At 42.9% G+C, this 72,089-nt stretch overlaps 3 protein-coding genes across 3 annotated transcripts in view; 2 read left to right on the top strand and 1 right to left on the bottom strand.

Moving 5' to 3' along the window:
• The window catches only part of LOC139380446 (POU class 1 homeobox 1), a 2,785-nt gene extending 1,301 nt beyond the window's left edge, over positions 1 to 1,484 (top strand). Inside the window, exons 2-7 of the mRNA XM_071123119.1 lie at positions 1 to 135; positions 257 to 355; positions 445 to 687; positions 794 to 958; positions 1,060 to 1,120; positions 1,277 to 1,484. The exon at positions 1 to 135 is cut by the window's left edge and continues 27 nt beyond it. Coding sequence (XP_070979220.1) covers positions 1 to 135; positions 257 to 355; positions 445 to 687; positions 794 to 958; positions 1,060 to 1,120; positions 1,277 to 1,484 — 911 coding nt within the window. The remainder of the gene's footprint in view (positions 136 to 256; positions 356 to 444; positions 688 to 793; positions 959 to 1,059; positions 1,121 to 1,276) is intronic.
• A 1,559-nt stretch (positions 1,485 to 3,043) lies between these two features.
• LOC139380195 (charged multivesicular body protein 2Ba) lies at positions 3,044 to 16,827 on the bottom strand. Its single transcript, XM_071122651.1, has 6 exons — positions 16,669 to 16,827; positions 13,237 to 13,328; positions 8,361 to 8,555; positions 7,197 to 7,299; positions 6,858 to 6,964; positions 3,044 to 4,415 (listed from the first exon to the last, which is right to left on the bottom strand). The coding sequence occupies exons 1-6, from the start codon at positions 16,700 to 16,702 to the stop codon at positions 4,302 to 4,304; spliced, it is 645 nt and encodes a 214-aa protein (XP_070978752.1). The 5' UTR covers positions 16,703 to 16,827; the 3' UTR covers positions 3,044 to 4,301.
• A 17,374-nt stretch (positions 16,828 to 34,201) lies between these two features.
• On the top strand, positions 34,202 to 40,702 carry LOC139380420 (vestigial-like family member 3). Its single transcript, XM_071123080.1, has 4 exons — positions 34,202 to 34,589; positions 35,352 to 35,715; positions 37,640 to 38,230; positions 39,785 to 40,702. Exons 1-4 carry the CDS (start codon positions 34,467 to 34,469, stop codon positions 39,820 to 39,822), a joined length of 1,116 nt encoding a protein of 371 aa, XP_070979181.1. The 5' UTR covers positions 34,202 to 34,466; the 3' UTR covers positions 39,823 to 40,702.
• The last annotated feature ends 31,387 nt before the right edge of the window (positions 40,703 to 72,089 follow it).

The raw sequence follows: 72,089 nt of genomic DNA, 5'->3' as shown, positions 1-72,089 counted from the left end.
CCTCAAAGCGTTCCCACATGCACCTCTCCACTTCCACCCTTGGCAACGCCCTCAGCAACGGTCCTCCCGGCCTGCACTACCCAGTCACACCCTGTCACTATAGCAACCAACAGACCACTTACGGCATGATGGCAGGTCAGTGATGATGGTGGTGGTGATGATGATGATGGTTGTGGGGATGATGATGATGATGGTTGTGGGGGGATGGTGATGATGGTGGTGGGGATGCTGCTGATGATAAAGGTTTCCTCCCTAGCTCAGGAGATGCTGTCTGCCAGTATATCTCAGACCAGAATCCTCCAGACCTGCAGCGTCCCGCACCCCAACATGGTCAACGGAGCAAACACACTGCAAGGTACGCACACACAAACACCCTTCATACAGCTACACTCCCCTCTAGTGGCTGTAGCTGGTGTCACAGTTGATGTTTCTCCATCTATTTAGGTTCATTGGCCCCTTGTCTGTATAAGTTTCCAGAGCATGGTCTGGGTGGGGGGTCGTGCTCTCTGAGCCACAGTTTCCCCCCACTGCCCCCTGCCGTGTTGTCTGAGGAGCCACCCCTGGGGGGCACTAAGGACCTCCGCCTTAGGAGCCGGCCACCAGATGACCCCCCCGACATGGACTCACCTCAGATACGAGAGCTGGAGAAGTTTGCCAACGACTTCAAACTCCGCAGGATCAAACTGGGTGAGTTAGATAGCTACTGTCTTTCTGTTCTGAACTGTTTAAAACAGTTACACATGCACACCCACAATGTAATGGCTAACTGTGTGTGTGTGTGTCTGTTTCAAAGGGTACACCCAAACTAATGTTGGAGAGGCTCTGGCTGCGGTGCATGGCTCAGAGTTCAGCCAGACAACCATCTGTCGCTTTGAGAACCTGCAGCTGAGCTTCAAGAACGCCTGCACGTTAAAGGCCATCCTGGCCAAGTGGCTGGACGAAGCAGAGCAGGCCGGGGGTGAGTGGACAACCATGATCTTACCCTGGGAGAGAGGGACAGCCATTACCTTAAAGTAATTAATGACTAAGGATGTGACCTTAATGTTGTTCTTTCCGCAGCTCTGTTTAATGAGAAAATGGGCATGAATGAGCGTAAGAGGAAACGAAGAACCACTATCAGGTAACTACCCTCGCAATTTTCTCTTCTGCATCAGATACCTACAACATATCTTTCCATCAGATAACTAACTACACATTACAATTACAGAGATGCTTGAAAGCGGTTTGATCAAACACCACCTCCCTCTTTAAACACTGCATCCCTCTCCTCCTGTAGTCTGGGGGCTAAGGAGGCATTGGAGCGTAGTTTCGGGGAGAAGATCAAGCCCTCATCTCAGGAGATCGTCCGTATGGCCGAGGGGCTACACCTGGAGAAGGAGGTGGTCCGGGTCTGGTTCTGTAACCGTCGGCAACGGGAGAAACGGGTCAAGACCAGCCTTCACCACAGCTCCTACCTGACCAAGGACAGTCCTACCTATAGATAACCCTAACCCCTATCTGTCTCCCAATGCCATAAAACCTTGAGTTCGGGTGTGACCTCATTCTTTAATTGGACTAAAAGCCTTTTGATCTTCAAGTGCCTGCAGCCTAATACAATTTCTCCCAGAAATGTCTGGTCATTGTAAAAACAAATGACACTAATACATTCCCATGTGTCTTTATCATGATCTATTTATCTCAAATGTAATATATAAACTGAATGATTATGAATGTGAACATCTAATTTGACAGATGTGTTTTCAAGTCAGAGACATCTTCAACCCAGAGAGAGAGAGAACTATATAGAGACATTCTCAGACATTTTGATATGTAAGAAATCAAAACGTCCCAGTTGCACGTGTCATCTTTCATACGTAGTGATTTCATGATGCGTTTCCCATGAATAAATACATACAAACCAACAGTGTGGTGAGGACAGGAGATGATTTAAGTGATGAATATACAAGCACCTGTGTCCCTGTAGCATACTGGAGACATTATACTGCATCAGTGTAGAGCTGGGCTCAAAAGCAGGCCAGAAGTGCCAGTCATCGTCTTACAATCAATCATTCTGTACAGGGTAGATGTATACAAATAAAAAAAGTGAAAAAAATATTTAAATGAAAGATTTATCAGAGATGCAATTAATTAATTCATGGATTGTGCACTGACATGCATTTAATGTAATGATTTGTTGATTCATTTATTAAGCAGTTGGTGTTTCTTAGAGCCCAATAAAAGGGAGCTGAGCACCCTGCGCTGTATGACAGTGACATTATTCCCTGATTTATTGACGTGTTTCTGTGAATACAAACATCCAGCCCACTAGTCAACATGTGCATACTGTGCTAAATTCACCCGGTCATTATAACTGTAGAGTGGCTCCTGTCTGGTGGAGGAACCTCGGAATTCATCTCCATAGCCCCTTCCCCCAGGATCCATTCACTCTCCCATGTCTTCATTTGGATGTACTGGGAGAGCAGAACTGTAGGAATCTAGACAGAGTAATCTCAATGGGACAGGCATGAAATAAGGATAAGATTAGAAGGGAACACGCTCTGTGGTCTGAGAAAAGGTGGGATGCACTGTGGCACTACTGATACTGAGGTCCCTACATAATGAGCTATATATGCTAATTCACAGCCTGTGGTATATGGCTGCGCTCTCCAGCAGGACAAAGCGCTGCGCGAGTGTGTCAGGGCTGGGGTCAATTCAAATTGAAGGCAGTCAATTCAGGAAGTAAATATAAGTAACCATTACAAATTTGAAAAATCTGCATCTATTTTCAAGGAGGAGTAGAAGCTATTTATTTCAACAGTTTTTCCTTTTTGAATTTAAATTAAAATCACTTCCTGAATTGACTCCCTTCAATTGAAATTGTGTTATTACAGCTCTGGGCCTCCATGCTTCTAATGCAGACTGTCCTCTTCAATGCCTGAATAAAAACACCATTGATATGAAGCAGGTGTGGTTGGCATAGGTCAAAGGGTGCACCCAAACTAACTAGCAGCAGCTAGTAAAACAACATATTTCACTGCACCTATTCAGTGTGACAATAAAACCATTTTTTGTACATTATGCTATTTTATTCATTATAAAAGTCAAAGTCTAAACAGTACAACTGTATAGATACAGAGGATACATACATGGTGGAGAAAAAGTGTGACAACAACCTTCATTTATTCACCTTTCCTCTCTGAAGAATTGCACCACAAAATCAAGTTGAAAAGAAACTGATGTAACAATAGTAAGCCAGTCAATGTTTTCCAGTAACAATCTTTAAGACAATTATTTTAGTATACAGTGACATACTAGTCGACATTAGAAAACCAGAAGAGAACCATGAGAGGGAACATTCTAGAATGCATGAAATGTTTAGTTGATAATGCACAATGTCATTGTCTCCTTTCCTGCTCTTACAGCATGGGAGAGTGAAACAGAGAGAGCGTCAGGAAGACAATGATCAGTCTTCTTCACAAACCCATTATACACTCTAGAATGTGTGTGTGTGTGGTGTTTTAAAAAAACAGCTCTAACAACGATAACTGCACAGCAGTCGAGATAAAAGGAGAGAGATGAGGAGGACAGACAGACTGTTGGTTCTATCCCACATCAGAAAGACAGGACACACAGAGATCAACTAAGACACATAGACAACATCTTCAAATTAGAGTACAACTCAATAGTACAAAACAAGCAATTCAAAATGAACTATTCTTTGAAATATGTTAACGATTATTAGTTTGAATTCGCATGAATTACTCTTTCACACACCGTTTTAAACTGAATCTATTTACGTATCTTGACATGCAGCTTGATCCTGCTAATTCCATAGATTCTCATGCAAAATGTTCATTAGTGAAAAAGTCAAGCCCTTACCCTACTCGGAGGGGTTAATGTCAGAAGTTCCTAGAGTTAATGTCAGTGGTTCTAGACAGACAGTGTCAGTAGTTTGACACCAGCAGCGTCTATAGTACTGAACCTAAAGATGTGAGAGCACAGAGAACAGTCATCACCTCACTCTGTTTATTTGACTTCATCCTCCTCCCACAGGAGTTGTACTCCCAGGACTAATGGAGAAGCCATGCACAAAATATCATGTGAACATAGAGGTCACTTTTCCAGAGTCAACTGTCTGTATGTACATAAAGAGGCCAACCCCTTCAGCAGGCTGCAGCAGAATGTAGTGTGGGTCATAATATTCTATTATTCCTTAATTTAGTCATTACATATTCAGAATCACCCACAATCTGGACCACCAGAATCACCCACACATGGACCACCAGCCTGCTGGTACACAGGCCTAGCCCATGGTGTGTGTGTTAGTCCACTCCCAGGGCTCGGAGTTGACGCTCTATCTCGTCGTCAGAGATCTGCGTTTTCCGTTTAGGAGAAGCAGTAGGGAGACTCTTCCCTGCTGCTGGGGCTCTCACCATCTGAAACACACACACATTACAACCAGTTAACACTGGCACTGGTCTTACAACACACATCCCAACAGGTTAACACTGGCCTTACAACACACAGTAGAGTAGCCCTTCTGCACAGAAAGCGGTGGTGTAGTAACACATGCTGTCCCCCAGGGGGAGTGGGTTCCCTGCCAGATGGACAGTCACTGTAACTGCCTCTCATTTATTGCCACACACAGGGCACCTACAGGCACAGTCTACAGCACGTGTCAAACTCATTCAGACTACAGGCTGTTATCTCATAAAGACAAGCAGGCTACAGGCAGACTACAGGCTGTCATCTCATAAAGACAAGCAGACTACAGGCAGATTACAGGCAGACTACAGGCTGTTATCTCATAAAAACAAGCAGGCTACAGGCAGACTACAGGCTGTTATCTCATAAAGACAAGCAGGCTACAGGCAGACTACAGGCTGTCATCTCATAAAGACAAGCAGATTACAGGCAGACTACAGGCTGTCATCTCATAAAGACAAGCAGACTACAGGCTGTTATCTCATAAAGACAAGCAGGCTACAGGCAGACTACAGGCTGTCATCTCATAAAGACAAGCAGGCTACAGGCAGACTACAGGCTGTCATCTCATAAAGACAAGCAGGCTACAGGCAGACTACAGGCTGTCATCTCATAAAGACAAGCAGGCTACAGGCAGACTACAGGCTGTCATCTCATAAAGACAAGCAGGCTACAGGCAGACTACAGGCTGTCATCTCATAAAGACAAGCAGGCTACAGGCAGACTACAGGCTGTCATCTCATAAAGACAAGCAGACTACAGGCTGTTATCTCATAAAGACAAGCAGGCTACAGGCAGACTACAGGCTGTCATCTCATAAAGACAAGCAGGCTACAGGCAGACTACAGGCTGTCATCTCATAAAGACAAGCAGGCTACAGGCAGACTACAGGCTGTCATCTCATAAAGACAAGCAGGCTACAGGCAGACTACAGGCTGTCATCTCATAAAGACAAGCAGGCTACAGGCAGACTACAGGCTGTCATCTCATAAAGACAAGCAGGCTACAGGCAGACTACAGGCTGTCATCTCATAAAGACAAGCAGACTACAGGCAGACTACAGGCTGTCATCTCATAAAGACAAGCAGACTACAGGCAGACTACAGGCAGACATCTCATAAAGACAAGCAGGCTACAGGCAGACTACAGGCAGACTACAGGCAGACTGCAGGCTGTTATCTCATAAAGACAAGCAGACTACAGGCAGACTACAGGCAGACTACAGGCAGACTGCAGGCTGTTATCTCATAAAGACAAGCAGGCTACAGGCAGACATCTCATAAAGACAAGCAGGCTACAGGCAGTCTACAGGCTGTCATCTCATAAAGACAAGCAGACTACAGGCAGACTACAGGCAGACTACAGGCAGTCTACAGGCTGTCATCTCATAAAGACAAGCGGGCTACAGGCAGACTACAGCAGTGGTATTGAAAATTTTTCAGCAGGGACCCTACTTTTTCCACCGGAATTTCCATTCATTCTCACTAGCAGTCCAAATCTAATGACAACCTTCATCTATACATTTTGATTTTTATATGAACAAATAACCTTTAATTCATTGCATTCATCTCTTATTAAAATTAATAGAAACCAATTAATACATTTACTCAAAATAGTTTTTCAAATCTTTCTTAAAACTGTTTGTATATTGTCCCACACAATCTGTACACACACACACACACACACACACACACATTTGATTTACATTTTGGCAACCCCACTGCAGTTCCCCCGCCTACAAGCAATCTTCCATAAAGACAGGCAGGCTACAGGCACAGTCTACAGCAGTGTTTCCCAACTCCAGTATCCCCAACTGTTCACATTGTTGTCGTAGCTCCGGACAAACACCTGATTCAACTTGTCAACAAATCATCAAGTCCTCAAATGAGTTGAATCAGGTGAGTTAGTCCGGGACTACAACAAAAATGTTAGGTAGGGCTGTGACGATACCAGTATCGCAATATTTTTTCCATTACAAAAATTAAAACACGAAGCAGCAAGTCCTTTAAAAACCTGCTGTATGTAAAATATTATGTTCTATATCTTGGAATATAAATAAATGTGACTCTGGAAGACAACATTATGTTTCCAACATTAGGGCTGTTTTCTTAAAGAAATTAAATCCACTTTGTGTTTCGTTTTCTTACCACGATACTAACGAGTATTGCAATACTGGTATCGTCCCAGCCCTACTGTTGGGTACTCTAGGACTGGAGTCTCCCTCCCATTAAGCCAGGCAGGCTACGGCCTATCCTGCTACTGTCTTTGTCTGCTACACCTCAAAGCATCCAGATGGGAGAGGGCTTTGAGATGATACAGGACCCTCTTACCTTTCCAGAGGACTACTTATGGGGAGAAGTGACTGGGGAACGGCAATGGGCAGTATGTCTTACCTTTCCAGAGATCTCGATCCCGATCTCATCCAGAACCTGGTTCACAATGTCCTGAGATTCTTCCTCATCTCCTGATTCCACAAATATCTCATCTAACGTATCGTTGACTGGAGGGAGCAAGAGAGAGGGGTAGAGGGGGAAAAGGGGCAGACAGAGAGTGAGAGGCAGCGAGACAGAGGTCCTAGTCATTTTACCGTTAAAAGGTCATTGAACCACTAGGCAAACACACTGATCTGCATGATGTTTTTTGGTTCTGACAGTTTTTTTTGTCAGTCACTATTGTCATTCTTTTAAAATGTTTAAATCCTAGGCTAGGGAGCCAATGATAGCAGGTCTTACTCATGTCCTCGGTCATGCCCATCTTCATGTTCTCTTTCTGGAAGTCCTGCATGGTCTGGAGGGTCTTCTGCGGATCCATCTTCTTGTTCACCGCCTGCATTGTCTGGACAAATACAGAGACAGACAATACTTACACCACCAAAACTGTTATATTACACAGACACAATACACAACTCCCAGAGCATGTACGCGCATCATAAATACGTAGAGGGATTCTGTCTCTTCTTCCTGTGTGTTATCAGCCATGGCCTAGTTTCACGCCGGAGCCTCAAACTGCCAAATGAGCTGCACACGTCACATGTAATTAGATGTCATTTTTGTATTGCTCGAAAACCTTTTCAGAGCATGTCCCTGTTGTTAGTGGGTCTCTCTGCAGCCCCATAGTCTAGATGAAGCTAGAAGTGGGCTGTTTGGTGAGACTTTACTGTTTTCCCTCCACACTGAAGCCGTGGTAACACAAGTATGGTAACACACAAATGAGCAGCGCTCCCTAAACACATTCCTTTTTCTGTTACAGATAGGTCTAATTCTGAGACCAGCCAATCAGACATCCTGGTCATGACTAATTAACTACCACACAGAGAAATACACTCCGATCAGAAACAATGCACTGATTAGAAACAGATTAATACATGAATAACTACATTAATAAATACTTTCAGACTGTAACTAGTTCACATTCTTAGCTCTAAACATTATGGGCTTATAGTCCTATAACCAGGCTAATTAGATATGCTACTTTATACATTACCAGAAGACTAATTGATAATAAACTAAGATGTGTAAGGATGCCATCTGATCTGTGTCTCTGAGCTGTGAAAGGGTATAGGATGGACGAGGGTGAAATGAGAATCTCTACCCAATCAGACAAACATTACCATCCTGAGGGGATGACAGGATATATAGACAGACTAATTAGCACACACTCAGAGATGGAGTGGAATCCTTTGAACTGTTTTGGAGAAGCTGTTTTAATGTTAACTGGGTTAGTCGGTCTGCTTTTGGGCCTCATTTACACAGACACACACAAATGTATATGTGTGTGGAGCAACAATACAAATTAAAAAAATGATGACTTTTAGAGGCCCAACATCCAAAATGTGATGGTCTGCGTGCCTGTCAGAATGTGTGTGTGAATGCACGCATGTGTGTGGTGCTCTTTACCTTAGCCGTAGTGGACATGGCTCCAGCCATCTTCATCTGAGAATTCATGACCTTGGTCTGTGTGGACATGGAAGTGACCTTTGAACTGACGGCGTAGGTCCTGTTCTTCTGCTTCCTCAGCTGGACCAGCTGCTTGGCCAAGATCTTACACGCCTCGCGGTTCCCAGACTTAGCCATCTTCTTTATCTCCATCTCCTACAGGGGGAGGAGGATCAGCTTCTGACTGGCTTTGCATATATTTTAGATTCTTCAAAGTAGCCACCCTTTGCCTTGATGACAGATTTGCACACACTTGCATTCTCTCAACCAGCTTCATGAGGTAGTCACCTGGAATGCATTTCAATAAACAGGTGTGCCTTGTTAAAAGTCCAGGATATGTAAGGGCTATTTGACCAAGAAGGAGAGCAATGAGTGCTGCATCAGTTGACCTGGCTCCCACAATCACCCGACCTCAACCCAATTGAGATGGTTTGGGATGAGTTGGACCGCAGAGTGAAGGAAAAGCAACCAAGTGCTCAGCATATGTGGGAACGCCTTCAAGACTATTGGAAAACATTCGATGTGAACCTGGTTGAGAGACTGCCAATAACGTGCAAAGCTGTCGTCAAGGCAAAGGGTGGCTACTTTGAAGAATTTAAAATATATTTAGATTTTTTAAAACACTTTTTGGTTACTACATGCGATCCTGAGTGGCCCAGCGGTCTAAGGCACTGCAGCTCAGTTCAAGACGAGTCACTACAGACCTTGGTTCGATCCCAGGCGGTATCACAATCGGCCGTAGTCCCATAGAGCGGCGCACAATTGGCCTAGCATCGTCTGGGTTAGGGGAGGGTTTGGCCGGTGTAGGCCATCATTTTAAATAAGAATGTTATAAACGGACTTACATAGTTAAATAAATACAAATGTTCCATGTGTTATTTCATAGCGTTGATGTCTTCACTATTCTACAATGTAGAAAATAGTCAAAATAAAAGGCAAAATTGTGAGTGAGCCGACTCCCTTGTCTGAGAAGCAACCCCACACATGAATGGTCTCAGGATGCTTTACTGTTGGTATGACACAGTACTGATGGTAGCGCTCACCTCGTCTTCTCCGGACACGCTTTTTTATGGATGCCCCAAACAATCAGAAAGGGGATTCATCAGAGAAAATGACTTTACCCCAGTCTTCAGCAGTCCAATCCCTGTACCTTTTGCAGAATATCAGTCTGTCCCTGATGTTTTTCCTGGAGAGAAGTGGCTTCTTTGCTGCCCTTCTTGACACCAGGCCATCCTCCAAAAATGCACTAACACCTGCCTGCTGCCATTCCTGAGCAAGCTCTGTACTGGTGGTGCCCCGATCCCGCAGCTGAATCAACTTTAGGAGAGGGTCCTGGCGCTTGCTGGACTTTTTGGGGCGCCCTGAAGCCTTCTTCACAACAATGGATCCGCTCTCCTTGAAGTTCTTGATGATCCGATAAATGGTTGATTTAGGTGCAATCTTACTGGCAGCAATATCCTTGCCTGTGAAGCCCTTTTTGTGCAAAGCAATGATGACGGCACGTGTTTCCTTGCAGGTAACCATGGGTGACAGAGGAAGAACAACGATTCCAAGCACCACCCTCCTTTTGAATATTCCAGTCTGTTATTTGAACTCAATCAGCATGACAGAGTGCTCTCCAGCCTTGTCCTTGTCAACACTCGCACCTGTGTTAATGAGAGAATCACTGACATGATGTCAGCTGGTCCTTTTGTGGCAGGGCTGAAATGCAGTGAAAATGTTTTTTGGGGGATTCAGTTCACTTGCATGGCAAAGAGGGACTTTGCAATTAATTGCAATTCATCTGATCAGTCTTCATAACATTCTGGAGTATATGCAAATTACCATCATACAAACTGAGGCAGCAGACTTTGTGAAAATGTATATTTGTAAAACTTTCAAAACTTTTGGCCACGACAGTACACATCAGTTTCCCCAGGGAGCCCTATTAGATTATACACAGTGTAAATACTGTGATTTGACTATGGTCTAAACACCTGAGAGCTAGCAGCCCCTCTTAGCTTTGGTAAAACAGCCTATTGCCCGAGGGAACACACTGCAAGGCTGTAAAGCCATGACCCCTGGGAAACAATACAGCTGCAGCCCTGTGTGTCTCTGATTATTCTGAAGAGCCAGTCCTCAACAAAAATTATTGATTAATTATCATTATTGACATTTTTACAGGAATAATACTCCCATCCCTCCACCCCTTCCCTCTGTCAGAGTGTAGTGAGGGTTAAACTATCATTAGGCTGATCAGTGCTATGTAGAGTGGAGAAGAGCTGAGTGAAGGAGATGATTATTCAGCAGAGCCAGTCTCCTCCTCAGGTAGAGCGCTCTGCTAAACAGCTGAGTAGGCAGATTTCCATTACAGGACCATTACATTACCCCTCAGACACACAAACAGGTGCAGTCAGTCTCTGCCTGCTAAACATATTAATGATCAGAACAGACAGAACATCTTAATAATGAGGCTGCTATCTGCCATTAAGCAAAATTACATTTAAATATGTAACAGTGATTTAGGATGGGATGACAAGTGGTGCTGATGTGAGCTTATTACTGATATTATATTAGGAAATTAGGAAATACCATGGTTGATTAGGAAATACCATGGTTGATTAGGAAATACCATGGTTGATTAGGAAATACCATGGTTGAACATGACCAATGGTACAACTACCTGGGACAATTTGTTTTTAATTAAAATCAGCCCCCCCCCCCCCCCCCAAAAAAAAACCCATCTAAAAATAAAAATAAATATTCCTATTAAAATCTGGTACAAAATATTCCAATAGTGTAATTTTACCAATTGCACTATATGGAAGCAAGGTTTGGGGTCCACCTGTAATTACGATTATAAGCAATGTGCAAAAAACCCACATACAGAATTCTGATTGCCAAAGCCCGAGGAACATCTCATGACCATTAATTCCTTGAAGTATTTACATAGTATATAACTTACAAGTAATACATAGTGTAACCATCATCCATGTATATTTGGTTATTTATTAGCCATTCTTTTTAATAATCTTATTTGTATTTAATGAAATGTATCAACCAAAGATTACACTATACAACAGCAGTAGTGTTGTACCTGTAGACATGATCATGTGACCTAGGCATATGTCACTTCATAGGAGTGTCATTTGAACTTTTTTTTATTTTAATCAAAATGTGGTTTTGGGCAGAAATTACTTCTGGTTCATGTACCTTAATAAAAAAATGTGTATGCTATCTGTAAATAGGAATGAATGTGTTAAATTACGAGCCTAGTTGGTTTAGCCATGGAAAAATACAGGAAACTTCCCGCTAGCCATGAATGGCTGAGATAATGGGTGGGCTGGACATGCCGGGAGATAAGTTCGGATTGGTCTGCCATGTAGAATGCTTCTGTCTAGAACATGAACTGCTCAGTATGTGTAGACAACCCTTTCTACTGCGGCGTGTTTTGACATAGTGTTGCATTGCTGCAATGAGGTTAATAGCGCTATCGACAAAAATCAGTGGGAAAAAGTAGTGATGGAGTACTTTCTAGAGGACCATCGTGCCATGGTGACTCTCTCAGACTCTGAAAATGAATCAGACAATGAGGAAATCCCTGATTTAGGAAAAAACATGTTAATTGAACCAGACATTGTAGATTCTTCCCCCATCACTGTCATCAGAAGAAACGGCGCTCAACAGTGTCGTCTTGGAAGAAGTTGAGAGAGTTTTGAAATCAGTGGAATGCCCGGTGGAAGCAGAGATATGATAACCAAATGCAGAGAGTCCTGGAAATCTATGTTTACTACACTACTATCTTATTCACTCTGTTCAGCACATGGCCTCACATGTGAATCGTTAAAGAGATGGGTGGGGCTAAGGCATAAGAGGGTTAGACTATGCTGAATAGTGTAGACAAAGAAGGGCTCTCAAGTTGGTGTACAAAAACTAATATGGGACATTTTCTCAAAAGTGGGGTTAGAGGTTTGTCAACATTCAAAGCAGAATTACTTTACCATTATTCCTCAACTGCAGGTTATGATATTCAATTTTCTAGCTCTGATTCTCTACCTTTATCCAACGTAAAAAACACCATTTCAATTTTTGCTACATTGGACCGAATCCAGGTGGTGGGTCACATACAGTATGTACTATTATTAATACTGAAATTAACTGTGTTTCATTATCCTCATTGCACTATATTTACTGAAATGCTGTACCAATATACTGCTTTGGCAATATGTACAAATTGTATTTCATGCCAATAAAGCAATCTGAATTTGAGAGAGAGGGGAGAAGATTCGGTAAAACTGACAGATGAATGGTGCTATCAAATAACAATGTACATAGAGACAGACTGATCTAATGCTCACTGGACCAGGGCAATAATTCAGCTGGACAGATGTGACAAAACATCCTCTTTTTCATCTGAATAATGAACCAAGTTCTTCTATGGAATAAAGTGGCTATAAATTCAAATCATGGGCTATCCCTGGATCCATGCCAGTACACACACACACACACACACACACACACACACACACACACACACACACACACACACACACACACACACACACACACACACACACACACACACACACACACACACACACACACACACGTGTTCTACTTCCTCTTTCCCCTGTAACTATTCTACCTGTCCAAAGCTGTCTTTCCTATCCCAGTGGTTAGCTAAGCAGCTTGTAGGCCTAACAGACAGATCAGGAAAGGGATGTGAGTGGAGGTAGGATGGAGCAGGATCCGCCTTGAGTCATTTACACACATTTGATGAAATCAGCAGAAAAGGTTCTACTGAGAAACTAAAACCTGCTGCCGTCCTACAGCACTTCACAGGGTGAGGGGGTCTCACCATTTGTTTCTCTTGTTTCTCCAGAGCAGCTCTGTCTCTAGTGATCTGTCTCTGAGTACCACGAAGCTCCTTAGTCTGTTCCTTTATAATGTCTGTGAGAGAGAGAGAGACAGAGCAATTAGAAAAACATTTACCCTACGAACATACAGTTATTGAATCAAACTGGTTCTCTTTGCACAGACAGACAGACAGACAGACAGGACAGACAGGACAGACAGGACAGACAGGACAGACACAGATATTGGGCTTTCTGTATAGCTATAGAAGCAGAGTACCATTCTGTTCACACGGGTAGATAGACAGGGACAAAGCTCTGGAAATTCCTCATTCACGGGGCTGAGCCTGGACTCTAAGCCATTCCTGCCTCACACACTACCCATTACCCTGACATGACGCGTGTAACACAGTCCGACACACACTATGCTCAAAATACCAGACTCAACTGTACACAATACAACTGGGTTCTGTATTAAATGGATAGGTGGACCAACACTAAAGAGAGCTCAGGATTGAACTCTTATTGAGATAATTCATACTTCAGATGGACCAGACTAAAATAATTCCTTAATAACATATTACTTTTAGAAATATTGGCAGGGTAAACTATGTGATGAGTCTCGTTTCAAGGGTTTCCAATAACAATACACCAGGCTCATGCCTTCATATGTACAACAGCAATAATGTAGCAAAAATAATAATCATTTGAATCAATGTTTTAAGGCAGGATAAAACCCTTGAAGTGTAGCATCAATGGGAACAATATAGGCACAAGCGTGAGGTGAACTGAATAAGTGAAGGCATTCACGGAGAGATGGTCACACAGCAGCAGTTCCTAATATAAGGCTGTGGAGTATGAGTTTGGAGAGCAGTCCCAGAGAGAGACCAGGCATGTCTGTAGGCAAGGGTACACTGTTCTAGCCATTTCATCCAAACCGCCCCATCCAAATTTTTAGCATAAAAACTAGAAAAAAAAACAAGAATGAATCGCATGACCGATTGGTTTACAAAACAACAATTGCACCCTCACCAGACCACTTCAGATAATCTTCAGATGGTAACCATTCTCTCTCTTACACACACACACACACACAGCTGTGAATGTTTCCCGGCCATCCCAGCTCCCGTATTTGGGTAAAGGAAACGATCCCCTACACTGCTATTAGCTCTAAGGTTACCGCAGTGAGCCAGGGCACTCCACCAGCTGATGCACTAGACCATTGCAGTGGACTCCATCACTAGAACGAGAGGATTCCCAGAGATTCTCTCTACAGTGGAATAGGTACCAGAAGCGCTACCAACAACCTCTAACACAACATCTAAATTGAGCCTGTTTCATTGCTGGATCAAAATGCTAAATATTCAACAGAAAATGTATCTTTCTTTCCTCAAAATAAGGTTTTTCCACAAAACTATAAAAAGGTATAAATAAAAGATTTAAAAACAATAAGAGGAAAGTATTTGTTTAACGTTCAGATAATTCCTGCAGTGGAAGTCCAACACTGAAGCATACAGCAGTGAAGTTGTGTTGTTGTAAAGCACCTCAAACTTCTAGAAGAAAATACATGAGGAAAGTGAAAGAATTGGTTTTTTTTCTGCCCCCCCCCAAAAATACTGCAGTAAAGTTTTTACAGATAAATGTTGCAGAATAACAGGCTCTCAAACTCTCAAAAAAATTACCATAATGTAAAAATAATACATTTAAAAAATGACCTGAAAGTGAGAATCCTTGCTATAGGTACCTATGGTGCCCTAATCACCCCAACAACTCCAGAGAGAGAGAGAGAGCTGGACCACTTGTGAGAGTGAAGCGTAGTATCTACGTGCAGGGTGACGTATCGACAACGTCTACAAGAGGGTGGGGTATTGTCTACAAAACTCCACCAGCTATTCTCTGCCCGCCATCACACCCGCACGCCCTACCATGGGATGCCAGCGCTTCTCGACACCGGGCAACCTTGGCACCCCACGCCCAGAGAGAGGAGAGAGAAAGAATGAGAGGAGGGGCAGAGACGCTGAGATATCCTATCAACTATATGGCCTTGAGTAAACGTACAGTACAATCACAGTAAGTGAATATTGATTCTCCATCAATGAGACCATGGTCATGAAATAACTTATTAATATTGAATTAGGTAGAAACTTGAAATTGATTATATAAAAACGTACGATATGTTTTTGTTTAATAAAGTTATTAGTGATTCAGAAGTAATGTATTGCTGTATTCTGAATAGTCTGAATAGTTCTGTTGCATTCTGACCCTGTAAGACCAAAACATATTGACTGATAAGGCCCAACATTTCAATGGCTCAATAAGATGGAGACATTTCTTCCTCTTCTTAACTTTTCTTTATCAAGAGACACCTGAAAATCAATATTTGAGGTTCTTCTTTTAACATAGTGCTACATTTTCAAAGTATCAGCAGCAGCAACATGCTGCATGGCACGTGCTGTGTTATCCTTACAGGCAGTTTGAACTCTCTCTCACACACACACTTCACTGTTGACTTCTGGTTTCCCCTTGCTTCATGTTTGACTACTATGAGACAGGAAAACTGAGAAGTGTTTAACAGTCCAACATAGCCTAATTGAAATCTTGACATGATCATTACTAGGGTTGGCAATTGCCAGGGACCGCACCATATGATATTATAACGATACTTTGGTGCCCAAATTATTAAGATTGAAAACAATTGGAGTGTTGGTGCAGCAGGTACAGCCAACTAGCGCAAAAAATAATATTGCGATATTGTCAAAACGATACATCAAAAATTATTTCCCGATATGTAATATGATTTTTAGAGAGTAGCGGGAATGGATCGCGCAGACACTGTGATAAACCGTACTTATATCCATCCATCTGTCTTTAACTGAACAGAGTGAAGTAACAGGGTCTCTGGATCACATGTTTCTCTCGTGTGAACAAAGCTTTCTTACAGGTCCTACACTGCTAGAGGCTGTTAATCATGGAATTGATCTGTTCCAGTCAGCAGGTAAATTACAAAGTAACCATTAAACATACTAGGCAGCATAATCAAATCAATGTAACAATCTACTAATTTAGCCTAATACAACTACACTGTTCACACGATGGTCAAATTCTGACCAGTTTTTTGTTGTTGTTGTTGCATTTAGCAACTTCACAAGGAACTTTCACTGATAACGTTACACAGACAAGTGGAATAGTAACGTTATATTGTCTAGTTTCAGACTGTGACACAATCTAACTTGAGGGGATTCCACGTTGACCAATGTCATTGTTGATTTTGTAACAAACATGCATCTTCACTTTTTAAACTGGTGTCAGGTGAACTGGTAAAACAGTTCAACTGGCTCGTTCAGTAGGCAAGTCTGTGTTCGTTACTGGCAGAGTCTGGGTCACACCAATTCAAACAACTTTGCTACAAGCCTACTAGCAGTGGAAAACAAACTTACCGTCGACTGTCTTCTTCTTGAATAGAGAAGCCATGGCGCACAAATTAAAACCAAATACTATGCCTAAATACAATGTATGTGCTTCCAGGCCGTGGGCAGCTAAACTGTAGCTCTAGCAACAAGCTGAGACTTCCTGGTCGAACTGTTCCAGCCTTTCACATGACATCCCAGACTCACCGCCGACTCTCTGACGTCACCACGGGACTCTCACAGTTCCCCTTGTCTCCCCTAGAGAGCGCTACTGTTCCAACGCAAACGAAGCTCTTTTACGGTTCATATCAACCCGCACAGTGAACTGGGTTAGATTTTTTTTTTTAAGTTATCAGTGATTATTTTATCAACTCTGCTCAGAAATTGCCGAGTGAGTAGAAAATGAGGACGGTAACTTTGGGAAAAACGCCCTCTACGGAAAAGTTTGGTAAGATTTAGATATGTGCATACTGGCTATCCTTAGACAAACATATTTGAAGGGAAATAATATTTATTTTGTTCTTTAATAAAAATAGAGACCCAAACATATTCACTTTAAATTGTACTACTTTATTAAAAACTGATTACAATTATTCTCTCTAACCAAGTGGATTATTTATCTTTAGGCTCCCTACTGGTATATATAAACACGTTATAAACACGTTTATAGATCTAACTTCATAATATTATATATACATAACTTTTTTCTAAATGACAAAATATTAGATCAATGTACCTCAAAATCGTTTTATTGAAGTGACTTAAAAAGTTGAGATGAGACAGATGACATTTTTAGTTGAGCAAGACAAGTGGCATCCAGGCTAACTGTTGGTGACACCTGTGAAATGACAGGATGGGGGCGTTTAACCTCAAGACACCAGACCAGTCACTAGAAAGCAATAAATAGTAGCTCAAGCACAGGCCATTTACATTAGCATTTATGATTTTTATTTTTGCATATTGGATTATGCCCCCATTAAAAAAATGGTTGGAGTTATTTTCTATGCACATGAAAATATAGCAAATGCTCGGGATTGTTATGTCTGTGTGTGTGTCCCCCTCTGTGTGCGCTCGTGTGTGTATTTTTTTTTTTAAGAAGCTATGAAAATGTAAAGTACTACATCCATAAAAACAACCACAGAGGCTAGATAGACATAAAATAACTCCCTACGGCTTTACACCGCCATCAATTATTTTGTTCTCATTTCATCCTCATCTCACTGGATAATGTTACCACTGAGGTCAGGGACCTGCTATATTAAAGAATAAATTCATAGGATGGTTTCTCTTCATATTAATGCTGCTGTGAGAAACATTGCAGTCTGCTCACTTGAACCGTAACCAACTCAATTCAATGACAATTCTGAGTTTCCTCCATTTGGTAAAATGGAAAAGGAGGGAGTAGAGAAGAGGAGAATAGGAGAGGAAGAGAGGGGGAGTTATGGCTCAAAATGAGAGGATGGGACCAAGTACAGAAGGAGGAGAGGAGAAGATAACAGATGAGAGGAGACAGAGGATAGTGGGGTGACTTTGAGAAGACAGAGGAGAGGAGGATTAGTAGCTCTCAGCTCATACCCCTCTCCATCCCAGTGGAGGAGTGCAGTGTCCTGGGGCGTTGTTCTAGTTAAGGTTATTAGGGAGATGTTAGGTCTAATCAGTAGTAGACTACAGGGAACGGTGCTAAACGCTCTCATCACTACTACTACCACATGCCCTGAGGTGATCCATCCATCCAGCCAGCCCCCAGCACACAGGCCCTCTACAGCCCCCTTCATAATGACACTAGCCACAGACTCCTGTATTTGCTGTGGAGGTTGTTTTCAAAGTATATTACATATCTACATCTCATATTGGAGGGAAGGGAGGGAGGGACATGTTGAGGACATTAAATGAGAATTCCCTCTGAGGTATTCAAAAAAAATAAAAAATCTCTCTATTTTCTCTATCTCTGTTGGTGGTCTCGCCTGAGGCAAACAGACGTTTAATGTTAACATGCTGCTAACTAACTACACAGACAGACAGAAGACAGACAGCAGAGAGAGATGTCATGTGTGAAATTAGATCCCAGTACAATCACTGTGAATCCCTGAGAATTATAACAGAACAATCTAACATTTTGCTTTGAGGTCTCATTCTACACGTAGACTCACTGTAGTGCAATCCATCTGCAATACATAATAACATATGTTTCCCCATCAGCAATGCTGAAGGGTTGAATGATGACTTTAGTTAGAAAATATTGGATTTGATCTTTCTTTGTCAATTATTATACGTATATCTGTCAAAGTGTTTCCGATTCCTTTACATTATGATGCATGTGATTTTTATTGCTCTATAGCAGGGATCATCAACTAGATTCAGCCGCGGGACAATGTTTTCTCGAGCGGATGGTCGGGGGGCCGGAACATTATAAAACACATATTTGTAGACTTCAAATTGACCGCAAGAAGCCTAAACAGATATAATATTTGACTAAAACATAATAATTTCAAACCTTGATTACATTTGGGGACATTGCCCTGCGTAGGATGCCGTCTTTCGGATGGGACGTTAAAACGGGTGTCCTGACTCTCTGTGGTCATTCAAAATCCCATGGCACTTATTGTAAGAGTAGTGGTGTTCACCCCAGTCAAGGCTCAATTCACAACCGGGCCACATTCCTTCATGGTCACCTAATCGTCCCCCTCATTCCTAATTTCCATACATCACTCCTCACCTCTCCACCTGATAGCTGATGAGTGGTGAGTGTTCTGGCACAAAAAATGGTCGCCGTGCATCACTGAGGTTGGTGCTACACATTGATCAAATCAAATCAAATCAAATTTTATTTGTCACATACACATGGTTAGCAGATGTTAATGCGAGTGTAGCGAAATGCTTGTGCTTCTAGTTCCGACAATGCAGTAATAACAAGTAATCTAACTAACAATTCCAAAACTACTGTCTTGTACACAGTGTAAGGGGATAAAGAATATGTACATAAGGATATATGAATGAGTGATGGTACAGAGCAGCATAGGCAAGATACAGTAGATGGTATCGGGTACAGTATGTACAAATGAGATGAGTATGTAAACAAAGTGGCATAGTATAGTATAAAGTGGCTAGTGATACATGTATTACATAAGGATACCGTCGATGATATAGAGTACAGTATATACGTATGCGTATGAGATGAATAATGTAGGGTAAGTAACATTTATATAAGGTAGCATTGTTTAAAGTGGCTAGTGATATATTTACATCATTTCCCATCAATTCCCATTTATTAAAGTGGCTGGAGTTGAGTCAGTGTCAGTGTGTTGGCAGCAGCCACTCAGTGTTAGTGGTGGCTGTTTAACAGTCTGATGGCCTTGAGATAGAAGCTGTTTTTCAGTCTCTCGGTCCCAGCTTTGATGCACCTGTACTGACCTCGCCTTCTGGATGATAGCGGGGTGAACAGGCAGTGGCTCGGGTGGTTGATGTCCTTGATGATCTTTATGGCCTTCCTGTGACATCGGGTGGTGTAGGTGTCCTGGAGGGCAGGTAGTTTGCCCCCGGTGATGCGTTGTGCAGACCTCACTACCCTCTGGAGAGCCTTACGGTTGAGGGCGGTGCAGTTGCCATACCAGGCGGTGATACAGCCCGCCAGGATGCTCTCGATTGTGCATCTGTAGAAGTTTGTGAGTGCTTTTGGTGACAAGCCGAATTTCTTCAGCCTCCTGAGGTTGAAGAGGCGCTGCTGCGCCTTCTTCACGATGCTGTCTGTGTGAGTGGACCAATTCAGTTTGTCTGTGATGTGTATGCCGAGGAACTTAAAACTTGCTACCCTCTCCACTACTGTTCCATCGATGTGGATAGGGGGGTGTTCCCTCTGCTGTTTCCTGAAGTCCACAATCATCTCCTTAGTTTTGTTGACGTTGAGTGTGAGGTTGTTTTCCTGACACCACACTCCGAGGGCCCTCACCTCCTCCCTGTAGGCCGTCTCATCGTTGTTGGTAATCAAGCCTACCACTGTTGTGTCGTCCGCAAACTTGATGATTGAGTTGGAGGCGTGCGTGGCCACGCAGTCGTGGGTGAACAGGGAGTACAGGAGAGGGCTCAGAACGCAACCTTGTGGGGCCCCAGTGTTGAGGATCAGCGGGGAGGAGATGTTGTTGCCTACCCTCACCACCTGGGGGCGGCCCGTCAGGAAGTCCAGTACCCAGTTGCACAGGGCGGGGTCGAGACCCAGGGTCTCGAGCTTGATGACGAGCTTGGAGGGTACTATGGTGTTGAATGCCGAGCTGTAGTCGATGAACAGCATTCTCACATAGGTATTCCTCTTGTCCAGATGGGTTAGGGCAGTGTGCAGTGTGGTTGAGATTGCATCGTCTGTGGACCTATTTGGGCGGTAAGCAAATTGGAGTGGGTCTAGGGTGTCAGGTAGGGTGGAGGTGATATGGTCCTTGACTAGTCTCTCAAAGCACTTCATGATGACGGATGTGAGTGCTACGGGGCGGTAGTCATTTAGCTCAGTTACCTTAGCTTTCTTGGGAACAGGAACAATGGTGGCCCTCTTGAAGCATGTGGGAACAGCAGACTGGTATAGGGATTGATTGAATATGTCCGTAAACACACCGGCCAGCTGGTCTGCGCATGCTCTGAGGGCGCGGCTGGGGATGCCATCTGGGCCTGCAGCCTTGCGAGGGTTAACACGTTTAAATGTCTTACTCACCTCGGCTGCAGTGAAGGAGAGACCGCATGTTTTCGTTGCAGGCCGTGTCAGTGGCACTGTATTGTCCTCAAAGCGGGCAAAAAAGTTATTTAGTCTGCCTGGGAGCAAGACATCCTGGTCCGTGACTGGGCTGGGTTTCTTCCTGTAGTCCGTGATTGACTGTAGACCCTGCCACATGCCTCTTGTGTCTGAGCCGTTGAATTGAGATTCTACTTTGTCTCTGTACTGGCGCTTAGCTTGTTTGATAGCCTTGCGGAGGGAATAGCTGCACTGTTTGTATTCGGTCATGTTACCAGACACCTTGCCCTGATTAAAAGCAGTGGTTCGCGCTTTCAGTTTCACACGAATGCTGCCATCAATCCACGGTTTCTGGTTAGGGAATGTTTTAATCGTTGCTATGGGAACGACATCTTCAACGCACGTTCTAATGAACTCGCACACCGAATCAGCGTATTCGTCAATGTTGTTATCTGACGCAATACGAAACATCTCCCAGTCCACGTGATGGAAGCAGTCTTGGAGTGTGGAGTCAGCTTGGTCGGACCAGCGTTGGACAGACCTCAGCGTGGGAGCCTCTTGTTTTAGTTTCTGTCTGTAGGCAGGGATCAACAAAATGGAGTCGTGGTCAGCTTTTCCGAAAGGGGGGCGGGGCAGGGCCTTATATGCGTCGCGGAAGTTAGAGTAACAATGGTCCAAGGTCTTTCCTCCCCTGGTTGCGCAGTCGATATGCTGATAAAATTTGGGGAGTCTTGTTTTCAGATTAGCCTTGTTAAAATCCCCAGCTACAATGAATGCAGCCTCCGGATAAATTGTTTCCAGTTTGCAGAGAGTTAAATAAAGTTCGTTCAGAGCCATCGATGTGTCTGCTTGGGGGGGGGATATATACGGCTGTGATTATAATCGAAGAGAATTCTCTTGGTAGATAATGCGGTCTACATTTGATTGTGAGGAATTCTAAATCAGGTGAACAGAAGGATTTGAGTTCCTGTATGTTTCTTTCATCGCACCATGTCACGTTAGTCATAAGGCATACGCCCCCGCCCCTCTTTTTACCAGAAAGATGTTTTTTCCTGTCTGCGCGATGCGTGGAGAAACCTGTTGGCTGCACCGCTTCGGATAGCGTCTCTCCAGTAAGCCACGTTTCCGTGAAGCAAAGAACGTTACAGTCTCTGATGTCCCTCTGGAATGCTACCCTTGCTCGGATTTCATCAACCTTGTTGTCAAGAGACTGGACATTGGCAAGAAGAATGCTAGGGAGTGGTGCGCGCTGTGCCCGTCTCCGGAGTCTGACCAGAAGACCGCCTCGTTTCCCTCTCTTTCGGAGTCGTTTTTTGGGTCGCTGCATAGGATCCACTCCGTTGTTCTGTTTGTAAGGCAGAACACAGGATCCGCGTCGCGAAAAACATATTCTTGGTCGTACTGATGGTGAGTTGATGCTGATCTTATATTCAGTAGTTCTTCTCGACTGTATGTAATGAAACCTAAGATGACCTGGGGTACTAATGTAAGAAATAACACGTAAAAAAACAAAAAACTGCATAGTTTCCTAGGAACGCGAAGCGAGGCGGCCATCTCTGTCGGCGCCGGAAGTACAAGATGGTGGATGAGGTGAGTTTCCCCCTACTATGTAAAGCACTTTGATGACCTAATTTGGTAGAAAAGCACGGTACAAATCCAACCAGTTATTATTTATTATTATTATTTGTATACAATCACATACAGTATGTCTCTCTATCATACTTGGGAACTGATTTTCACAATTAAAATCACTTAGAGCTGATTTCCTGGTGGTTTTAAAGTATTTTATGTCCAACAATAAAAATTAAAAAACATCAATTCAATATATATATATATATACATATTACATTTTTTTACTCAGAAAACTCCAGAGCCAAAAAAAAACCACCCGAGGGACAAATTTGGCCCACAGGCTGCCAGTTGGGTAACCTTGCTCTATAGTGTTGTTCATATTCAGCATGTATTCAAGCAGGAGTAAATTATGATTTAATTACCATGATCATCCACCAATCCTGAGTTCATGGCTGGTATAATATGTGTGATATGTGACATGTAACAAGGCAGAGTTATGGTGCAATGATAACAGACAGATGCAGGCGGAGATAGGCCCAGGACTTAGAGTGGTAGCAGGGGATTTAAACAGCAACATCCTCTAGCTGATGGATGGATGCTCTCAACTAGAACGAGACACATAAAGGGGAGGGTGGAGAGAGGGAGGGGTGGGTGGGAAGATAGGTACATGGTCAGAAGGGGTAATATATCGAGTGAATGACTCCACTCCTTTAGCCCGTGGGAAGAATGAGAGAGAGGCGTGTTGCTCTCAGGCACAGGGCAGCAGGGAACGTGGGTAATGAAAGATTATCTCCCCTGGTGGGTTAGCTCATCACTAGCAGCCTGGAGCAGGGGACACACACGCCCACATGCGCGTGCACACACACACACACACACACACACACACACACACACACACACACACACACACACCTTTCACACAGAAAATTAAGTTAATTGACATGTCTGTGAATATGAATGTGCCTAATAATCCATTCATTCAGCAGAGTTACTGACTCCAGTGATAATGTAACATAGGTCAAAGTGGGATGTGGTACTATTGTTTAAACCTGCTCTCTGCTGACATCTCACTGGGGAGTCAAGGGATACTAATGAAGACACTCATTATTCCAGCCAATGACAAGCTCTTATCCACAGGTATGTCTAGCCCGAGGAAGACAATCTGGGCCAGGTATGGAACATGTCTAACATCAGGTTCCTCCCGTCATTCCTCTGTCTCTCCCCATCCTCCCTCAGCCCTGTATCACATGCCCTTCTCCTGTCCACTCCTGGTTTCTATCTCCATGACATCCTACATATGTCTCTCCTCTATCCTTGTCTCCTGAAAAACAAGCACTGAGGGTCAGATGACAAAACCTGCTGCCTTCATTCTCCTCTCTTCCCCAGTCTCATCTCCCCTGTCCATTCTACCACCCCACCGCCCTGGGGCTGGGCTGAGCCAGTATCAGTGAGGGGAGGGAGGCTGGTGAATATTATTAGCATGGGGAATTAGACTCACTAAGTATGGCAGGGCAGAGAGGACGAGTCCTGTGGTCAGATTCGAGAGGGGATAGCCAGACACACCCCATACAGTCGCACACAAACATACACATACACATGCACATACAGTGGGGCAAAAAAGTATTTAGTCAGCCACCAATTGTGCAAGTTCTCCCACTTAAAAAGATGAGAGAGGCCTGTAATTTTCATCATAGGTACACTTCAACTATGACAGACAAAATGAGAAAAAAAATCCAGAAAATCACATTGTAGGATTTTTAATGAATTTATTTGCAAATTATGGTGGAAAATAAGTATTTGGTCAATAACAAAAGTTTATCTCAATACTTATATACCCTTTGTTGGCAATGACAGAGGTCAAACGTTTTCTGTAAGTCTTCACAAGGTTTTCACACACTGTTGCTGGTATTTTGGCCCATTCCTCCATGCAGATCTCCTCTAGAGCAATGATGTTTTGGGGCTGTTGCTGGGCAACACGGACTTTCAACTCCCTCCAAAGATTTTCTATGGGGTTGAGATCTGGAGACTGGCTAGGCCACTCCAGGACCTTGAAATGCTTCTTACGAAGCCACTCCTTTGTTGCCCGGGCGGTGTGTTTGGGATCATTGTCATGCTGAAAGACCCAGCCATGTCTCATCTTCAATGCCCTTGCTGATGGAAGGAGGTTTTCACTCAAAATCTCACGATACATGGCCCCATTCATTCTTTCCTTTACACGGATCAGTCGTCCTGGTCCCTTTGCAGAAAAACAGCCCCAAAGCATGATATTTCCACCCCCATGCTTCACAGTAGGTATGGTGTTCTTTGGATGCAACCCAGCATTCTTTGTCCTCCAAACACGACGAGTTGAGTTTTTACCAAAAAGTTATATTTTGGTTTCATCTGACCATATGACATTCTCCCAATTTTCTTCTGGATCATCCAAATGCTCTCTAGCAAACTTCAGACGGGCCTGGACATGTACTGGCTTAAGCAGGGGGACACGTCTGGCACTGCAGGATTTGAGTCCCTGGCGGCGTAGTGTGTTACTGATGGTAGGCTTTGTTACTTTGGTCCCAGCCCTCTCAGGTCATTCACTAGGTCCCCCGTGTGGTTCTGGGATTTTTGCTCACCGTTCTTGTGATCATTTTGACCCCACAGGGTGAGATCTTGCGTGGAGCCCCAGATCGAGGGAGATTATCAGTGGTCTTGTATGTCTTCCATTTCTGAATAATTGTTCTCACAGTTTATTTCTTCAAACCAAGCTGCTTACCTATTGCAGATTCAGTCTTCCCAGCCTGGTGCAGGTCTACAATTTTGTTTCTGGTGTCCTTTGACAGCTCTTTGGTCTTAGCCATAGTGGAGTTTGTAGTGTGACTGTTTGAGGTTGTGGACAGGTGTCTTTTATACTGATAACAAGTTCAATCAGGTGCCATTAATACAGGTAACGAGTGGAGGACAGAGGAGCCTCTTAAAGAAGAAGTTACAGGTCTGTGAGAGCCAGAAATCTTGCTTGTTTGTAGGTGACCAAATACTTATGTTCCACCATAATTTGCAAATAAATGTATTAAAAATCCTACAATGTGATTTTCTGGATTTATTTTCTTCTCATTTTGTCTGTCATAGTTGAAGTGTACCTATGATGAAAATTACAGGCTTCTCTCATCTTTTTAAGTGGGAGAACTTGCACAATTGGTGGCTGACTAAATACTTTTTTGCCCCACTGTATATGCCAAGGATAAGCCATCACCAGTACATTAAGGTGGGAAATTATATTCAGACAGACAGAGATGTGTTAAAGACTTTCTAATTCCTGACGGTGCTGGCACAGCAGAAACTGTTTCTCTGTCTGCTTGTGTTCGCTTAATCCTTTTCTGTCTGTGCTTTTTAAAACGACTCACTTCAGAAAGACGCCTCTTTTCCCTATCTCCCACTGTTCTACAGTAGTCCTTCAAGACAACTTAAATCTAATCTACATTATATTCAGTATTTCTATTGTTTGACTGAGGCATATCGTCTAAACGGGAGGAAAGAGGAAGCAGAGCAGACAGTGATTACATGATGTGCTTTATTTAGGGGATAATATGCTGATCTGGTATGTTAGGAAAAATAACAGCACAGACAGAAACAATTACTGTGTAGACCAAGTTGGAAGTTAAATGTAACATACTAGATGCATTGCAATATGAAATGTATTCACTTCTTTCCCTCACTTTCTCTCTCTGACCTGACCCTTTCCAATTACCTCTTTGTCTTGACCAAGAACCCCATTTGACCTTCCTGTCAGACCAGTCAAGGAGGGTCCTCTATCAATCCAGACAGTCTTTGAGTCTCCAATACCTCATTAAATAACTCTCAGTATTCACGCCTGTCTCTATTACCATCTCATTTGCAAACTGGTGATTTTTAATGGAGCAGGAGTTATATTATTATTATTGTAATTATCTGGTTATAAAGGCCTGGTCCGTCATTCCAGAGAGATCTGAGTCCTCCACTGGTCAGTTCATTAACACACTACAGACACATATCACCCCGCTCTGCCACCACGGAGCAGGACACACACACACATGTGCGGGATTCCCTTTGTGAGATCCAATTAAAAGTTCCATTGACATTCTGGTTCTGCGTGGCAGTATGATATCAGTATGATAGCTAAAACAGCAGGAACAATTAAAAATGTGATTATCTTGGACTATGTTACATTATATTGTGATTAAATTAGTCACAATGTGGGATTAGACTGGATGGTCATTGAGCCTTTTGTTAAAATGTGGTTTTGTCATTTTATATAATAATTATATTTTTTATTTAAACCACCACCCACAATTAAATGACACATGACCATGTATTAAGGTTATTGACTGAAATGAGCCCACATATAACAGCCATGTACATACTGTACCTATTCCTTTTAATAGGAAACATATTATAAACAATACAGTCTCTGTCTGTCTGTCACGACTTCCGCCGAAGTTGGTCCCTATCCTTGTTCGGGCGGCATTCAGCAGTCCAAGTCATCGACCTTCAAGCCATCGCTGATCCACTTTGTTGTGTATGTTGTGTATTTAACCCTCTGTTCCCCCCCATGTCCTTGTTGGTAATTGTTTCTTGTAGTGCTCATGCACGGTATGCTGGTGATTACCGGGTTTTGTTTGACCCATTTATTGTATTGTTCTGTTGACGGTGGTTTATGGATATTAAACGACACCGTTGTAAATCAGTTTTCGCTCTCCTGCGCCTGACTACTCTTCCGCCAGTACACACCTCACTACACTGTCTGTCTGTCTGTCTGTCTGTCTGTCTGTCTGTCTGTCTGTCTGTCTGTCTGTCTGTCTGTCTCCCTCTGCCTGTCTGTCTGTCTGTCTGTCTGTCTGTCTGTCTGTCTGTCTGTCTCCCTCTGCCTGTCTGTCTGTCTGTCTGTCTGCCTGTCTGTCTGTCTGTCTGTCTGTCTGTCTCCCTCTGCCTGTCTGTCTGTCTGTCTGTCTGCCTGTCTGTCTGTCTGTCTGTCTGTCTCCCTCTGCCTGTCTGCAGCGAAATTATTATGTTTCTATCTATGTATGTGAATGGTGTGTATAGACAGTATGGACAGTATATGAATAGAAAATGTGTGTACAGCAGTAGTTATATAGGATGAGCCTTGACTAGAATACAGTATATACATATAAAGTAGGCTAAACAGTATGTAAACATTATTAAAGTGACCAGTGATCAATGACTGTATTTATTTTTTATTTCACCTTTATTTAACCAGGTAAGCCAGTTGAGAACAAGTTCTTTACCTAGCAAGGCCTTATAGATGACCTGGAGCCAGTGGGTTTGGCGACAAATATGAAGCGTGGGCCAGCCAACGAGAGCATACAGGTCTCAGTGGTCTGTAGTATATGGGGCTTTGGTGATGAAAGGGATGGCATTGTGATAGACTGCATCCAATTTGCTGAGTAGAGGGAGTATTAGGGAAAGAGTCTCTGGCTCATTAACATATTTTAAGGCATGTATGAGGCTATATTTGTTGCAGCTGTGAGTGAGAATGTTCTACCCCCACAGAATACAGTAATACAGTATACTGTATTTTAGGAGTTCTACAAACTTTGTCCTGAAACTCTACAGTAATTTACTGTCATTCAGAATACAGTACCATACTGCATTTTTGGAGTGCCAAAAAACGTTTGAACTAGTGGATGCATGGTATATTAACGTATTTTAAGAGGCTCTATTTGTTGCACCCGTTGTAGTGGTTCCCTAACAATGACCTTTATATAGGGTTCAGATCAGAGTGGCAGCAAGTCTCAAACCTTTAATGGTTGGTTAGAAGCCTTTGTTAAGGCCTAAAGTACAAGGGATATAAAACACCAAACATTATTTTCAATAATAAAGTACTGTATTGCTGTTTTGCTATACATTTACTGCAGCATACTGTAAACAATGGTGCATTGTGACGAAGTATTGTGGGAGGAGAAGGAATCGCTGGGTCATTAACATATTTGACGGTGTGCTTTGAGAGTGGTCATATTTGTTGCACCCCTTCGTGAGAGTCCTGTACCAATTTAAGTGAAATGTGATAGTAGTTCCCTATCAAAAGTATATATGGAGCAGATCAAAATGGTAGTGTCTTAAACCTTTAAATGGTTGAGTATTTATTTACACATGTCCATTTCATCTGTTTTGCCCTGTAATCACGGCCATCTGTTGTTAAGTCTTCCAGAAGTGCAAGTGATATAAAACACCTAGTATTCATTCATATGCTGTAATATGCAGATACCTACAGACAACCTGCTTTCTCTAATCCCTTATGAATACAGTAAAATACAGTAGAAATAATTGTATTACAGTTTAATAGTCACTTTCACTATATTGTACTGTGTTTCATTAGTCTGGAATCAAGTTACCTGTAATATCTCAGTATTGTATTGGCAGTATCCAGAGATAGTCAGAGATATCATACGATATCTTGTTGTAATTAGAATTATTTTGAAGACTAATGTATCCTTAGCTAAAACATTTTCAGTAACACTTACAGAAAAGCTTTACTTGCTATGACTGTGATATGTTTTTTAATCAACCTTGGTTAAATCTACTGACTGGTAGTTACTACGTATAAGAGCCAAAATATGAATGTAAATGTTCAAATGAAAACTTGCAAAGAACACTGGTTAATATGTTGCTGCATGGGTATTTCCAGGAATATACTGTCCATTAGATTACAGTAACATGTTTGGTGCCGTACAATTCACTGCCGTGAAATGAATGACAGTAGCTGTACTGTCAAATAAATTACAGTAACCTATTGTCCAATTGCTGCCAGTAAGTTACTGTAGAATTTACATGAAATGTTTTACAGTGTAGGGTAGCCAGCTAGTGACAGTCTTAGGTTCAGAGGAGGGTACTGGGTGGAGGTCGGCTCTCTCTCGGTCCCAGCTTTGATGCACCTTAACTGTCTCCGTCTTCTAGAGGGTAGCGGGGTGAACAGGCCGTGGCTCAGGTGACTCAGGTCCTTGATAATCTTCTTGGCCTTCCTGTGACACCTGGTGATGTAGATGTCCTGGAGGACAGGCAGTGTGCCCTCAACGATGCGTTGGTCTGGCCGCAACACCCCCTGTAGAATCCTGCCATTGCGGGCGCAGTTGTCGTACCAGGCGGTGATCCAGTGATCAGTATTAGTATGTTACAAAACCACTTTAATAACTACAGCTGTACTAATGGCTATTTAATTGGCTATTAATGTATTTCGCTCCCCTCTCCTTTCCTCAGTCAGCACACTGACACATGAGTTTTTACTGTAGCTGGGTGATTACAGAGGTGATATGAACCATTAGAGCATCATGGTCATCAACATCATCAGGTGTTGTAGAGAGACTCTGGAGAAACCTATAGAGGCAGGTGTTCTTCAGAAGGGATTACAAAAGAGCAACATCCATGTTACAAACTCCAGACTCTGCAGTTCTTATGATGAAGGAAGTCATCCTTATTAATCACATATTACTACTAATAACACTCACAGGTGCAGCTTATCACATTCAGCAGTTACTCACTACTAATGACTAGGATGGTAATTATGTCCAGTGATACGGCAACTACTGTACTGAAGAGAGACCGTAACGAAAAAACATCTAACAATATGCTCGATTTGTTTTCTGTTGTGAATCAGACACAAGGCTAAAGACAAGATTTTAGACCAAAACACTACAGCCCTCTGAGATCTAACCCAGTGGATGAGTTTCATTCTTTGAGCATAACATGGGCAGAAAACAAACAACTGTGTAACGAGTGCGCTGAGAGTCGGGACGCAAGTTCAGGGAGTGAGAGTTTTAATAAATAAAAGAAACAATGAACACGAACCACAAACAAAACACAGACATGAAAACATAGTCAATAACAACTGAGGAAAGAACCAAGGGGAGTGACAGATATAGGGAAGATAATCAAGGAGGTGATGGAGTCCAGGTGAGAGTCATGAGGTGCTGGTGCGCAAGATGATGGTGACAGGTGTTTGGGATAATCAGCAGCCTGATGACCTAGAGGCCGGAGAGGGAGTATACGTGTCAGCACCCCCTCCCCAATGCACGGCCCCAGCCGCAGGACGCCGACAAAGGGGACAAACCCAGGGATCAGGAGCGGACGGGTCACCCCTGCTGATGCACGAGAACCTGTCACGCCAGCTGAGGTACTGGAACCTGTCGTGTCAGCTGGGGCGCGGGAACCTGACAGATCGGTAGAGGCAGGGGAGCCTGGCGATCCGGCTGAGGCATGAAAGCCCGACGTGCCGGCTGAGACAGGGGAGCCTGGCGATCTGGTTGAGGCATGAGAGCCTGTAGCAGTTCCCGGACCCAAAGTCATTACTCTGACACAGAAAAATGTCATTTAAAAAAACACCCTGATACTTAGGTGAGGTGTTATTTTGTAACAAATGTACTGAGAGTCGGGAAGCAAGTTTAGGGAATGATGTTTATTTTATTTATTTATTCACTCCCTCAACTTCCCGACTCTCAGCGCACTTGTGACAAACTGCTTTTATCCCTGCATGTCCGCCTCCTCTAATCCCTGTGATTCTCCTCACCTCCCTTCTAAACATCCTCTAATAATGATCTCATTAAAGCGAGAAGAGGAGAGAAAGGAGAAGAGAGGATAGGATAGGATAGGAGAGAGTTGCACCTCCAGATGTGACTGAGACCCTGAGAGAAATGTGTTTAGTGAGAGACCCTGAGGACTGAAGCATCTGTGTGGGGTCCTTAGCTCTGTGTGTGTGTGTGTGTGTATGTGTGTGTGTGTGTGTGTGTGTGTGTGTGTCTCCGTCTGTAACACTGCCTCACTTTCACAGCCCAAAGACACATCATCAAAACCTGCCTCTGACTATGCCACAGTTCCAGACCTAACACATCATCAAACCAAGACTGAATAATTCAGCTTCCATCTGCAGCGTGCGGCATCATCAAAGTGAATGGAACAGTTACCCCCTGTCTCAGCCTCAGCCCCTCACACCACCTCATCATATCTGACAGCTACAGGGAATAGGGCTGAATCAGGAAATCAATAATATAACCACCATATTGTCTTTCCTAACTACTGCCCTGTCAGAATGGATCAAATGTCAAAAGCATAATGTGGCATACTAACTGTGTATGTGGAAGAGAGAGCTAGAGAGAGAGAAAGAGATAAAGATATTTTTTAAAGAAAATAGGGAGAGTGATAGAGCTTTGCCCCATAACCTGTATAGCTCTTATAGTCAATAATACACACAGGATTTGATGTTCCTACATCTCAGACGTGTGACCCCTTTTTCTAAAACTGGGGCAAAACAACACACACTGATATCAATAATAAATAATATCAAGATCGCATTAATTTATACATCACATACATAAGTTTGAGTATCACAGGGATTATAAAACAGCAGTATTACGAACATTTAGACACTTTACACAGAGTCCTTCTGTAATGAGATGACCAGTGCGAATGAGCACCTCAGGATATACACACTGGTATCTTCGCCCCTGAGTGTGTGTGTGCTTGTGTATGTGTGTGCACGTCATTTCTCCGTGTGTGCGTGTATGTGTGTAGGGCAGCTGCTCCTCCAGCGTGTATGAAAAGCAGCGTGGGACGTCAGGCTTCATCATGGAACTCACTTGAGAGACAAGTGGACTCAGCGAACTCAGACATCTCTCTGTTATCTGTAGTCCTCTCATTATCCTGCTCTCCTCTACACTGAGGGTCTGAACCAGACCAGGCATCAGCTGAATGTCCTCTGCAGGCTCACCTCTCTTCTCCCAAAAATATCCCCATAATAACCGTCATCATCATCACCATCATCCTCAGCAGCACTTCTGTTGTTTACAGCCTCTGATCTCTTCCCCTCTCTTCCCCTCCCCTCCCATCTCCTCCACTCTCTTCCCCTCTCCTCTCCTCCCCTCTCATCTCCTCTCCTCCCATCTCCTCTTCCCTGCCCTCCCCTATCCTCTCCTCCCCTCCTCCCCTCCCCGCCTGTCTCTTCTCTCTTCCCCTCTCGTCTCCTCTCCTCTGCACATGCCATTCAAGAACAGCTGTCTATGCTCTACAAAAACTGACACGGACACACCATCTACAGAGTTTGGGCTGAAATCACAGGCCAGGACCATTTACAATCTTTATTCAGGTCTGTAGCTGGGAGCCTGGGACAGAAGCACCAGCCATGTGAGAAATACAAGGTTTACTCAGGGTCAGAAAGGAGTGGTGAGACCCACAGAGATCCTATTCAATTAAGTTATTCTATGGTGAGACCTGTCGATCTGAGAGCAGTGATCTCTGTGATGTCACCAGCAGGTGGAAGCAGATCACTCATTGACATCTTCCACTGAGTTCCTCACTAGCCAAAGGACCAAAGACAGCTAAGGGACATGTTCCAAACCAAACCCTGGCCCCTTCACACAGGTTCTTATTATAGATCTAAGAGGAGTGGGTGTGTGGAAACGCAATGTATTCCTGATTCCTATTCAAAATCTTTTGATTTGGATTTGGGAAGAGAATATCCTAGTCAGGTGAATGCAGTCAGTCAGTGCGGTTCAGTTCCTTGGTTCCACTGGTTTATTCAGTGAAGTATGAATATAGTTATATAAGTACATAATAATGTTGACATCCCTCTGTTACAGAATTTATGGGAGTCTTTTATACTGCAGTCTAACCTGCCTCTTTCTTTTTTCTCCCTTTGTTGGGGTCATGTCAGAACCTGCCAAGTTTACTGGAAAACTATGCCAAATGTTCTACTATAGGTTAGTACACTCGATGGACTACACTCGATGGACTACACTCGATGGATAGACTACACTCGATGGATGGACTACACTCAATGGATACCCTACACTCGATGGATAGACTACACTCGATGGATGGACTACACTCAATGGATACACTACACTCGATGGATAGACTACACTCGATGGATAGACTACACTCGATGGATAGACTACACTCACTGGGTTAAAATGACAATCAACATACAATGAAAGATAGTCTATGACACAATGCTGAATATTTACATTCACTTATCTGAAGATACTTACAATTACATTTCACTGAAACTCGAGGCCAAGTCTTGAGGTTTTATGCTTGGTATCTGTAGACCACGTTGTGACAACTGCTGATGTAAAACGGGATTTATAAAATTAAATACATGTGATTGATTGAATGAATCTTCAAGTGGCAGCTACACTCATCATACCTCATCATACCTCTCCACTTCGAGTCGCGTGTATGAGTTCCATGGGCGTGTGCACGCAGAGTCCTATCCCTCCTCTCCCTCTATATACAGTACCGTTAAAACTTTCCTCCAATCAGTGTAGCTCTAATAACCAAGTGGAGTTTGTCCCGTACCTTTTGTTCACTTTCACTCGGGTTTGGTTTGGCACAGTATGAGGTGTTGGTCCTAGTGATTCGGTATTGTCTTTATGCAAACAGTTCCTTTCACCGACAGCATGCCTATTGTCACAGTCATGGTTTATATGGAGGCAGCGGTGGATGTGAGGATTACATCAGTTTGAGGAGCGCTGATCCAGGCTGTGTTTCTCTCTGAGCCCCTGACAGCTCCGTCTCAGCCATGAGTTGTCTGGATGTGATGTTTTACCAGAGTTATGGAGCTCACTATCTCCCTGCGTCTTCAGCAGCAGCGGCAGCAGCCTACAAAGCGGCATACTACCATCATCAACAGCACCAGCAGCAGGTGGGTATCCACACACACTGCACTAAAATAGTTTGTAATACATATATATATTATATTATTATAATATGTAATATATATTATATATTATTATATATATATATATATATATATACTATGCTGTTTTAGTGTTCCCATAATTGTCCGGGTGCTTTAGGCACGAATACACTCCGTGCTGAAAGTTTTGGCCCGTCGCAGATGTCAGTTCACAGCGAAAAGTCCTGACTCCCGTGTACCACAGAACTCATAAAGTTACAATTCGAAAAGTTGAAGCGGTCATTTCTCGCCGTGCATTTCGAGCAGGTATAATGACTAGGATGATTCATCTCCTCGTTCCGTGAGAAGGGTGTCGGCTAATGACAACTCGTCACTGTCTCTCAGGAATGTTGATGATGATGGTTCTTTTGGAACGGCCACGAGCATTTTCATAGTTGACATACTTTCACCAGAACACACGCTGAGAAACACCCTACAACTTCTTGAATAAACTTCGGTCTGTAAAGATGATTCGTTTTCCTTTAAAATGGAGGTCATAGAAAATTGAAGTTTGTAACGGATAGTATGACTTTTAACAAGGGCATTGATGTAGGCTATTTTGTTCAGTGTATGTGGCACACACGTTTAATCATGTGGCTTGATCGTTGTGGCGCAAAATAGACAGACAGATGGTGCTATCATGGCTGAAGCTTTGAGATGAATTTTTCGTACTTTAACTTTATCTCTCGTGCACTCTCTCTCTCTCTTTCTCTCTTTCACTCTCTGTAGAAGAAGCTGGGTGTGTACAGCAGGATGCAGCAGGACAGCGAAGAGCAGCACTGTCCAGGGGGGAGACAGCAACAGCAGCGTGGGGGAGGAGGGGGGAGACTGGCAGGGGAGCATTGGGTCCAACGGGGTCTGGAGGGTTCTGGGCTGAGGGGCTGTGGGGGTACTGGGAAGGACAGCCAGCCTGCTGAGGCAGAGTACCTGAGCTCCAGGTGTGTTCTGTTCACCTATTTCCATGGTGACATTGGGGATGTGGTGGATGAACATTTCTCTAGGGCTCTGAACCAAACCAGTGCCTTCACTGGAGAGATGAAGACGTCTAGGACCACCCCCATGCACACCTCTGCCTCGTTTGGACTGTGGAAAGGTAGGAACACACAGGGACTTTCATATCATTACTCATAGTTTGAATTATGTCACCTGAAAACAGTCTTATTCGTATTATCTTTCACTGTAACAAATTACTGTACATTTACAGCAAAAAAAAGTTTTATACTGTAATTCTATACAGTACAGTACTGTAAAGATCAATGCAATTTTACAATAAAATACTGCATTACCTGTTCTACTGTATATTTACAGCAGAATACTGTGTTATGCTGCATAGTGGGGAAATGTTTTGGTTGGCAAAATAATGTATGGCTCATTAACATATTTCAAGGCAGGCCTTGTAAGAGGCTATATTTGTTGCACCCCTTAGTGAGATTGCTGTACCCCACCGAATACAGTACCATACCGTATTTGTTTTTATTTTTGTCTTGTAAATCTACAGTAATTTACTGGTCTCTGTGTCACCAGTAATTTACATAATTGAGTTCCACCCCCACAGAATACAGTACCATACTGTAATTTTGGAGTGCCAAAACCATTTTGTGGGTGCATGGTATTGTTGTGGCTCATAAACCCATTTGAGACTATACTTGTTGCATCTGTTAGTGAAAGTGCTGTAACAATTTAAGTGAAATGTGGTAGTAGTTTCCTAACAATTACATGTATATAGGGGAAAGATCAGAGTGGCAGCAAGTCTCAAACTTTTAATGATTGAGTGTTTAGCCACCTGGCAATCCATTAAAGCCAACGATTTACTGCTGCGCTACAGAGTTTTGATGAAATCAGTAGAGGGAAAAAAACACATTGCTATTTATTGCTGACCAGCAGAAGTCACTAATGTGCATTGTGATTGTTTTTGTTTATTTTACCTTTATTTAACTAGGCAAGTCAGTTAAGAACAAATTCTTATTTTCAATGACGGCCTAGGAACAGTGGGTTAACTGCCTGTTCAGGGGCAGAACAACAGATTTGTACCTTGTCAGCTCGGGGGTTTGAACTTGCAACCTTGTGGTTACTGGTCCAACGCTCTAACCACTAGGCTAATGACACACCATTTAATGAACCTATTTTCAACACAATTGTCTGGAAAGGAAGCTTTGTTTCCGCACCACTAGTAATTACAGTAAAAAACTGGTTACTGTAGCATTTACAGTAGCATTTCATTTGTTACAGTATAGTAGGCACATTTTACAGTATTGTACTGCATCATTGTGCTGCATTTTCCTTTAAGTCACAGTAAGCTATTGGCACGTTACTGGGAAAATGACCGTATCACACTTTGCACTAGCCAAAGATGGGCAAAGTTGTTTCCAGAAACATTTTACTTGCTATGACTGTGATATGTGTTGTTTTTCTAAATCAATGTTAGATGAATGCACTGACTATAAGTCACTCTGGACAAGTGCATCTGCTAAATGACCAAAATGTAAATGTTTAAAATGTACATTTGCAAAGCACACTGCTGGGTATTATTCCAATGACATGGCCTTGTTTAGGGGTGGAGGTCATTATAATTATGCCAAGCATTGTGCCTAGCAAGTGTTAATTTTTACATTTACATTTTGGTCATCTAGCAGATGCTCTTAACCAGAGCGATTTACAGTCAGTGTATTAAAATTTAGGGTAAATAAGAATATACCATAGTCACAGCAAGTAAAGAGATAGCTACCTGCACTGTAAGTCTGCAGCAGTATACTAACCACTGTTCTTCCAGTAATGTGCTGTAAATTATAGAAATACAGCATGTTACTATAGTCAGGTTTTCCAGTAATATGCTGTGCATTTGTTACAGTTAATTTCCGGTAAATCTACAGTAATTTACTGACTTCTGTGCTGCCAGTAATTTACTGTAAATGTACATTTTACTGTTACTTTTTATCTAGAATTAATACAATTACATGGTAGAAACTTGTGTCCATAACAACCTCTTCTCATACAAATGACATCCCTCCCTCTCACAGACAGTGTATCTCTCTCGGAGGCCCAGTGTGGTTCCCTGTCCTCCTCTCTGTGGGGTGGAGGTTACCCGTCCCAGACCAGCCCCTGTCTCTCCGTCCACCCAGACTTCTCCCCCAGCCCAGCAGCCTTCCATGCCCCAGACAGTGCGCTGTGGACTGGCCACGTTCTGCCCCAGCCCAGCCTCCCTCCTACAGCTTCTCTCCCAGACCCCTGGGCCTACAGCCGCAACCCTCAGACCTCCGCCAGCTACACACACGCCCACAATGTCTACACACACACACACCCTCACACACACATGCACCCCCACCACACCCACCCGGTCATACATCCCCACCCGTCCCATGACCCAGGCCTAGACCCCAGGTTCAGCCCTCTGCTCCTGCCTGGTGTGAAGACTCAGAGCCCCCTAGCCCACAGCCCTGCTGGACATAGCACACACAGTAACACACACAGTAACTCACACAGCAGCCAGAGCCCAGGGATACACAGTGGTGTGAAGATAGAGGTGGAGCAGGCCAGCCCCAACCCCCCCACCCTGACCCCCCCAGCCTGGCCCGCAGCTCTACACACACCCTTGGATACCTACAACTCAGGTAAGCCCCGGACTTGGAGCATTCATACACACACATGCACTCTCTCTCTTGTATGTCTGCCAGTGGTGGTCAGTGCCATTTAAGAAGAGGGATGCTTTTTTTTTTTTTATCTGCATGGCCTTATTTTTATTACAGCATATTGAATGGCTGTCATTCATATTCCATTCACCCAGTTCGATGTAACATTGATAGGTTTAGGCTACTACATGATACTTGAATTTTTCTGCTACAACCTAGCCTATGAATGCAAGTCTTTTTTAACGTAGGTACACACAGGTTAAGAGAAAATTGAGGTGACAGACAGTGACACATGGTCAGACACATTAAATACTGCCTTGCACACTCTTGCCTGAATCTATCTGATTTAGTGTGTAATCATTAGTCCAACAGTTGTACATTCCGTTCCGTCTGCTTCTGTTTAAGAAACGTTTACAACAGAATCTGTGAAATGAATACCCCCCCGATAACATGTAAACACAGTTCACTTTCATAGCCGCCACGTTGTATTCTTTCTCGCATCTTTGCACTCTTCTCCTCTCACCTTTTCCCTTTGCTTGAGGACTTCAATGCACAACACATCAGCTGAATGTGTCCAGGTGAAAACCCTTTCCATGCCAAATCATAACCGCTACACACAGCCTACATCGTTGTCACCATATTAGCCAAAGTAACGTCATAGTCAACATAGCTACAATTATGCAGTAACGTTACAGTGTGCAGTCAGTAAGCAGTTGAATAAGCACTTTAGCAGTTACACTGGTGGCAATACATTTGTAAAACCAAAAGCTTACCTTGAATTGTAAGAGTTCCAGTGTTGTGCTAGATAGGCATAGCCAGCTAGCTAACATAGCATCCCTCTGTTTGAGCCGGGTGTTTGAGTAGGCTAAACTAGCTAGCTAGCTGCATTTGCTAGCAAAGTGAAAGTGAAAATAAATGACAAAATATCTCTCTCTCTGTGTGTCTCTTGCTTCTCCTTAATTTTTCAAATTCATTTGTTAAAAACTGTTCAACATTTGTCTTTTTCTCTATTTGTAAACTACTCACCACATTTTATGCACTGCGATGCTAGCTAGGTAGCTGTAGCTTATGCTTTATGAACAAGTTTCATTCTTTGATCCTTTAATTGGGTGGACAACATGTTAGTTCATGCTGCAAGAGCTCTGATTGGAGGACGTTCTCTGGAAGTTGTCATAATTACTGTATAAGTCTATGGAAGGGGGTGAGAACCATGAGCCTCCTAAGTTGTTTTATTGAAGTCAATGTACCCAGAGGAGGACGGAAGCTAGCTGTTCTCTGGTTACACCATGGTGCTACCCTACAGAGTGCTGTTGAGGCTACTGTAGACTTTCATTTCAAAACAGTGTGGTTGAATCAATTATTTTGTGACATGTGAATATATTTAGTGTAGTTTAATCTAAAAAGGATACATTTTTAAATGTTTTACTATTTTTATTTTTATGAAATTCACTGAGGAGCCTCCACTGATGTCTACATGCATGCTACGTTTTTGTTTAATCTAAAAGTTGATGTTGTGCTCTCTCACGCTCTTATCAGGTCTGGATCAGGACAAAGTCAATACTGTTTGGTTCTGAGAGAGAGGATATGACATCACTGTGACATCACCCTGGCACTGAGCTGTGACCAGCTCTAACAGAACCCCCTGGAACCACAACACATTTCCTGTGTACTCACTCTCAAGTAGAAGACTCTCCGCTCACTAGAAAAAGTCCAGGGTGGGTTTACAGATGTAGGATCTTAATTTGATCATTCTTTTATTGATAAGAATTTTACTGCAAAGCAGGAAATGCAAACTTGTAGAGTATTTCAGTTTTAAAAAGGCTTCTAAAGTTTGTAATTTCCACTTTGAGGTTTTAGACTTAATTTTCCCTAATGAATGAAATGTATAAACCCCTACAAAAATGTCAATTTATTATAATCCAGATAATAATTCACATTTCCTGTTGCTGCAGGATTATTTTACTGCTGTAGCAAACTTTCTCAAATTAAGATCCTACATCTGTAGGTATTTTAGAAAGCACTGGAGAAGCCTAGACCACTCTCCATGCCTCACACCACTCACCAGGGATACTTCTGATCACTTCTTGGCCAAATATTTTTCAAATTTGTACCAAAATTATTAGCTGGCTGTTTCGGACCTAATATACCACATGATCGTTCTGTTTAAAGAACTTAGTTTGTGGGAACACTGCTCAGCCAAGCCTCTTTCTGATATTTTTTTTACTTCGTGCTATGTGTGTAACTATGTGTGTAATTGACTGTAATATATTTTGTATATAGTACTTTGATTTGATGTGATTGTAATTTCCTTAAAGTGTTTGATTGTTGCTAATTGTTTTTCACCAACCCTTTGTTGTCATGTTGCCTAGTATTCTATATGTGCGGAGAAATCATGTAATTACTGATGTGTAATAAATTGCTAAGTTCTATTGGCAAACATTTCCTCATCTTTAAGAACTGACTCAAAGTATCTTATTTTGTATCAGATAATTGGACATCACTCAGCATGGTTTAGCAAAGACCTGCCCATAGGGAAAAGTAATATATGGCAATACACTCAGTTGACAATTTATTAGGACAACCCTTTGCCTCCAGAACAGCCTGAATTCTTTGGGGCATGGAAACGTTACGGAATTGGTATCAAGGTACCTAACGTGTGCCAGGAAAAAATTCCCCACACCATTACACCACCACCACCAGCCCTTACCGTTGCTTATGCTAAATCCTGACTCTGCCATCAGCATGACGCAACAGGAACCGAGATTTGTCGGACCAGGCAATGCTTTTCCATTCCTCAATTGTCCAGTGTTGGTGATGGCGTGCCCACTGGTACTGATTTGTCTTGTTTTTAGCTGATAGGAGTTGAACCCGGTGTGGTCATTTGCTGCAAAAGCCCATCTGTGACCAGGAGCAATGATTTGTGTGTTCTGAGAAACCTTTCTGCACACCACTGTTGTACTGTGCTGTTATTTGCCTGTTTGTGGCCTGCCTGTTAGCTTGCACAATTTTTGCCATCCTCAATTCTCCTTCGACTTCTCATCAATAAGTTGTTTTCACCCAAAGGACTGCCGCTGACTGGATGTTTTTTGTTTGTCGCACCATTCTCGGTAAACCCTAGACACTGTCGTGCATGAAAAGCCCAGGAGGCCGGCCTGTTCTGAGATACTGGAACTGGTGCATCTGGCACCGATGATCATACCACACTCAAAGTCGCTTAGGTCACTCGTTTTGACCATTTTAACGTTCCATCGCACAGTAACTGAGTGCCTGGTGGTGTACCTAATAAACTGTGTGTATATTACTTAAACTCACATATGTGGATACATATACAAGATATGGCCATTTGCATATGTGATATATATTTATGCCTTATATACATTTACAGTGCATTTGGAAAGTATTCAGACCCCTTGACTTTTTCTACATTTTGCTACATCTAAAATGGAATAAATATTTTTTTTCCCTCATCAATCTACAGACAATACCCCATATGACAAAGCAAAACGAGTTTTTAGATATTTTTGCAAATAATATTTTTTTTTAAAATAAAAATAATCACATTTACATAAGTATTCAGACCCTTTACTCAGTACTTCACCTTTGGCAGTGATCGAGTCTTCTTGAGTATGATGCTACAAGCTTGGCACACCTGTATTTGGGGAGTTTCTTCCATTCTTCTCTGCAGATCCTCTCAAGCTCTGTCAGGTTGGATGGGGAGCGTCACTGCACAGCTATTTTCAGGTCTTTCCAGAGATGTTAAATTGGGTTCAAGTCCTGGCTCTGTCTGGGACACTCAAGGACGTTCAAATACTTGTCCCGAAGCCACACCTGCATTGTCTTGGCTGTGTGCTTAGGGTCGTTGTCCTGTTGGAAGGTGAACCTTCACCTCAGTCTGAGGTCCTTCATCAAGGATCTCTCTGTTCTTTTCTCTGTTCATCTTTCTCTTGAACCTGACTAGTCTCCCAGTCCCTGCCGCTGAAAAACATCCCACAGCATGATGCTGCCACCACCCTGCTTCACCATAGGGATGGTGCCAGGTTTTCTCCAGACGTGATGCTTGGCATTAAAATCTAATCAAAATCAGTTCAAATAGTTCAATCTTGGTTTCATCAGACTAGAGCATCTTGTTTCCCATGGTCTGAGAGTCCTTTGGGTGCCTTTAAAAAAAATCTAACTCCAAGAGGGCTGTTGTGCCTTTTACTGAGGAGTGGCTTCTGTCTGGCCACTCCACCATAAAGGCCTGCTTGGTGGAGTGCTGCAGAGATGGTTGTCCTTCTGGAGGGTTCTTCCATCTCCACAGAGGAACTCTGAAGCTATGTCAGAGTGACCGTCGGGTTCTTGGTCATCTCCCTGACCAAGGCCCTTCTCCCCCGATTGCTCAGTTTGACCGGGCGGCCAGCTCTAGGAAGAGTCTTGGTGGTTCCAAACGTCTTCCATTTAAGAATGATGGAGGCCACTCTGTTCTTGGGGACCTTCAATGCTGCAGACATTTTTTGGTACCGTTCCCCAGATCTGTGCCTCGACACAATCCTGTCTCTGAGCTCTACGGACAATTCCTTCGACCTCATGGCTTGGTTTTTGCTCTGACATGTACTGTCAAATATGCCCTATGGAACAGCAGGGACTGTGACGCAACACAAAAATAGGCACAGACACATGCATCCACCCCAGGAAGAGTAGCTTCAAATACAACTGTGGGACCTTATATAGACAGGTGTGTGCCTTTCCAAATCATGTCCAATCAATTGAATTTACCACAGGTGGACTCCAATCAAGTTGTAGAAACATCTCAAGGATGATCAATGGAAACAGGATGCACCTGAGCTCAATTTTGAGTCTCATAGCAAAGGGTATGAATACTTATGTAAATAAGGTATTTCAGTTTAGTTTTTTATATAAATTTGCTAACATTTCAAAAAAACTGTTTTCACTTTGTCATTATGGGGTAGATGGATGAGGGGAAAAATGTATTTAATCCATTTCAGAATAAGGCTGTAACATAACAAAATGTGGAAAAATTCAAGGGGTCTGAATACTTTCTGAACGCATTGTATATAGTATGTGCATATATGTGACACGTAGTATTAAAATGTTTATTACATATGTGCCTTATATGTCACAATACATGTTAACAATACAGTTGAAGTCGGAAGTTTACATACACCTTAGCCAAATACATTTAAACTCAGTTTTTCACAATTCCTGACATTTAATCCTATTAAAAATTCCCTGTTTTAGGTCTTTATTTTAAGAATGTGAAATGTCAGAATAATAGTAGAGAGAATTATTTATTTTCGTTTTTATTTCTTTCATCACATTCCCAGTGGGTCAAGAGTTTACATACACTCAATTAGTATTTGGTAGCATTGCCCTTTTGGCCCATTCCTCCTGACAGAGCTGGTGTAACTGAGTCAGGTTTGTAGGCCTCCTTGCTCGCACACACTTTTTCAGTTGCTTTTTACAAATTTGCTATAGGATTGAGGTCAGGGCTTTGTGATGGCCACTCCAATACCTTGACTTTGTTGGCCTTAAGCCATTTTGCCACAACTTTGGAAGTATGCTTGGGGTCATTGTCCATTTGGAAGACCCATTTGTGACCAAGCTTTAACTGTCTTGAGATGTTGCTTCAATATATCCACATAGTTTTCTTTCCTCATGATGCCATCTATTTTGTGAAGTGCACCAGACTCTCCTGCAGCAAAGCCCCCCCACAACATGATGCTGCCACCTCCGTGCTTCACGGTTGGGATGGTGATCTTCAGCTTGCAAGCCTCCCCTTTTTCCTCCAAACATAACGATGGTCATTATGACCAACAGTTCTATTTTGTTTTATCAGACCAGAGGACATTTCACGAAAAAGTACGATCTTTGTCCTCATGTGCAGTTGCAAACCATAGTCTGGCTTTTTTATAGTGGTTTTGGAGCAGTGGCTTTTTCCTTGCTGAGCGGCCTTTCAGGTTATGTTGAAATAGGACTTTTGTACATGTTTCCACCAGCATCTTCACAAGGTCCTTTGCTGTTGTTCTGGGATTGATTTAAAAAAATTAAATACAAATATTTTTTTTAATGCCTTCCTCACCATCTTAAATAAGCATGCCTATTCAATACATTTAGAACCAGGAACAGATATAGCCCTTGGTTCTCTCCAGACCTGACTGCCCTTAACCAACACAAAAACATCCTATGGCGTTCTGCATTAGCATCGAACAGTCCCCGTGATATGCAACTTTTCAGGGAAGTTAGAAACCAATATACACAGGCAGTTAGAAAAGCCAAGGCTAGCTTTTTCAAGCAGAAATTTGCTCCCTGCAACACAAACTCAAAAAAGTTCTGGGAGACTGTAAAGTCCATGGAGAATAAGAACACCTCCCAGTTGCCCACTGCACTGAGGATAGGAAACTGTCACCACCGATAAATCCACTATAATTGAACATTTCAATAAGCATTTTTCTACGGCTGGCCATGCTTTCCACCTGGCTACCTCTACCCGGTCAACTGCACTGTACCCCCCACAGCAACTTGCCCAAGCCTTCCCCATTTCTCCTTCTCCCAAATCCAGTAAACTGATGTTCTGAAAGAGCTGCAAAATCTGGACCCCTACAAATCAGCCGGGCTAGACAATCTGGACCCTTTCTGGTCATGGGTGCACCTCAGCCACGCTCAAGGTACTAAACGATATCTTAACCGCCATCGATAAGAAAGAATACTGTGCAGCCGTATTCATTGACCTGGCCAAGGCTTTTGACTCTGTCAATTACCACATCCTCATCGGCAGACTCGATAGCCTTGGTTTCTCAAATGATTGCCTCACCTGGTTCACCAACTACTTCTCTAATAGAGTTCAGTGTGTCAAATCGGAGGGCCTGTTGTCCGGGCCTCTGGCAGTCTCTATGGGGGTGCTACAGGGTACAATTCTTGGGCCCACTCTCTTCTCTGTATACATCAATGATGTCGCTCTTGCGGCTGGTGATTCTCTAATCCACCTCTACGCAGATGACACCATTCTGTATACATCAGGCCCTTCTTTGGACACTGTGTTAACAACCCTCCAGACGAGCTTCAATGCCATACAACTCTCCTTCCGTGGCCTCCAACTGCTCTTAAATGCAGCATCATTACTCTGGACGGTTCTGACTTAGAATATGTGGACAACTATAAATACCTAGGTGACTGTAAACTCTCCTTCCAGACTCGCATTAAACATCTCCAATCCAAAGTTAAATCTAGAATTGGCTTCCTATTTTGCAACAAAGCATCCTTCACTCATACTGCCAAACATACCCTTGTAAAACTGACCATCCTACCAATCCTCGACTTCGGCGATGTCATTTACAAAATAACCTCCAATACCCTACTCAATAAATTGGATGCAGTCTATCACAGTGCCATCCGTTTTGTCACCAAAGCCCCATATACTACCCACCACTGCGACATGTACGCTCTCGTTGGCTGGCCCTCGCTTCATACTCGTCGCCAAACCCACTGGCTCCAGGTCATCTTCAAGACCCTGTTAGGTAAAGTCCCCCCTTATCTCAGCTCGCTGGTCACCATAGCAGCACCCACCTGTAGCACGCGCTCCAGAAGGTATATCTCTCTGGTCACCCCCAAAACCAATTCTTCCTTTGGCCGCCTCTCCTTCCAGTTTTCTGCTGCCAATGACTGGAACGAACTACAAAATCTCTGAAAATGGAAACACTTATCTCCCTCCCTAGCTTTAAGCACCAGCTGTCAGAGCAGCTCACAGTACATAGCCCATTTATAATTTAGCCCAAACTACCTCTTCCCCTACTGTATTTATTTATTTTGCTCCTTTGCACCCCATTATTTTTTATTTCTACTCTGCACATTCTTCCACTGCAAATCTACCATTCCAGTGTTTTACTTGCTAAATTGTATTTACTTCGCCACCATGGCCTTTTTTTGCCTTTACCTCCCTTATCTCACCTCATTTGCTCACATCTTATATAGACTTATTTTTCTACTGTATGTTTGTTTTACTCCATGTGTAACTCTGTGTTGTTGTATGTGTCGAACTGCTTTGCTTTATCTTGGCCAGGTCGCAATTGTAAATGAGAACTTGTTCTCAACTTGCCTACCTGGTTAAATAAAGATGAAATAAATATGAAATAAAATTTGCACTTTTCGCACTGAAGTACGTTCATCTCTAGGAGGCAGAACGCGTCTCCTTCCTGAGCGGTATGACGGCTGTGTGGTCCCATGGGGTTTATACTAGCATAGTATTACAGATTACTATGTACAGATGAACGTGGTACCGTCAGGCGTTTGGAAATTGCTCCCAAGTATGAACCAGACTTGTGGAGGTCTACAATTTGTTTTCTGAGGTCTTGGCTGATTTCTTTAAACTTTTCCATGATGTCAAGCAATGAGGGCCTGAGTTTAAGGTAGGCCTTGAAATACATCTACAGGTACACCTCCAATTGACTCAAATGATGTCAATTAGCCTATCAGAAGCTTCTAAAGCCATGACATAATTTTCTGGAATTTCCCAAGCTGTTTAAAGGCACAGTCAACTTAGTGTATGTAAACTTCTGACCCACTGAAATTGTGATGCAGTGAAATATAAGTGAAATAGTCTGTCTGTAATCAGTTTTTGGAAAAATGACTTGCGTCATGCACAAAGTAGATGTCCTAACCGACTTGCCAAAATTATAGTTTGTTAATTAACAAGAATTTTGTGGAGTGGTGGAAAAACAAGTTTTAATGACTCCAACCTAAGTGTATGTAAACTTCCGACTTCAACTATATATAACTGTTGGGTGGGGAGATGTCAGGGCCTACACCATATACACGAAGTAGATAAGAAGCCACAAAATTACCTCAGAGGAGCTATAAATCAATAAATTCATACCAGAGTTTTAACTCTAACTAATTTTGTCTTATGTTATTCTTTGGGCTAGCCTAGTTTAGCCGCAAACCCAGTAATCTCAATGTCAAGATCGCTAACAGTTTTCACACAATAAATGTAAACTTTTAAACTTTACAATTTCAACATAAAAGGCAAGTATCACTCAGGTAACCCTTTCTACTCTAACATTTTCTATAAAAAATGTGCTTGTGTACACCACATACCTGTTTAATAACAGAACAAAGAAAAAGGAGACAGGAGGAGAAACTATTGCAAGCTGACCACACCACTCGCATCGCGTTTACGAGCGTTGCAAAATAAATGTACACGTACACGTTATTCAATAATTGCACCCACTTTGCATTGCCAAGTGCTAAAATAGAAATAAGTTATACTTGTGACGTTGAACGCGGTGCAAGTCCTGCCTCTCCCATCTCCTCAATGGTTTATAGAAGCAGACACCATCTCCTCATTGGTTATACCCACGTGGGTGATTGAAATATGAACTGAGGTCGGTCGGTTGTGGTAATACACCCTATTATGAAGATAGATGCCAATCGCCATATAAAATCCAAAGAATAAAAAGCCTGGAAGGAGGAGAGATGACTAGAAACGATTCGGTTGACCGTTTTATGTGTGGATTAATTGTTGGAGTAGATGACCTTGTGCATTTCAGGTAAAATAACAACTCAAGGTTTATATCCCAGGACAAATTAGCTAGCTACAGCAAGCTAGCTAAATAGGACAATTTAGCTAGCAACTGCAAGCTAGCTAGCTAAATTGCCATAAATGCTTAATGCTTTTCTACCTGTCCCCAAATTAATATAATTGTTCAGAGTTTGTTTTGATATTTCAACCTGCGTGTTGTGATCGCGTTTGGTGTGGGGGGCCAAAATCTATTTGCGCACGATGGCACGTGTGCGCGTCCAGTTTGGGCAAGGCGTTAGAGTTGTCACAGGCGTCTTCTTTGAGTGTTGTTGAGGAGGGGACACGCAACCCGCTGTGCTCGCGCTCCTAACGAGCCCCCTGCTTAACAATTCCCAATGGAAATCCTTGGAGGACTCAGCCCAAAATAATTGTGGATTACAACCAATGACATACTGTATGTAAACCTTTATACACATAATTAATTACAACCATATCCAGTCATTTATTACAACGACAATATCTAAACCATGTTTTACAAAACAATGTGATTCCATAACCTTATGGGCAGCCACAACTATAGTATACGAAAATAAACATTCATACTTAGATAGGTATCTGTGCGTTTTCAAAACTTTAAAATGATAGAACCTACAATAGTTATCTATACCATCTCAATCTAATCTCAAAATGAGATGGCAAGTATCATCTACTTTAGATACAAGAAACAACAAAGTAGTCAATTTCCCTATGTGTGAGATTTATGTATATATTTAAATGTATACATGCATTATACAAAAATAACTAATGTTCTGAGAACATTTTACCTGATGAATGGGGTGTGTGAGATTTATATATTTTTATTAAAATACATGATCATATATTTTTTTAATATATGTCACATTTATATATGGGTTTTAAATAAAACGGTGCCCAATTGGCCCAGCGTCGTCCGGGTTTGGCCTGGGCAAGCCGTCATTGTAAATAAGAATTTGTTCTTAAATGACTTGCCTAGTGAAATAAAAAGGGATATTCAATGTCTGCCTTTCTACTTTTTTATCTATGCGAGGCATTAGAAAACCTCCCTGGTCTTTGTGGTTGAATTGGTGTTTAAAATTCACTGCTTGACTGAGGGATCTTATTGATAATTGTATGTGTGGGGTATGGAGATGAGGTAGTAATTCACAAATCATGTTAAACACTATTATTGCAATTTATAATGTGACTTTTTTAGGACATTTTACTCTTAAACTTATTTAGGCTTGCCATAACAAAGGGGTAGAATACTTATTGACTCAAGACATTTCCATTTTTATTTTGTATTAATTTGTACAAATTTCTAAAACATAATTCCACTTTGACATTATGGGGTATTGTGTGTAGGCCAGTGACAAAACAATCTACATTTAAACTATTTTAAATTCATGCTCTAACACAACAAAATATGGAAAAAGTCAAGGGGTGGGAATATTTTCTGAAGATACTGTATGCCCATATATAACTTTTTTGTATGGGTGTAGGACAGCCATGAATGTCTTCTCAGGAATCCACCTACATTACAAAGTCTAGAAAATCCTCAGAGATTATGGAAATGACCCTACACCATCCAAGGTTTCAGTCTCATACTCAGACGATTGTTGAAGATACCATGACATGTCTGTCGCCTGTCTGGTACTCTAGACCATGCTTAGGTATCTATTTCCTGTTTCTTGTCTGGACAGGAAGTCCACCAGTGAGAGGAGCAGACATCACACGCACAAAAACCACTCCCAATTACACACACTGCAGACATGTCTTCATGCAGAGTTAACCTCTTGGAGGTCAACCCTAGTCTACTCCTCTTTAAGGAATGTATGGAGCACAAGCTGCTGTATGTGCTGTAGTGTGAAAGCAACTTTATTTTGGAAAATAACAGCTTTAAAAATGTCAGCGTAACTCTGGTGTCAAGACTGGCATTATTCTTTTTCATGACGGACAGCTGTGTGTGTGTCTGCACGTGTGTGTAGAATGTGTGTGTGTGTGCGTGTGTGTGAGTGAGCTATCTAACCAGGTGGTCTGTGTTCATCTAACATTCCAGTCTCACCCTGAACTTAAGGATCCAGCTACCCACTCAGCTACACGCTTGAGCATGTTGTTTTCTTTGCTGCTTAATGTGCTGACAAACAGAAATAAAACTGATGATCACGACAGTGAGCCTCTGAGTCCCTCTAGTCCCACTCTGCTTTAGATGAGGAGGCCTCCCCTGGTGTAGTGAGGGCCTGTAGAGCACCATGATTACTGGGTCATTCTACAAAATGTGTCCCTTTCGCGTCCCTTTGATATTTTAAGTAGAAATTGTGCCATTTATTATAGACCACAGGGTCTATAATACATGTTGGTTTGGGAAATAGGGAAGGAAGGGTTTATCTATACTACAATGTCATTTTATTCCTTTATGTGACTTGCAAACCTGTTGTGAAATGAATAAGAGTTCTGGACAAATTAGGAGAGGAGGTCAAGTTATTATTATTCCTTGTTTACCATTCTAGTTACGATCCAATGGTGTTAATTGGCGAGAGTGGAGATGGGCTCTACACGAGGGATCGGGACGGGGGAGCTGGAAGGGCATCAGACACTTTCCTGAAGTATATGTGGTGACTCCACTCATCTCACTTTGGTCTCTCGGTGGGCCCACTAGCCACTATACTAGAGGTTGACCGATTAATCAGAATGGCCGATTAATTAGGGACGATTTCAAGTTTTCATAACAATCGGAAATCTGTATTTTTGGGAGCCGATTTGCCATTTTTTTTAAATGTTATTTTAAATGTATTTTTTTATACCGTTATTTAACTAGGCAAGTCAGTTAAGAACACATTCTTATTTTCAATGACGGCCTAGGAACGGTGGGTTAACTGCCTCGTTCAGGGGCAGAACGACAGCTTTTCACCTTGTCAGCTCGGGGGATCCAATCTTGCAACCTTACAGTTAACTAGTCCAACGCAATAACGATCTGCCTCTCTCTCGTTGCACTCCACAAGGAGACTGACTGCCTGTTATGCGAATGCAGTAAGCCAAGGTAAGTTGCTAGCTAGCATTAAAGTTATAAAAAACAATCAATCATAATCACTAGTTAACTACACATGGTTGATGATATTACTAGATATTATCTAGCCTGTCCTGTGTTGCATATAATCTGACTGAGCATACAAGCATACAAGTATCTAAGTATCTGACTGAGCGGTGGTAGGCAGGAGCAGGCGCGTAAACATTAATTCAAACAGCACTTTAGTGCGTTTTGCCAGCAGCTCTTCGTTGTGCGTCAAGCATTGCGCTGTTTATGACTTCAAGCCTATCAACTCCCGAGATGAGGCTGGTGTAACCGAAGTGAACGCCACTCGCTCTGAGCCTTGGGTGGTTGTTTCCCTTGCTCTGCATGGGTAACGCTGCTTCGATGGTGGCTGTTGTCGTTGTGTTGCTGGCTCATTATTACAAATAAATAAATAAAAAATCGGCCGATTAATCGGCATCAAATTTTTTGGTCCTCCAATAATCGGTACCCACTCTCTCGCGTCCTGAAGGGGCCGGCTGAACAGCTGCCAGGTAGAGCTCCAGCTGGAGTAGGAACCCCTGGCACCCAGCAGCTGTTCCGTCATACGTTCCCGGGAGCGAGAGCCGAATCCCACTGGGTCCTGACGACGGAGGGGTGGACATCGGTGTAGGTTGAGGTGCGGGCGGAGGTGATGATGTAGGATTGACAGGAAAGCCTCCTCTCTCCCATCTGTCTATTGTTTGCAGCATGCGATCTATGGCTGTCCCTAGACTGTGTAACATGGTTGTGTGCTGCTGGATGGCTCCTCTACTGGGAGAGAAAGGCTGGCTTCACCTGCTGACTCCATTTGAACGATCCGTGATTCTGTCAGCGATTGGGTGCAGAGATGTAGCGGAGTCAGGCGCAGGACACAGGTTTTGAGCAACACAACAGAGTTTACTCAAAAAGTCAAGCAAAAATTCCAAATAGGAACAAACATTCACACTAGCACATACAACAACCACTTAAGACACCAACAATCACGGACATAACAGAAATGTATGCCAGAGGGTTAAATAAGGAACATGATATGGGAATTGAAACCAGGTGTGTGTAATACAGACAAAACAAAACGAAACTGAAACATTGATCGGTGGTGACTAGAAAGCCGGTGACGTCGACCGCTGAACACCACCCGAACAAGGAGAAGGGCCGAGTTTGGCGGAAGTCGTGACAGGGTTCTAAAATCCATGATATAGGGATATCAGATAATTCTCCTGTATCATGCTTAATTACACCAATAGAATATATACTTAGTGACTTAATAATTATGGAGAATGAGCAGACCGCATCTTCAAAAACCAAAATGTATTAAATACGTAAACAAAAAAATGAAGACCATTACCGTTACAAATGTAGTCATAGAGGACAGAGAAAAGCTGACCACCAACATCATTTGGGATGCTTTTAAGGCATACATTTTGGGAATGATAATCTGAGTTAGAAAAATACAAATTGTTGTCTTAGAAAAAACCCATACAATACATTACCGTTCAAAACACCTACTAATTCAAGGGTTTTTCTTTATTTTTTACTATTTTCCACATGGTATAATAATAGTGAAGACATCAAAACTATGAAATGACACATATGGAATCATGTAGTAGCAAAAGAAGTGTTAAACAAATCATAATGTATTTTATATTTGAGATTCTACAATGTGGCCACCCTTTGCTTTGACGAAAGCTTTGCACACTCTTGAATAACCAGGCATCCTCTACTGACGGGATCAATATCCTTCCAGGATACGCTGGCCAGGTCGATTAGAAAGGCCTGCTCGCTGAAGTGTTTTAGGGAGCGTTTGACAGTGATGTGGGGTGGTCGTTTGACTGCAGACCCATTACGGACGCAGGCAATGAGGCAGTGATCGCTGAGATCCTGGTTGAAGACAGCAGAGGTGTATTTAGAGCGCAAGTTGGTCAGGATGATATCTATGAGGGTGTCTGTGTTTATGGATTTGTGGTTGTACCTGGTAGGTTCCTTGATAATTTGTGCGAGATTGAGGACATCTAGCTTAGATTGTAAGATGGCCGCGGTGTTTAGCATTTCCCAGTTTAGGTCACCTAACAGTATGAACTCTGAAGATTAATGTGGGGCAATCAATTCACATATGGAGTCCAGGTCACAGCTGGGGGCTGAGGAGGGTCTATACAAGCTGCAAAATTGAGAAACTTATTTCTGGAAAGGTGGCTTTTTAAAAGTAGAAGCTCGAACTGTTTGGGCACAGACCTGGATAGCATGACAGAACTCTGCAGACTATCTCTGCAGTAGATTGTGGCTCAGCTACCTTTGGCAGTTCTATCTTGGTGGAAAATGTTGTAGTTTGAGATGGATATTTCAGAATTTTTGGTGGCCTTCCTAAGCCAGGATTCAGACACGGCTAGGATATCAGGGTTGGGGGAGTGTGCTAAAGCAATGAATAAAACAAACTTAGGGAGGAGGATTCTGATTCTGCATGAAACCAAGGCTTTTACGGTTACAGAAGTCAACAAATGATAGAGCCAGGGGAATAGGTGTGGTACAGGGGTCTACAGGGCCTGGGTTAACCTCTACATCACCAGAGGAACAGAGGAGGAGTAGGATAAGCGTACGGCTAATGGCTATAAGAACTGGTCGTCTAGTGCGTTGGGAACAGAGAATGAAAGGAGCAGCTTTCTGGGCGAGGTAGAACAGATTCAGGGCATAATGTTCAGACAAGGGTATGGTAGGATGTGAGTACAGTGGAGGTAAACCTAGGCGTGAAGACCGCCACAGGAATGGAAAACCCAGAGTTACCTCTGCTGCAGAGGATAAGGGAATTAGAGTTACCAGCCTCAGAAATTGCAGCCCAAATAAATTCTTCAGAGATCAAGTAATAGACACATCTCAACATCAACTGTTCAGAGGAGACTTCTTGAATCAACCACTACTAAAGGACACCAATAATAAGAAGAGACTTGCTTGGTCCAAGAAACATGAGCAATGTGTCACGCCTGCTCCCACTCCCCTTCTCCAGCACTCGAGGGCGCCAGGCTGCTCATCAAAGACACTTGTCACCATCATTACGAGCATTAGTACTTCATTGGACTCACACCCCCTCTTTATCTGTCTATTCCTCAGTTTAATCCCCATGTCAGCATTAATGTTGTTGTTTCCCTTGTCCAGACGGTGTCCGTGTTTTGTTTCATGTCTGTTATTTATTAAATATTCACTCCCTGCACTTGCTTCTTGTCTCCCAGCATCTGTTCTCACAAAATGGACATTAAACCTGTGTAAATCTGGCTTTTGGTCTGATTTGTCCAAAATGTGTGATTTTTGGTGCCAACCATTGTTTCTTAGTGAGACTCTGAGTAGGTGAACGGATTATCTCCGCATGTGTAGTTCCTACCATGAAGCATGGAGGAGGAGGTGTGATGGTGTGGGGGTGCTTTGCTGGTGACACTGTCTGTGATTTATTTAGAAATCAGGGCACACTTAACCAGCATGCTACCACAACATTCTGCAGCGATACGCCATCCCACCTGGTTTGCGCTTAGTGGGACTATCATTTGTTTTTCAACAGGACAATGACTAAACACACCTCCAGGCTGTATAAGGGCTATTTGACCAATGAGAGTGATGGAGTGCTGCATCAGATGACCTGGCCTCCACAATCACCCAACCTCACCCCAATTGAGATGGTTTGGGATGAGTTTGACTGCAGAGTGAAGGAAAAGCAGCCAACAAGTGCTCAGCATATGTGGGAACTTCATAAATACTGTTAGAAAAGCATGCCAGGTGAAGCCGGTTGAGAGAATGCAAAGAGTGTGCAAAGCTGTCATCAATGCAAAGGGTGGCTACTTTGAAGAATCTGTTTAACACTTTATAGATTACCTCATGATTCCATATGTGTTATTTCATAGTTTTGATGTCTTCACTACTATTCTACAATGTAGAGAATCGTTAAAAACAATTAAGAAAAACCCTTGAATCAGTACGTGTTCTAAAACTTTCAACCTGTAGTGTATATTTACAGGGTAAAGAAGAAAATAACATTTATGAATTTAAGCAGAAATATAATCTTTTACTTTTGAAGAGAGTTAACAACTACAAGTTCAACTCAAATAAAGCACGCTATTTAATGGCAAATAAACCTGGTAAACACCTCGCAGCCCTTACAACAACAAAACATACTCCCAAAACCAGTTATAATTTTAAAAGATAAGGATACAAATGCTTTAATTAGGAACAGTAATGCTGTTAATAACCATTTTAACAGCTTCTATGAAAATCTATGTAAATCTGAATGAAATAACAGGTGGACTGATTCTACAGCTTTCCTAGACTCAGTAACACTGAAGCAACTCTCAGCAGATTGAAAAATCACCCAAAAATAAATATGAGACACTGTTAAAACATTCACGAGGAGAAAAGCACAAGAGATGGATGGCTTTCCCATATAATTGTATTTTATATTCTGGGACAAAGTAGCATCCCTATTTACTCAAATGACAACACATCACTCAATTCAGTACTTCCTAGTTACATATATCAAAAAAGGATTTCAGTTATATTAAAACCAGGAAAATCTGCAGAGTCCCCTGTAGATTACAGACCCATAAATGTAATACATTGTAACAATAAAATTATAACAAAACTCATTAACAACCGAATGGCAAAAGTATTACCAGACTTAATTCATATTAATCAAACAGGGTTTATAAAAAGTAGACACTTACAAAGAAATTCAATAACATGTTTTAGTATAATACAATAAAAAACAAGATGTAGATTTTGGTTGTTGATGTGGAAAAGGCTTTCGACCGTCTTGAGTGGCCTATTCTTTTAAAAGGTGGAAGCATTCAACTTTCCAGCTGAAATAATACATTTCATAAAAATATTATACAGTGCATTCGGAAAGTATCCAGACCCCTTCACTTTTTCCACAATTTGTTATGTTACAGCCCTATTCTAAAATGGATACAATTGTTTATTTCCCTCCTCATCAATCTACACACATAATGACAATAATGACAAAAACAGATGTTGAAAGTAGGAAACAACACTTCGCTGACCCTCAACACTGGGGCCCCACAAGGGTGTGTGCTCAGCCCTCTCTCCCTGTTCACCCATAACTGTGTGGCCATGTATGCCTCCAACTCAATCATCAAGTTTGCAGACGACACAACTGTAGTGCCCTTGATCACCAACAACGACGAGACAGCCTACTGGGAAGAGGTGAGGGCCCTCGGAGTGTGGTGTCAGGAAAACAACCTCTCACTCAACGTCAACAAAATAAAGGAGATGATCTTGGACTTCAGGAAACAGCAGAGGGAGCACCCCCCTATCCACATTGAAGGGACAGCAGTGTAGAAGGTGGAACGTTTTAAGTACCTAGGCATACACATCACAGACAAACTGAAATGGTCCACCCACACAGACAGTGTCAACCTCAGGAGGCTTTAGAAATTTGTCCTGTCACCCAAAACCCTGACAAACCTTTACAGATGCACAAACGAGAGCATCCTATCGGGCTGTATCACAGCCTGGTACGGCAACTGCACCACCCTCAACCACAAGGCTCTCCAGAGGGTAGTGAGGTCTGCACAACGCATCACCGGGGGCAAACTATGACCGGGGGCCCTCCATGACACCTACAGCACCCGATGGAAGGCCATAAAGATCATCAAGGACAACAACCACCTTAGCCACTGCCTGTTTACACCGCTATCATATTATGCTTAATATGTGACAACAAACAAAAAATACTGTTTATAAAGATAACTTTATCACATTACTCAACAATATAAACGCAGATCTAAATAAATGGAATAATCTCCCCATAAATCCTACAGGTAGAATAAATCTCTTCAGAATGGCATGGCTACCCAAGTTGTTATATTTATACTTGGTAATACCAATTACTCCACTGAAGACTTTAAAAGTATACTCTGCCATAACATACTTTATATAGGCAAATCAACTCATAGAATAAAAAGGGAAGTTTTACATGCCCCTAAATCTGAGGGTGGTTTTAACCCACATTCACCTAGACAAACAATAGTAGGCAAGTATAAACACCATGGGACCACGCAGCCATCATACCGCTTAGGAAGGAGACATGTTCTGTCTAGAGATGAATGTACTATGGTGTGAAAAATGCAAATCAATCCCAGAACAACAGCAAAGGACCTTGTGAAGATGCTGGAGGAAACAGGTACAAAAGTATCTATATCCACAGTAAAGCGAGTCCTATATCGACATAACCTGAAACGGCGCTCCGCCACTGTTCCAAAACCGCCATAAAAAAAGCCAGACTACGGTTTGCAGCTGCACATGTGGACAAAGATCGTACTTTTTGGAGAAATGTCCTCTGGTTTGATGAAACAAAAATAGAACTGTTTGGCCATAATGACCATCGTTATGTTTGGAGGAATAAGGGGGAGGCTTGCAAGCTGAAGAACACCATCCCAACAGTGAAGCACGGGGGTGGCAGCATCATGTTGTGGGGGTGCTTTGCTGGGGAAGCTTGTGGAAGTCTACCCAAAACATTTGACCCAAGTTAAACAATTTAAAGGCAATGCTACCAAATACTAATTGAGTGTATGTAAACTTCTGATCTACTGGGAATGTGATGAAAGAAATTAAAGCTCTCTACTATTATTCTGACATTTCACATTCTTAAATAAAGTGGTAATCCTAACTGACCAAAGACAGGGAACTTTTACTTGGATTATATGTCAGAAATTGTGAAAAACTGAGTTCAAATGTATTTGGCTAAGGTGTATGTAAACTTCCGACTTCAACTGTATCTTCAGCCACAATACCTGGCCCTTAGGCCCCTAGGCCCTGCATACCACCCTTTCTCTCCTCTCTCCTCCCCAGCAGAATCAAAGCACTGGACTTGTAGCTTCTCATTAGCATGTAGCCTATGCATCAGCATGTAATGGTCTTCCATGCTAAAGGCCTGGCCTCTGCTGTTAGCCTGGGGAATAACTACAGGTACATCCAACCCACACTGCCACTGTCTGCCAGGGGAAGGACTGGAGGTGGAAATCAACTATGACTGAAGAGATGAAGAACAAAGAGTATAAAGCACAGATTTAGGAAATGTTAGAAAATGGTACAACATGTTATTGACAATTTTCAATAATCACAATACACAAACACACATCCACATGCGCACACACACACACACACACACACACACACACACACACACACACACACACACACACACACACACACACACACACACACACACACACACACACACACACACACACACACACACACACACACACACACACAGAGACCCCTGTACAGATTCCAACTTAATTAGAACAGGCTGAGCTGAACCCAAAGCCAATCACCCTCACGCAACACACACTCAGAATGACATGGTTACTCAATGGCCACTGAACCTACCTATAAGACGGGCCTTTTAAACTGGGGTTTATTTTTTCCTTTGTGACACATAAATACATTAATGTTGACAATGACTGGAAATGCAGTCTTTATTGCTTATTTTCTTTTCATTCAAGTACACTCCTCATGGACAACTCCAGGTTTTCAATCCAAGAATCTCAGGAGCAGAGCGAGCAGTGGGTACTATGAACAGATTATATACTTGACCTTACAGTGGCCCTTTATAGATCCTTCACAGTAATGTCTGTTATCAAAAAAAATGTATGTAGAGGAGAGGACAGGAAATGAGAAGAGAGGACAGGAAGAGAGGAGAGGAGAGTGTGGCTGCAGCTCTCCGTCTCAGTCTCATAAATTGATGTAGCCATGACTAAATCTATGAGTTACTGTACAAATTAATGTGAAATGCCTTGAACGTTGTATTTCCTGCTCATTTTGATCAAACACAACTCACACAATTGTACACATTGATCCAATAACAATATTTGTCCTTAATTAATATATGAATAACTTAAGGGTTAGTCTTCTTGTTCCTGATCTGTAGTTGGGGAACTTTTCAGATGCAGGGGTTGACAGAGGCAGAACTGTGATCTCAACACTACAGGAATTAATTCACTTCTAGATAAACATCTAATCATGCTGAATATCAAGTGTGACTGTACCAGCTGTAAAATCTTATCACTGTGATGTTCTACGGGCCACACTCAATGAAAACCTGCAACCAGCTGCAGAGTTTGATTAAATATGGCCCTGAGTCCTGCTCAAGGAGAGTTAGCTCCTAACTGGTTTGACTGGTGTACTGCTGCCTGCTGTGGTGGCCTGGTCCCTGAGAAATACACCAATAAGATAAACAACATTTTCTCCTCTGTTGTTAATCAGAGTTGATTCCTTCAGAACAGCTGTGCTGTGTGGTCTGGTTGGGATAATAGAATGTATGTTAAACATACCCTGCATTCACACAGCCAACAATAACCCCTAAATACTGTGACATGTATTGATGTGATTTTAACAGCCTGTTAAATGTAAAGATGGCCGTGGTAGATGGACAGCCAGAAATGGAGGCATACAGAATCAAGCTCTCTCTCTCACACATCTTGGTGGATCAGTATGGTAGCTCATGACTGATCAGATGTGTGACTTCTACCTCCTTCTAGCCAATCAGAGAGACAGAGAGAGAGAGAGAGAGAGAGAGAGAGAGAAGGAGGGGAAAGAGCAAGAGAGTAAGGGGAGAGAGAGAGTAGGGGGATAGAGAGAGTATGAGAAGAGAGAGAGTGAAAGAGAGAGAGCGATAGAGAAGGAGAGAGATTGCTGATCTGTCAGAACACGGCCCTCGACCATCATTCATCCCTCCATCCTTTGCTCCACATGCCTGAGTAATTGAGCAGATGATTAGCCTTACAATCAGCAACACAATGCCAGCTGTCTGAACCTCAACCTGCATAAATACAGACAGCGGGCTCAGGCTCAAAAGGCCCTGCCTGCGTTGGTTTCACCCTGCCCTGATTGAGTCCTGCAAGGGGGGGGGGTATTGGAGTGTCATAGTACAACCAGGCTTTAGGACAGTCCCTATGGCAGTCATAAGCTAAGCTCTATCCCCCACACCATCCCACCCTCTCATCCAAACAGCTCTTCTCTCCTCTAGCAGAGTAGTTGGATCTAATTGTCTGACAGCAGAGATGATACAGTGTGTTATGGTATTAAGTGTGTGTTTGGTTATGGAGGGTATTAGGGGCTGTGTTAGGGGTGTGGTTGGTACTTGGTAAGGGCAGTACTCTCTCTGTCAACACCCGTCTCCAATGAAGCATGCTGGGACTGGTAGAGATCACATGTCCCCTGATTAGCCAAATTGGTGGGTTTTCGTGTTTGAAGTGCCACCTAATTCTTAATTAATGAGCATTAGGAACTAACAAGAACATGCAGGCAGTTAGAAATACACAAGCAGCTGTTATTAACAGGAATCAACAAGCTCAGGTAAAAGAGAATATTTCATTGATGTTGACTTTCTCTCTACTTTCTCTGAGGGTTTTAACAGCTAAAACATATTGTTTACATTATTTAAATCTCACCCAGCCTGCTCGTCAAATGTATTCATTTAATCAGACTCAACACACAGTTGAGTTACAACTGACATATGGCTTTACAAATCTCAACCATTGACATGGTTCACTATTCAACTGTTTAAGCGTTTAACTCTGTTCTGAATTTCCTCACCACAGTGGAATCTACTCTCAGAGAGATGGAGCACTTCAATATGTTTAATTATGTCCAATAAGAAGAAGTGCTGGTATCTCTGAGTCCAGCACAGGTCTGGTGTTTACACTAGCTGTGGCACAGACTGAGGAATATTTGCAGGGAGCTGTGAAATGACTGTAGCATGCATGTGGTCTGTTGGAACTAGCAGCTGGCAGACACTAATGTTAAATCAAAGTTAAATACACAGTGAGACTTCAGGCTCAGATCTACAGTGATGGGTGCTTATGGTCTGTAGTAAGACTATACCTTCCTAACACTTGCTTGGCTAGACTAGACCTACTCTGCTTCACCTGACCACCCGCTGTGGAAGGAGAATACTCTCTCTACCCCCCCCCCCCCCCCCCCCCCCCACACACACACACACACACACACTCTGACGGTTTAGTGAACACACTGTAATAAATCCTTAATGATTATGTAAATATTCGCCCCAGGACTGAAGTATGTAGAGATCATAGAGGCTGGGAGACCAGAGACCAGAGGTGGCTCAGGTTGGGATGTAGGGTTTGAGCATAGAAGGTAGGGAGGGGCATTTCTCCTTGCTGCTCCGTAGGCAAGCACCATGGTCTTGTAGCGGATGCAAGTTTCAACTGGAAGCCAGTGGTTTGTGCGGAGGAGCGAGGTGACGGCGGGAGAACTGGGAAGGTTGAACACCAGGTGGGCTACAGCATTCTGGATAAGTTGCAGGGGTTTGATGGCAGGGAGCCAAGCCAACAGAGAGTTGCAGTAGTCTAGAGAGAAGATGACAAGAGCCTGGATTAGGACCTGCGCAGCTTCCTATGTGAGGCAGGGTCATAAAGTATGAACCTGCAGGAGCGAGTCACTGCTTTGATGTTTGCAGAGAATGACAGGGTGTTGTCCACGGTTACGCCAAGGTTCTTTGCACTCTGGGAGGAGGACACAGTGGAGTTTTCAACCATGATGGAGAGGTCTTGGAGCGGGCAAGCCTCCCCAGGAGGAAGAGAATCTCCGTCTTGTCAAGGTTGAGCTTAAGCTGGTGGGCCGACATCCAAGCTGAGATATCTGCCAGGCACACAGAGATAGTGTCGCCACCTGGGTGTCAGGGGGGGAGGAGAAAAGTAGTTGAGTGTCATAGCAATGATAGGAGAGACAGAGCTGGATATTACAGAGCCAAGTGACTTGGTGTAAAGAGAAAAGAGTAGAGGGCCTAGAACCGAGTTCTGGGGGACACCAGTAGTGAGAGCATACGGTGCACATCACCTGGTAGTAGCGACATGCCAGGTCGATTGGAAAAATGAGAAACATCCAATTATACATATTCAATCATACATACTCACAATGTTATCTCCCAATCTGCATGTGTTATATTATGGAGAGATTGACAGGAAATGTACTTGCTTTCTGGAACACACGTGCACACACACACACCTCCTGCTTAGAATCGTCTGTTAGCGAACAGTGGGTTTGTGACCACCTCAGACATTCATTCATCATTATAATCAACATTAAGCTCATCATCCTCTGACCAATGGGGATGCCCAAGGTGATTGCATTGAGTGAAGTGTGACTTGACAGGTTCACTGAGGGGTGAACGAGACTAAACCATTAGGATGACTATCATCACTACCAGGCCTGGCCAGCTGAGACCCTGTTACCCAGCTCTGTAGGCAGGTCAGAACAATATATTTAGGCCCAAATCCAACAGTTTATCCCTGTGAACAATGTCTTGTCAGATACAACTGTGCGTCATTGCCATTCCAGAAGAAAGATAACTTTTTTGACTCATGTTGAGGCTTTAATTCATTCACAAAACCCTAGTTAAACAGTTATGTCTGCAAACTCTTTCCTGGTGGGTAGGGAGCCAAAGCCTCCAGCCCAGAAACAGTAACAGTAACATAGCTAGATAACCACCCAGCAGTAACATAGCTAGATAACCACCCAGCAGTAACATAGCTAGATAACCACCCAGCAGTAACATAGCTAGATAACCACCCAGTAGTAACATAGCTAGATAACCAACCAGTAGTAACATAGCTAGATAACCTCCCAGCAGTAACATACATAGCTAGATAACCACCCAGTAGTAACATAGCTAGATAACCACCCAGTAGTAACATAGCTAGATAACCACCCAGTAGTAACATAGCTAGATAACCAACCAGTAGTAACGTAGCTAGATAACCACCCAGTAGTAACATAGCTAGATAACCACCCAGCAGTAACATACGTAGCTAGATAACCACCCAACAGTAACATACATAGCTAGATAACCACCCAGCAGTAACATAGCTAGATAACCACCCAGCAGTAACATACATAGCTAGATAACCACCCAGTAGTAACATAGCTAGATAACCACCCAGTAGTAACATAGCTAGATAACCACCCAGCAGTAACATACATAGCTAGATAACCACCCAGCAGTAACATACGTAGCTAGATAACCACCCAGCAGTAACATACATAGCTAGATAACCACCCAGTAGTAACATAGCTAGATAACCATCCAGCAGTAACATACGTAGCTAGATAACCACCCAGTAGTAACATACGTAGCTAGATAACCACCCAGCAGTAACATACGTAGCTAGATAACCACCCAGTAGTAACATAGCTAGATAACCACCCAGCAGTAACATACGTAGCTAGATAACCACCCAGTAGTAACATAGCTAGATAACCACCCAGCAGTAACATACGTAGCTAGATAACCACCCAGTAGTAACATACGTAGCTAGATAACCACCCAGTAGTAACATACGTAGCTAGATAACCACCCAGTAGTAACATAGCTAGATAACCACCCAGCAGTAACATACGTAGCTAGATAACCACCCAGCAGTAACATAGCTAGATAACCACCCAACAGTAACATAGCTAGATAACCACCCAGTAGTAACATAGCTAGATAACCACCCAGCAGTAACATACGCCAGCTAGATAACCAACCAGTAGTAACATAGCTAGATAACCACCCAGCAGTAACATACGTAGCTAGATAACCACCCAGCAGTAACATAGCTAGATAACCACCCAGCAGTAACATACGTAGCTAGATAACCACCCAGTAGTAACATAGCTAGATAACCACCCAACAGTAACATAGCTAGATAACCACCCAGTAGTAACATAGCTAGATAACCACCCAGCAGTAACATACGTAGCTAGATAACCACCCAGTAGTAACATAGCTAGATAACCACCCAGTAGTAACATAGCTAGATAACCACCCAGTAGTAACATAGCTAGATAACCACCCAGCAGTAACATACATAGCTAGATAACCACCCAGTAGTAACATAGCTAGATAACCACCCAGTAGTAACATAGCTAGATAACCAACCAGTAGTAACATAGCTAGATAACCACCCAGTAGTAACATAGCTAGAAAACCACCCAGTAGTAACATAGCTAGATAACCACCCAGTAGTAACATAGCTAGATAACCACCCAGCAGTAACATAGCTAGATAACCACCCAGTAGTAACATAGCTAGATAACCACCCAGTAGTAACATAGCTAGATAACCACCCAGCAGTAACATAGCTAGATAACCACCCAGTAGTAACATAGCTAGATAACCACCCAGCAGTAACATAGCTAGATAACCACCCAGTAGTAACATAGCTAGATAACCACCCAGCAGTAACGTAGCTAGATAACCACCCAGTAGTAACATAGCTAGATAACCAACCAGTAGTAACATAGCTAGATAACCACCCAGTAGTAACATAGCTAGATAACCACCCAGCAGTAACATAGCTAGATAACCACCCAGTAGTAACATAGCTAGATAACCACCCAGCAGTAACATAGCTAGATAACCACCCAGCAGTAACATAGCTAGATAACCACCCAGTAGTAACATAGCTAGATAACCACCCAGTAGTAACATAGCTAGATAACCACCCAGTAGTAACATAGCTAGATAACCACCCAGTAGTAACATAGCTAGATAACCACCCAGCAGTAACATAGCTAGATAACCACCCAGCAGTAACATAGCTAGATAACCACCCAGCAGTAACATAGCTAGATAACCACCCAGCAGTAACATAGCTAGATAACCACCCAGCAGTAACATAGCTAGATAACCACCCAGCAGTAACATAGCTAGATAACCACCCAGCAGTAACATACGTAGCTAGATAACCACCCAGTAGTAACATAGCTAGATAACCACCCAGCAGTAACATAGCTAGATAACCACCCAGCAGTAACATACGTAGCTAGATAACCACCCAGTAGTAACATAGCTAGATAACCACCCAGCAGTAACATAGCTAGATAACCACCCAGTAGTAACATAGCTAGATAACCACCCAGCAGTAACATAGCTAGATAACCACCCAGTAGTAACATAGCTAGATAACCACCCAGCAGTAACATACGTAGCTAGATAACCACCCAGTAGTAACATACGTAGCTAGATAACCACCCAGTAGTAACATACGTAGCTAGATAACCACCCAGTAGTAACATAGCTAGATAACCACCCAGCAGTAACATACGTAGCTAGATAACCACCCAGCAGTAACATACGTAGCTAGATAACTTCCCAGTAGTAACATAGCTAGATAACCACCCAACAGTAACATAGCTAGATAACCACCCAGTAGTAACATAGCTAGATAACCACCCAGCAGTAACATACGCCAGCTAGATAACCAACCAGTAGTAACATAGCTAGATAACCACCCAGCAGTAACATACGTAGCTAGATAACCACCCAGCAGTAACATAGCTAGATAACCACCCAGCAGTAACATACGTAGCTAGATAACCACCCAGTAGTAACATAGCTAGATAACCACCCAACAGTAACATAGCTAGATAACCACCCAGTAGTAACATAGCTAGATAACCACCCAGCAGTAACATACGTAGCTAGATAACCACCCAGTAGTAACATAGCTAGATAACCACCCAGTAGTAACATAGCTAGATAACCACCCAGTAGTAACATAGCTAGATAACCACCCAGCAGTAACATACATAGCTAGATAACCACCCAGTAGTAACATAGCTAGATAACCACCCAGTAGTAACATAGCTAGATAACCAACCAGTAGTAACATAGCTAGATAACCACCCAGTAGTAACATAGCTAGAAAACCACCCAGTAGTAACATAGCTAGATAACCACCCAGTAGTAACATAGCTAGATAACCACCCAGCAGTAACATAGCTAGATAACCACCCAGTAGTAACATAGCTAGATAACCACCCAGTAGTAACATAGCTAGATAACCACCCAGCAGTAACATAGCTAGATAACCACCCAGTAGTAACATAGCTAGATAACCACCCAGCAGTAACATAGCTAGATAACCACCCAGTAGTAACATAGCTAGATAACCACCCAGTAGTAACATAGCTAGATAACCACCCAGCAGTAACGTAGCTAGATAACCACCCAGTAGTAACATAGCTAGATAACCACCCAGTAGTAACATAGCTAGATAACCACCCAGCATAGCTAGATAACCACCCAGCAGTAACATAGCTAGATAACCACCCAGTAGTAACATAGCTAGATAACCACCCAGCAGTAACATAGCTAGATAACCACCCAGTAGTAACATAGCTAGATAACCACCCAGTAGTAACATAGCTAGATAACCACCCAGCAGTAACATAGCTAGATAACCACCCAGTAACATAGCTAACATAGCTAGATAACCACCCAGCAGTAACATAGCTAGATAACCACCCAGCAGTAACATAGCTAGATAACCACCCAGTAGTAACATAGCTAGATAACCACCCAGTAGTAACATAGCTAGATAACCACCCAGTAGTAACATAGCTAGATAACCACCCAGTAGTAACATAGCTAGATAACCACCCAGCAGTAACATAGCTAGATAACCACCCAGCAGTAACATAGCTAGATAACCACCCAGCAGTAACATAGCTAGATAACCACCCAGCAGTAACATAGCTAGATAACCACCCAGCAGTAACATAGCTAGATAACCACCCAGCAGTAACATACGTAGCTAGATAACCACCCAGTAGTAACATAGCTAGATAACCACCCAGCAGTAACATAGCTAGATAACCACCCAGCAGTAACATACGTAGCTAGATAACCACCCAGTAGTAACATAGCTAGATAACCACCCAGCAGTAACATAGCTAGATAACCACCCAGTAGTAACATAGCTAGATAACCACCCAGTAGTAGTAACAGTAACATAGCTAGATAACCACCCAGTAGTAACATAGCTAGATAACCACCCAGTAGTAACATAGCTAGATAACCACCCAGTAGTAACATAGCTAGATAACCACCCAGTAGTAACATAGCTAGATAACCACCCAGCAGTAACATAGCTAGATAACCACCCAGTAGTAACATAGCTAGATAACCACCCAGTAGTAACATAGCTAGATAACCACCCAGTAGTAACATAGCTAGATAACCACCCAGCAGTAACATAGCTAGATAACCAACCAGTAGTAACATACGTAGCTAGATAACCACCCAGTAGTAACATAGCTAGATAACCACCCAGTAGTAACATAGCTAGATAACCACCCAGTAGTAACATAGCTAGATAACCACCCAGTAGTAACATAGCTAGATAACCACCCAGTAGTAACATAGCTAGATAACCACCCAGTAGTAACATAGCTAGATAACCAACCAGTAGTAACATAGCTAGATAACCACCCAGTAGTAACATAGCTAGATAACCACCCAGTAGTAACGTAGCTAGATAACCACCCAACAGTAACGTAGCTAGATAACCACCCAGTAGTAACATAGCTAGATAACCACCCAGCAGTAACATAGCTAGATAACCACCCAGTAGTAACATAGCTAGATAACCACCCAGCAGTAACATAGCTAGATAACCACCCAGTAGTAACATAGCTAGATAACCACCCAGCAGTAACATAGATAGATAACCAACCAGTAGTAACATAGCTAGATAACCACCCAGTAGTAACATAGCTAGATAACCACCCAGTAGTAACATAGCTAGATAACCACCCAGCAGTAACATAGCTAGATAACCACCCAGTAGTAACATAGCTAGATAACCACCCAGTAGTAACATAGCTAGATAACCAACCAGTAGTAACATAGCTAGATAACCACCCAGTAGTAACATAGCTAGATAACCACCCAGTAGTAACGTAGCTAGATAACCACCCAACAGTAACGTAGCTAGATAACCACCCAGTAGTAACATAGCTAGATAACCACCCAGTAGTAACGTAGCTAGATAACCACCCAACAGTAACGTAGCTAGATAACCACCCAGTAGTAACATAGCTAGATAACCACCCAGTAGTAACATAGCTAGATAACCACCCAACAGTAACGTAGCTAGATAACCACCCAGCAGTAACATAGCTAGATAACCACCCAGCAGTAACATAGCTAGATAACCACCCAGTAGTAACATAGCTAGATAACCACCCAGTAGTAACATAGCTAGATAACCACCCAGCAGTAACATAGCTAGATAACCACCCAGTAGTAACATAGCTAGATAACCACCCAGTAGTAACATAGCTAGATAACCAACCAGTAGTAACATAGCTAGATAACCACCCAGTAGTAACATAGCTAGATAACCACCCAGTAGTAACGTAGCTAGATAACCACCCAACAGTAACGTAGCTAGATAACCACCCAGTAGTAACATAGCTAGATAACCACCCAGTAGTAACGTAGCTAGATAACCAACCAGTAGTAACGTAGCTAGATAACCACCCAGTAGTAACATAGCTAGATAACCACCCAATAGTAACATAGCTAGATAACCACCCAGTAGTAACATAGCTAGATAACCACCCAGTAGTAACATAGCTAGATAACCACCCAGTATTAACATAGCTAGATAACCACCCAGTAGTAACGTAGCTAGATAACCAACCAGTAGTAACGTAGCTAGATAACCACCCAACAGTAACATAGCTAGATAACCACCCAGCAGTAACATAGCTAGATAACCACCCAGTAGTAACATAGCTAGATAACCACCCAGCAGTAACATAGCTAGATAACCAACCAGTAGTAACATAGCTAGATAACCACCCAGCAGTAACATAGCTAGATAACCACCCAGCAGTAACATAGCTAGATAACCACCCAGCAGTAACATAGCTAGATAACCACCCAGTAGTAACATAGCTAGATAACCACCCAGTAGTAACATAGCTAGATAACCACCCAACAGTAACGTAGCTAGATAACCACCCAGCAGTAACATAGCTAGATAACCACCCAACAGTAACGTAGCTAGATAACCACCCAGCAGTAACATAGCTAGATAACCACCCAGCAGTAACATAGCTAGATAACCATCCAGTAGTAACATAGCTAGATAACCACCCAGCAGTAACATAGCTAGATAACCAACCAGTAGTAACATAGCTAGATAACCACCCAGTAGTAACATAGCTAGATAAACACCCAGTAGTAACATAGCTAGATAACCACCCAGTAGTAACATAGCTAGATAACCACCCAGTAGTAACGTAGCTAGATAACCACCCAGTAGTAACATACGTAGCTAGATAACCACCCAGCAGTAACATAGCTAGATAACCACCCAGCAGTAACGTAGCTAGATAACCACCCAACAGTAACGTAGCTAGATAACCACCCAACAGTAACATAGCTAGATAACCACCCAGCAGTAACATAGCAAGATAACCACCCAGCAGTAACATACGTAGCTAGATAACCACCCAGCAGTAACATAGCTAGCATACCTCTGCTCTGTAATAGCAGACAACACCTGTTTCTCTGACTCAGTCTCTGGCAGTGGACTGCTCTGTCACACTACTATACTGCTCCACAATCCAGCCTCAGCGCCAGCCTGGACAGGCTGTCAGAGGCTATTCTGTATGTTTAACCATTTGTGTGTGAAAGAGTGTGTGTGTGTGTGTGTGTGTGTGTTTGTGTTTGTGTGTTTGTGTGTGTGTGAGTTCCTCTTCCCATCCCACTGCTCTAGTGGTCTCTGACAGTTCTCTACAGTGGCGAATCCCCCTCAACTCGCACACCCCTTCCGACACACACACAGCCATTGTTAGTCCATTGAGTTAAAACAGTGCTGGGAGGTTCACATACTGTGGGAAGTGATCTGTCTCAATCCTGTCACGTTTCCAATCAGACCGTACTACTAACTACAGCCTGACGCATTAATAATATATTTAATAAGGTATTATTCCTCATTAATTAATTATTAAAGTGCTAGCATTTAGCAGGACCTACATGAACCATCCCAGTACTGAGGACCAGAGAATACTGCACAGGGCAGATGGTAGGATATGTTTGCTGGAGTACATAACTGTTGGTGAAGGTGTGACTGTTTCTGTAGAGTGTGTGTAGCTTCTGCAGCTATTTGAATTCCCGTAGACAGAGAGACCGTCAGCTCTGATCCTCTCCTACACAGAGGCTTCAGGGCTTAGGAGGAACAGACACCTGTCCATCAACCACATCCCACTGAGTGACAGAGACACTGGTTCTCTAGTCCTAACACACTGACTTTACAGTGAGGAATCACCCGCTGCCACCTGCAATTCATTCCTGCTCTGCTCTCTGACCCTACACATTCAATTAGATTAAAAGGAAATCCTACCTGCTGCTACTGTTCCATACTGACCATACCATACATACCACAAGCCTATAAGGACATACCACAAGCAGTGACCCCTGTCCGCGACCCGTGTGTGTGTCTGTGTGTGTGTGTTTGTCAGCCAGTTGTGGGGTCATACACTCCCCACACTGTGATCCGGCCAGCAGAGAGTGTAATCTTTCTGAGGAGAGAGGGATGAGAATATACAGGGGTAATATCCTTTATCACTCTGATCCTTCTCTCTCCTCAGAGTTCCTCTGAGGCCTGACAGGGTGCCTAACTGTAGCCTTAAGAAGCAACTCACACTAATCGGCAGCTAATTCCTTACTCCCCTGGGCTAGTCTTTGTCCTCCTTACGCAGGAAAGTCCCTCTAAGGGCAGCTTGTCTTGGCCCTCTGAGGTCTACCCACTGGGGCCTGTCACTGAAGCCTGGACCTGGAGTTTGGAGCCCCCCCTCACCTCACAGCAGACACCCTGCTGGGCACGTCTCTGCCAGAACGGCCCCGAATCAGCCAGCCTGGCCCCCCTGTCACATAACCTTCCACTCTACGCACTCACACACACTCTACAAACATATAAATTCGCACACTAATATATTCTCGACAAACACACACACTCTCTAAAAAAACTACTCTACACACATACTACACATGCGCAAGCTCTCTATAAAGAGAGAGGCTGCCTCCTCTGGATGTCTCAATCCTGCCTCTCAGTGTCCATGCAGGCAGAAAGACAGGGAAAGAGAGGAATCTGGAGGGACAGAAGAGGGTGAGAAGAGTGGTTGGATGGGAGGAAGTGGTGTGTATTCTGTGTGAGGGGCAGTGTGTGTGTGGAATGTGTGTGTGATAAAGGGCCTTGGCAGCTCTCATCTGCTCGCCTGATGCTACAATGGTGTCATTGACAGGCAGGAGAACGGGCTATTGTGGGGTGCGGGTAGTGACACCACAAAGTGTTGTGAATGTTTGGCATAGCTGGCATTCTCCCTCTCGTGCCCTCCACAGGGCTTCAGGCTTATCACACATTCTTCTCCCCTTTCTCTGCCCCTCAACCTTTGTGTGGTTGTGTGTGTGTTCACTGTGCTGGCAGCCAAGGCTAATGCAAATGAGTAAAACGCTCTAATGTTGATGAATCTTATTCATTTCTTTATTGAGGAAGCACAGCATTTACGGTGTAGACATGGTTGGACATGACAACATAATACAACATAGCATAACCAGTGAAAGACAAAACATAACAGGCATGCAGTGGGAATTCAAACAAGCATAACACAAGCATAACATCTCTCTGAGCTCTGAGGGTTGTTCTGCTATCAGAGTTGATTCTGAGATGATAGGTTAAAAGACCTGTGTGATAGATGATAGGTTAAAAGACCTGTATGATAGATGATAGGTTAAAAGACCTGTATGATAGATGATAGGTTAAAAGACCTGTATGATAGATGATAGGTTAAAATACCTGTATGATAGATGATAGGTTAAAAGACCTGTATGATAGATGATAGGTTAAAAGACCTGTATGATAGATGATAGGTTAAAACACCTGTATGATAGATGATAGGTTAAAAGACTAAATTAATCATCATCATGCTGTGTCCTGGCTTGACCCTGCTTGTACAGAGACAGAGAGAGAGGTTGAGATGTATAAGGGGATGGGGAGGAGGCGCAGAGAGAGAGAGAGGGAGAGGTTCTGTTACCGAAGCATTCTGTAGAGTATGATATGCCCTGTTGTGTAGAGAAAGAGCAATATGGTGCAGAGCTGTTATTGTGGGCAGCAGATCCAGTCCTGGGGACAGGGGGAGAATCGGCCTGGATCTGTTTCCTGCTACTTTTACTTTCCCTCACCCTTTACCCCTCCTCACCATCCTCACCCTTTACCCCTGCTTACCCCTCCTCACCATCCCACAGAAAACTACAGATTTTAGGAAGAGAAAACATCCATGGCTTCCCTGCCTCCCAACCCATAGCTCCCCCTTCTCTCCCCCTACCCTCCCTCTCTTCTCTCAGGAAAACACCCAACCCAGCCTGGTATGGTGCCCACATGTGGGCCATCACACACATAAAT

This window comes from Oncorhynchus clarkii, chromosome 22 (assembly GCF_045791955.1).
Source record: "Oncorhynchus clarkii lewisi isolate Uvic-CL-2024 chromosome 22, UVic_Ocla_1.0, whole genome shotgun sequence".
Classification (NCBI taxonomy): Eukaryota; Metazoa; Chordata; class Actinopteri; order Salmoniformes; family Salmonidae; genus Oncorhynchus; species Oncorhynchus clarkii.
Note: the sequence above shows the minus strand (reverse complement) of the source record. Positions and strands in the feature narration are given on the sequence as shown.

Excerpts from the sequence above, each read along its gene's own strand:
- LOC139380195 (XM_071122651.1), bottom strand. The coding sequence starts at position 16,702 with ATGGCTTCTCTATTCAAGAAGAAGACAGTCGACG. Across the intron at positions 13,329-16,668 it reads CAAGAAGAAGACAGTCGACG|ACATTATAAAGGAACAGACT; the intron begins GTAAGTTTGTTT and ends TCTCTCTCACAG. Across the intron at positions 6,965-7,196 it reads GGGCATGACCGAGGACATGA|TCAACGATACGTTAGATGAG; the intron begins GTAAGACCTGCT and ends TGCTCCCTCCAG.
- LOC139380420 (XM_071123080.1), top strand. The coding sequence starts at position 34,467 with ATGAGTTGTCTGGATGTGATGTTTTACCAGAGTTATGGAGCTCACTAT. Across the intron at positions 34,590-35,351 it reads ATCAACAGCACCAGCAGCAG|AAGAAGCTGGGTGTGTACAG; the intron begins GTGGGTATCCAC and ends CACTCTCTGTAG. Across the intron at positions 38,231-39,784 it reads CTTGGATACCTACAACTCAG|GTCTGGATCAGGACAAAGTC; the intron begins GTAAGCCCCGGA and ends CGCTCTTATCAG.